Source organism: Silurus aristotelis, assembly GCF_946808225.1.
Source record: "Silurus aristotelis genome assembly, chromosome: 11".
In the NCBI taxonomy this organism is placed as follows: domain Eukaryota; kingdom Metazoa; phylum Chordata; class Actinopteri; order Siluriformes; family Siluridae; genus Silurus; species Silurus aristotelis.
Genome location: NC_139584.1, coordinates 13,708,441 through 13,780,529, shown reverse-complemented (window position 1 = coordinate 13,780,529; position 72,089 = coordinate 13,708,441). Strand labels below are relative to the sequence as shown.

The 72,089-nt window shown below is 37.9% G+C and overlaps 3 protein-coding genes across 6 annotated transcripts in view; 2 read left to right on the top strand and 1 right to left on the bottom strand.

Moving 5' to 3' along the window:
• Window positions 1-15,956: 15,956 nt before the first annotated feature.
• Window positions 15,957-41,124, bottom strand: LOC310732861 (uncharacterized protein). Of its 3 annotated transcripts, none has more exons than XM_083553556.1 (8): window positions 40,742-41,124; window positions 38,664-38,736; window positions 28,730-28,953; window positions 26,955-27,012; window positions 24,794-24,881; window positions 23,933-24,504; window positions 19,171-19,296; window positions 15,957-19,012 (listed from the first exon to the last, which is right to left on the bottom strand). In XM_083553556.1, exons 3-8 carry the CDS (start codon window positions 28,861-28,863, stop codon window positions 18,431-18,433), a joined length of 1,560 nt encoding a protein of 519 aa, XP_083409682.1. In that variant the 5' UTR covers window positions 28,864-28,953; window positions 38,664-38,736; window positions 40,742-41,124; the 3' UTR covers window positions 15,957-18,430. The 3 variants fall into 3 exon arrangements, with proteins under 3 accessions (XP_083409682.1, XP_083409683.1, XP_083409684.1); XM_083553557.1 differs by having other exon boundaries at window positions 24,848-24,881; XM_083553558.1 differs by lacking the exons at window positions 38,664-38,736; window positions 40,742-41,124 and adding an exon at window positions 30,138-30,357 and having other exon boundaries at window positions 24,848-24,881.
• An 8,404-nt stretch (window positions 41,125-49,528) lies between these two features.
• Window positions 49,529-63,338, top strand: ythdf1 (YTH N6-methyladenosine RNA binding protein F1). Of its 2 annotated transcripts, none has more exons than XM_083553760.1 (6): window positions 49,529-49,958; window positions 50,480-50,504; window positions 55,720-55,799; window positions 56,252-57,874; window positions 59,946-59,990; window positions 61,054-63,338. In XM_083553760.1, exons 1-6 carry the CDS (start codon window positions 49,932-49,934, stop codon window positions 61,117-61,119), a joined length of 1,866 nt encoding a protein of 621 aa, XP_083409886.1. In that variant the 5' UTR covers window positions 49,529-49,931; the 3' UTR covers window positions 61,120-63,338. The 2 variants fall into 2 exon arrangements, with proteins under 2 accessions (XP_083409886.1, XP_083409887.1); XM_083553761.1 differs by having other exon boundaries at window positions 60,166-63,338.
• Window positions 63,339-71,422: 8,084 nt separating this feature from the next.
• gid8a (GID complex subunit 8 homolog a) overlaps window positions 71,423-72,089 on the top strand; it is a 5,518-nt gene continuing 4,851 nt past the window's right edge. Inside the window, exons 1-2 of the mRNA XM_083553368.1 lie at window positions 71,423-71,515; window positions 72,072-72,089. The exon at window positions 72,072-72,089 is cut by the window's right edge and continues 136 nt beyond it. The gene's annotated coding sequence lies outside the window, so the exon portion shown is untranslated. The remainder of the gene's footprint in view (window positions 71,516-72,071) is intronic.

Sequence of the window (72,089 nt, the reverse complement as noted above, 5' to 3'; positions counted from 1 at the left end):
TGTTCAGGCTTTTTGTATATGAATTTGTATATGACATATGTGTAGCCTACATGTCTGATAGGCAGACTGTTACTTTTTGAACTGTGTCTCATGGTGTAGCCTACTGGAAGAATATAATAAGCCAAACTTTTTAAGCTTGACTCTTGGATAGTTTTCTTTCTGGCAATGAATAAATATCTGTGTGGGATTTGAAAGGTGGGTTACATCTCATTTGCACAAATACAGCCTAGGTCTATCATTGGTACCGCATGCATTCTACATTGGTTTCCCTGTTATAATAGACCTTGTTCTGCCCATTAGTAAGTGTTGGATATTCTAAAAAAGTAGATGAAAGAGCATCTGTGCATATGTTCACCAGGAGTGAGGAACACTGTGGTGTAGTGTCACATAATTATCTATGATGGAAGCAGTAGTTGGTGTAGTCTGCCATCTACTGACCTTTTTTCTGCAAGAAAATGAAAGTCAGGCAAGGAAAGTGCTAAGATACATTAAAGGAAAACCACATAGTGTTTTAGTAATATGTTGAGTCACCAAAGCAGCTTCAAGGTGTCTTGGCAATGATTCTACAAGTCTCTGGAAATGTGCCGGAGGGATTCTTCCAAAAGACTTTCCCCAGATGGTGTTTTAATTATGGTGGTGGAGAAAATCTCCCATAGGTGTTCATTTGGGTTGAGATCTGATGACTAGAAAGAACAATAACATATGGTTAACATCATTTTTATACTCATCAAACCATTCCATGATATGGCTATTGTCATTGTGGAAGAGACCACTCCCATCAGGATGTTACACTGATTTGCATTAATGATCCTTTTAAGGGTAAAAAGTGGAAAACCATTGAAAGAAATTCAGCGTTATATCTGTTTTTCAATTTTTTTTTTATTTCTCACCTATTTGGTATAAGAGTGCTGTAGCTTTTATGAAGAAAATGCAGTCAAGACTATAAATATTTGGAAATGTTTTCCAATGTATTGTCTTTGGAATTAAACTAAATAATGCATATAAGCTGATTTCCTGCTTTAAGTTGAGGGTATTTACATCCAGATCTGTAAAATTGTGTAGGATTTTTTTATCTTTTACCCATGTCTGGAACCTGTAGACTTGAGCAGACACTATTTTCTTCCCTGCTGATGCTCTGCCAAATATTTAATGCAGCTGTCTTCATTTCCTGCTTATACTTAAAATGTTTTGCTTTCAGAAAGTGGAATGCATGCTTAGTTAGACTCAGGTCAGGTGACTGATATGGCCATTGCAAAACAGTCTACTTCTTTAGCTAAAAAAAAAATTACATTTCAGGTATTTTCCAGGTCATTGTCCATCTGTACTGGTTGAATTAACACAACTTTATACATTGCAAAATTCAATCTGCAGTCACATCATCAATGAATACAAGGGAATCAGTTCCAAAAATCCTTAGCCCCCTGCACTCCCACTAGATTTATATATACAGTATATGCTTCAGATTGTGAGTAATTCCCTTCCTTTTTTAAATTCTTCCCAACATTCTAGTACAAGTTGATCTTTGTCTCACCTGTTGATAAGATTTTTCTCTAAAACTATTCAGGCTTTTTATTTTCAAGATTTTTACATCAGAAGTGTACCAACGTTATACATCTTGTGATAAACCGGATATATTTACTCTTATATCAAATAATTTGCCAGAGTGTTTTAAAAAATACTGAGGATTATTAGGGAGAATGAGAGCTGATATTTCTTAAGGAACAAAGCTTTCCTTTAACTGCTAAAAGGTCTTTTAAAACTGCTGAATTAATCATTTATCCAGACAAATTATGATCCCAGAGGTCTGGAGGTTCTGTAGGTTGTAAAGATTATAGGCAACCGATTGTATTCATACGATACATATTAAAAAGAAGTTCGTAACAAAGCATAGAAGGGAAACCCGTAGTAGCTAGAAGATGCCTATTAAAGAAAAGTGTTATGAAGCTTGCATATATCAAATTCTTTCAGCCCTCCCTTGGAGAACGATGTCATAAATGCAGCCACATTAATGAAGAACTTTGACATAAAAGAGAGGTATAAGAGACCAACATCAAGTGCATTTCCTCCACTTTCTCTAAGCTGCACTTAATTTTCTTCAGGTGCTGCATAGCATATCTGACAGCCAAGGAGTCGGGAAAGATTTTCTTGGTCTGGAAGATGGAGGGCAGAGGAGGTCAATGGAGGAAGAAAGCGGGAAAAAAAAATGAAAGGTTTTGGTGGTTAAATCAAGTGGTAGAAGATAGGGATGTCAGGATTCTGAAAGCTAGGAGAGCAGGAGAGATTGAGAAAATGGAATATAATGGTCAGTAGTTTATAGGCATGGTACAGAGAGCATAAGAGAATCGTGCTAAATGGTTATCTGAAAAATAAAAACAAGGTACCATTAATGTCTAGAGTTGAGGAAGGTCAGCTAAAGACAATGTCTATAATGTCTCCTGATTTGTGTGCTGAAGTACAGATGTGGAAGGTCATGTCAATAGCTAAAGATGAAGTAGGTTTTCTATGAAGTCTTCCAGAACGGATTGGTAATAGATAACATTAAGATTAATGGGAGAGGTAACAGTGACGCTTCATTCCTGAAATATTGGCCAGCTCATTGCACCACACCTGTCTGTTGAAAGTGATGAAAAGCAGACCAACTAACTAACTATCTGATGTGTATTAACTAATCACAATTTTTGTCATTCATGAGGCAGCTAATTAGCTAGTGTAGTAGTAAGGCACTACAAAAAAAAAAAAAAAAATTAGATAGTACAGTAAAGCTAGAACTATTCCTTTGAATAGATATACACAAAGAATAGGTCCATGATATATACAAGCAATGAATCATTATTTATATGATTAACCAACTCTTAATCTTTACTCTTTATTGGTGCACGTGCAAACGTTTCCTGAAGCCACTTTTGAGTAGATTAGCTCCACATTAGACTGGCAGATGTGCTGCAACATTTCTGATTAAAAAAGAAAGCACGGCGACTGATTTTGATCGCTCAGCATTCTGTAAAGACACATTCGGAAAACAGATTTCACTTCAGGAAAAGAAAGTAAGGGGGGGGGGGAATCACATTAGATGCAGAAACAGCGCCCTCTGTCGTGTCAAATATTTTTGGTAAATCCATTCAGTGGCGTTCTGATCTTTTATCACTTGATTCTTGTTTGTAGATTACAGTTTTATTTGTCACAGACATGTCACAAAAACCACGTCACAGGTTATGTGGTCCATATGTACAGGGGTGAGAGTGAATAATGTACAAAAGGCGCAGTAGGTAATAATATATGGGATGTATAAATAAGTGTGTATATATATATATATATATATATATATATATATATATATATATATATGCAGTATAACTGTGCAAAGAAATGGCATGGTATAGATATGTGCAAGTATGAATGTATGTATGATATAGTATACGCAAACACATTTGGGTGGAATATATAACCATAAACAGTACTGCAGTTATTGAAATGAAGTTTTTAATGGCTGTGCTGTGACCTGAAATGAAAACAAACAAACACATAAGATATTAAAATAATGAAATATCCTAGAGGATATACATACAATAACATAGAGTTTACAATACGATAAAATATAATTGCATTATAATAAAATAGAATTTACATTGAAAAAAAAATATATAGAATATACATATGTAGCAGCATGTTCATGCTTGGAAGGCAGAAAGAGCGTGACATATTAATTTACAGCTCTGTCAATACAATTAATAGTACTATAATTGACACTAAACCAAATCAATGTGAGTGCATTTACTCAAAGCTACAATTTTTTTATCTTTAGATGTTCACAACAAGAATAGCTGTAGGGTTCTGTAAAGCTTTTAGTAATGCTGCCACAGCTCCAGAGCTGTCAGTGTTACATTCCCTTGGGCCAAGGCTGAAGACCGCAACAGTATCATGGATTTATACGCCTCTCTTTTTATATAGCAAGCTATTTGGAGTGTTTTTCCTTTTAAAACAATACTTTGTATTTTCTCTCATATGATTTCTCTTTTTAATGATAACTTTTGTAGCTTCATTACAGGTACATTTTAATTTCTCCCACATTTTCTTTTCCATCTCTCTTTAAACACCCTTAAGGTGATACTGTTTATTTTGATCATTTGCCTTTCATTATACATTCAAATGTATTAAATATCTTTTTATGAAAATCAACCCTTTCTTTAAAACAAAGACAGTACATGAGAACGTGTAAAGCCATGCTAAAATTAAAGTAAACACTAAAATATATCATAATCACATAATTACAAATATCACACACAAAATAAATCATCTGGTTATTATCAGGTCTTAGAATTGGGTAAATACAACCTCGGATAAACAACAGTGTTCTGCATTGTTTAAAGATTTATAATCACACTCTTGATGTCACCCAAATGAGGATGGGTTCCCCTTTTGAGTCTGGTTCCTCTCAAGGTTTCTTCCTCATAACATCTAAAGGAGTTTTTCCTTGCCACAGTCGCCACGGCTGTTCATCAGAGATAAATACACATCGTTCACCTTCACTGTTCAATTCTGTAAAGCTGCTTTGAGACAATGTCTGTTGTGAAAAGCGCTATAGATATAAACTTGACTTGACTAACAGTGTGTCATTATACATTTTTACACAAATCAAGCCAAAATGGAGGAAGAATGTGTGCAATAACTTGAATAATCGTGTTCTGTATGACTTTATCAGTTTTTCATATCATTGTGCAGGAATTTTAGTTCACTCTTCTTTACAACGCTGCTTCAGGACATAGTTTATTGCTATTTGTTTATGCACTGCTCTCTTTAGGTCCTGCTACAACAGCATTTCAGTTTGGTTATGGTCTGGGGTTGAGGACTTTGACTGGGTCATTGCAACACTTTGATTATGTTCTTTTTCAGCCATTCTGTTGTTGATTTGTTGGTTTGCTTGAGGTCATTGTTTTGTTGCATGACCCAGTTTGGGCGAAGCTTTAGCTGTCTGACACATGGCCTCACATTTGACTCTAGAGTATTTTGGTATGCAGAGGTTGTGTTTGGTTTTCAAAACAAACTATACTTCTTCAGTCTTTTTTAAATTGTTCTTTAATAAACTTTCACATTTAACATGTTAACTGAAGCCTGTAAGAGCTGTCCACATCCACTACTGGGAAGAGGAGCCTGATACTACAATTGCTAGAATTGGCTTTTTTTTATTTTTATAATTAATCTACACTCAGTGTCCCATAACGACAAAGTGAAAACAGAATTCCAGAAAGTGTGTAAATTTTTTTAAAATAAAAAATTAAACCTCTCTCCTTGAACTGCCACCTTAACGTGGTGGAGGGGTTTGAGTACTCGAATGACCCTAGGAGCTATGTTGTCCGGGGCTATATGCCCCTGTTAGGGTCTCCCAAGGCAAACAGGTCCTGGGCGACGGGTCAGACTAAGAGCGGTTCAAAACCCCTTATGAGAGATACTACATCAGGGACCGTGACGTCGCCCGGTATGGCGCAGCCGGGGCCCCACCCTGGAGCCAGGCCCGGGGTTGGGGCTCGTATGCGAGCGCCTGGTGGCCGGGCCTTCCCCCACAGGGTCCGGCCGGGCTCAGCCCGAAGGAGCGACGTGGGGCCGCCTTCCAGTGGGCTCACCACCTGCAGGAGGGACCGTAAGGGGCCGGTGCTAAGAGGATCGGGCAGCAGTCGAAGGTGGAGGCCTCGACAACCCGATCCCTGGACACGGAAGCTAGCTCTAGGGACGTGGAATGTCACCTCGCTGGCGGGGAAGGAGCCTGAGATTGTGCGTGAGGTTGAGAGGTTCCGACTAGAGATAGTCGGGATCACCTCTACGCACGGCCTGGGCTCTGGAACCACACTCCTCGAGAGAGGATGGACTCTTTACAACTCTGGAGCTGCCCATGGTGAAAGGCGTCGGGCTGGTGTGGGTTTGCTTATAGCCCCCCAGCTCAGCCGCCATGTGTTGGAGTTTACCCCGGTGAACGAGAGGGTCGTTTCCCTGCGCCTACGGGTCGGGGATAGGTCTCTCACTGTCGTGTGTGCCTACGGGCCAAACGGCAGTATAGAGTACCCGGCCTTCTTGGGGTCTCTGGGAGGGGTGCTGGACAGTGCTCCGACTGGGGACTCCGTCGTTCTACTAGGAGACTTCAATGCACACGTGGGCAGCGACAGTGACACCTGGAGGGGCGTGATTGGGAGGAACGGCCCCCCTGATCTGAACCCGAGCGGTGTTCAGTTATTGGACTTCTGTGCTAGTTACAGTTTGTCCATAACGAACACCATGTTCAAGCATAAGGGTGTCCATCAGTACACGTGGCACCAGGACACCCTAGGCCGTAGGTCGATGATCGACTTTGTGGTCGTTTCATCTGACCTGCGGCCGTATGTCTTGGACACTCGGGTAAAGAGAGGGGCGGAGCTGTCAACTGATCACCACCTGGTGGTGAGTTGGATCCGATGGCGGGGGAGGAAGCTGGACAGACTCGGCAGACCCAAGCGTACTGTGAGGGTCTGCCGGGAACGTTTGGCCGAGCCTCCTGTCAGAGAGATCTTCAACTCCCACCTCCGGCGGAGCTTTGACCAGATCCCGAGGGAGGCCGGAGATATTGAGTCCGAGTGGACCATGTTCTCCACCTCCATTGTCGAAGCGGCCGCTCGGAGCTGTGGCAGTAAGGTCTCCGGTGCCTGTCGAGGCGGCAATCCCCGAACCCGGTGGTGGAAACCGGAAGTAAGGGATGCCGTCAAGCTGAAGAAGGAGTCCTACCTGGCCTGGTTGGCTTGTGGAACTCCTGAGGCAGCTGACCGGTACCGGCAGGCCAAGCGAACTGCAGCCCGGGTGGTTATCGAGGCAAAAACTCGGGCCTGGGAGGAGTTTGGTGAGGCCATGGAGAAGGACTATCGGCTGGCCTCAAAGAGATTCTGGCAAACCGTCCGGCGCCTCAGGAGGGGAAAGCAGTGCCCCACCAATGCTGTTTACAGTAGAGGTGGGGAGCTGTTGACCTCAACTGGGGATGTCGTTGGACGGTGGAAGGAATACTTCGAGGATCTCCTCAATCCCGCCGTCACGTCTTCCATTGAGGAAGCAGAGGCTGAGGGCTCAGAGGCGGACTCGTCCATCACCCAAGCTGAAGTCACCGAGGTAGTAAAGAAACTCCTCGGTGGCAGGGCACCGGGGGTGGATGAGATCCGCCCTGAGTACCTCAAGTCTCTGGATGTTGTGGGGCTGTCTTGGCTGACACGCCTCTGCAGCATCGCGTGGCGGTCGGGGACAGTGCCTCTGGAATGGCAGACCGGGGTGGTGGTCCCTCTTTTTAAGAAGGGGGACCGGAGGGTGTGTTCCAACTATAGGGGGATCACACTTCTCAGCCTACCTGGGAAAGTCTATGCCAGGGTACTGGAGAGGAGAATACGGCCGATAGTAGAACCTCGGATTCAGGAGGAACAATGTGGTTTTCGTCCAGGCCGTGGAACACTGGACCAGCTCTATACCCTCTACAGGGTGCTGGAGGGTTCATGGGAGTTTGCCCAACCAGTCCACATGTGCTTTGTGGATTTGGAAAAGGCATTCGACTGTGTCCCTCGCGGCGGCCTGTGGAGGGTGCTCCGGGAGTATGGGGTCGGGGGCCCTTTACTAAGGGCTGTCCGGTCCCTGTATGACCGAAGCAGGAGCTTGGTTCGCATTGCCGGCAGTAAGTCAGACTTGTTCCCGGTGCATGTTGGACTCCGGCAGGGCTGCCCTTTGTCACCGGTTCTGTTCATAATTTTTATGGACAGAATTTCTAGGCGCAGCCAGGGGTCGGAGGGTGTCCGGTTTGGTGACGACACAATTTCGTCTTTGCTCTTTGCAGATGATGTTGTCGTGTTGGCTTCATCAGACCAGGACCTTCAGCATGCACTGGGACGGTTTGCAGCCGAGTGTGAAGCGGCTGGGATGAGAATCAGCACCTCCAAATCCGAGGCCATGGTCCTCAGTCGGAAAAGGGTGGCTTGCCCACTTCAGGTTGGTGGGGAGTTCCTGCCGCAAGTGGAGGAGTTTAAGTATCTTGGGGTTTTGTTCACGAGTGAGGGAAGGGTGGAACGGGAGATTGACAGACAGATCGGTGCAGCTTCTGCAGTAATGCGGTCGATGTACCGGTCTGTCGTGGTGAAGAAGGAGCTGAGCCGCAAGGCGAAACTTTCGATTTACCGGTCAATCTACGTTCCTACTCTCACCTATGGTCATGAGCTCTGGGTCATGACCGAAAGGACAAGATCCCGGATACAGGCGGCCGAAATGTGCTTCCTCCGCAGGGTGGCTGGGCGATCCCTTAGAGATAGGGTGAGAAGCTTAGTCACTCGGGAGGAGCTCGAGTAGATCCGCTGCTCCTCCACATCGAGAGGGGTCAGCTGAGGTGGCTCGGGCATCTGTTCCGGATGCCTCCTGGACGCCTTCCTGGGAAGGTGTTCCGGGCGCGTCCCACTGGGAGGAGACCCCGGGGAAGACCTAGGACACGCTGGAGAGACTATGTCTCCCGGCTGGCCTGGGAACGCCTTGGTGTCCCCCCGGAAGAGCTGGAAGAAGTGTCTAGGGAGAGGGAAGTCTGGGCATCTTTGCTTAGACAGCTGCCCCCGCGACCCGGCATCGGATAAGCGGGAGAAGATGGATGGATGGATGGCATTTACTCACTACTTAGTTGAAGCACCTTTGGCACCAATTACAGCCTTGAGTCTTTTTAGACAACAAATTTGCACACCTGAATTGGGGATATTTTCCTTAATGGCAAATCCTCTCCAGATCATCCATTGGATTCTTATCACCTCTCGTATTAAGGCCTTTATCTCCCGATTGCTCAGTTTGGGTCAGTCCGGGTGACCAGTTCCTGACCAGTTCCTGACAGAGTCCTGATTATGCGATACTTCTTCCATTTAAAAATTATGTAAGCCATTGTGCTCTTGGAAATCTTCAGTGCAGCAGAAATTGTTGTTCTAGCCTTCCCCAGATCCTTGCAACAATCCTCTTTCTGAGCCATGCTATGAGACCTTATCTGGGGGAGTGTTTGCTTCTCCAAAAAATGTCCAATCAATATCATTTTCCACAGGTGGACTCCAAAAAAGGTTTAGAAACCTCTAAGCAATGATCAAGAGAATTGAGGTGCACATGAGCTGATTTTCAAGTGTTATTGCAGTGTTGTTGCACAGGGTATGAATTCATATGTACATCAGTTTATTATATATATATATATATATATATATATATATATATATATATATATATATATATATATATATATATATATAGGTACGCAGGTATGCGGTGATGAGAGGTGATAGAGTAAGTTTAATTATATTTGAGTTCTCATATGCTTCTTTGTAGTGTGATCCCTCCTGGTAAAATAAATATGATGGAAGATGATGGTTTTTTTTCTCGGATTTCACTCCGCTGATCACACTTCTTCCATCCTTTTTGTCTGTTGTCATGACTTAGTCTCCATGGAAACAGGGGTCTCCTGACTCCTTGGTTTGTGTTCTTTTAGTTCCGCCTGTTCCACACTTTGTTGCCTTGGTAACAGGATCTTTATATGCCAGTCATCCTCCATCTGGTTCATCAGTTAGGCCATGGACTATTACCGTCACATTCACGTGATCTGCAGCTATGATAGTTATCAGAATGTCGCTTTGACCGGAAATAATATTAACAAACAATAACAAACTAATGTAGTTCATTACTTTTTGGCAAATTGTTTTAAACAAATCAACTTACAAATAAAGCAGATTGTAATAATAGCTTCAAATTTATGTGTCTCCTAATTTCCAAGCTTGTGACTAGAATAACAATATTTACTATTAAACTACAACAAGCAATAGATAATTAATCTATCTGGTACTTCTGAAACAATGTAGCGACCATTCTATATATGTTACTTAGTCATGTGATTTCAGTGTCATGTGAAGTTCAACATCATATTACAACACTTAGTGCAACATGGAGTCATTCACACATTTAAATGTCTCTGATTTCAACACATGATCTGGCAAAGCTCCTCTTTAGATGAGTAGCAAAAGACAACCAAATGTTATACACTGAGTCACATTGGATTAATACACAAATTCAATTTAATGTAACCGTAATAAACATATCTAAAAATGTATGCTAATAATTTGGCACTTTGTAAATAGTTTGTGTACTTAAATTTAAGATCACATTTATTTTATATAGTATGGAGTTTAATCTAATTATTAAAATTATTTATAGATTTTTTTTTCAAAGATTTTGACCCACCCAACTTGGATTTCAAACTTGCTGAAACTAATGCTTTGGATTAGAAAATGAACTTTATATAGTGTGTTATAAATAAATAATAATGAAAAAAAAAACATTTGAAGTGGCAAATCGATTAAGCATCACACTATATATGTGTGTGTGTGTGTGTGTGTGTGTGTGTGTGTGTGTGTGTGTGTGTGTGTGTGTGTGTGTGTGTGTGTGTGTGAACCTGCTGATCCTGGAACCCTCTGATACTATGCTATACCATTATTGTGTTAAATTAGCTTTATGTATTTTACCACTAGATGGCGGTAGATACTGCATCTCTCTTTATTTATTCACGTTATTATGCAGTACATCATTGGCTCAGAAGCCTTGAAAAAAATAATCAAAAAAAACAATCAAATATGTGTATAATCTGTGCTGTTATAGAGAAATTATGAAAGAAACAGGGGCAAAAATAGGTTGCTGCTATTAACATTTAGCGGTACCTACTATAATGATGACATACAGACAATTTATATAATTGCAACTATTGTGCCACTCTCTTAAATTGATTGTATCTAATACGCCTTTCCTTTTTTTCTATCAGCATCGATTTTTCTTCATTCTCATCAATCCATAACAAATTCATTACAAATAAAAGGTTAAATGTGCCCAATTTGTGGGTGTTGTATACTGATTTCTGTTGTACAATCAGTTAAAAAACAAAAATGTTATTTGTAAATGAGTTTGTCTTTTTGATTCGCTCCAAATGTTGGGTGAGAAGATGTGGACAGCTGACCATCACATCCATATGTGTCTATTCAAAAACGATGGGCAATAACCCAGAGAAAGAAATCCTGTTCTCTAAAAAGGTGTTACACTTTACACTTTTGGATTTTTGTGGAAAGCCCACCCATATAAAGCTTTAAGCCATGTGGTCAGAATGTATTTTTAGTCTTTGAAAAATCCACAGAAAAAATCTCAGGATATCTATAAAATCCCAACTTTTTTTTTTGCATTCTACTAGTTGCTGTTATTAGCAAATTTAGCTGAATAACTTTCAAAGCTCACATAACAACAATATGTTCCTGCTATTTATAAAATCTTAAACCAAGAAATACTAGCATCATAAGCATCTATCCTGTTTTTTCCATATTCTAGAGACTTACCTCTAACTTCTCCAGTTCTCTCTGTCCACTAACATGCAGACTGGCTAGGTATTGCACACAGTGGGGTAATTCCCCTGCCTTGATTTGTGTTTTCCCAGAATTTTCACTGGACCTTGCACAATAAGTGGTTACTGAAAGTGAATGAACACATGAATGAATGAGAATTTTTACATTCGTACATAGAAAGTACATCAATAGTTAGAAGGAGCGATAACAGCAATAGGCAATATGTTATTCCACTTGTGGCAGTGATTTATCATATCAAATTTGTTTGCTGTGTCTATTTATATAATTGTAAATACTTACTTACTTTCAGCACACTGACCCGAGCAAATATTCTTTGTCATGTGCATGCTTGAAGAAATGTGTATGTATATATATATATATATATATATATATATATATATATATATATATATATATATATATATATATATATATATATATATATATATATATATACGGTATATACAGTGAGGAAAATAAGTATTTGAACGCCCTTCTATTTTGCAAGTTTTCCCACTTAGAAATCATGGAGGGGTCTGAAATTGTCATCGTAGGTGCATGTCCACTGTGAGAGACATAATCTAAAAAAAAAAAAATCCAGAAATCACAATGTATGATTTTTAAACTATTTATTTGTATGATACAGCTGCAAATAAGTATTTGAACACCTGTCTATCAGCTAGAATTCTGACCCTCAAAGACCTGTTAGTCTGCCTTTAAAATGTCCACCTCCACTACATTTATTATCCTAAATTAGATGCACCTGTTTGAGGTCGTTAGCTGAATAAAGACACCTGTCCACCCCATACAATCAGTAAGAATCCAACTACTAACATGGCCAAGACCAAAGAGCTGTCCAAAGACACTAGAGACAAAATTGTACACCTCCACAAGGCTGGAAAGGGCTACGGGGAAATTGCCAAGCAGCTTGGTGAAAAAAGGTCCACTGTTGGAGCAATCATTAGAAAATGGAAGAAGCTAAACATGACTGTAAATCTCCCTCGGACTGGGGCTCCATGCAAGATCTCACCTTTTGGGGTCTCAATGATCCTAAGGAAGGTGAGAAATCAGCCCAGAACTACATGGGAGGAGCTGGTCAATGACCTGAAAAGAGCTGGGATCACCATTTCCAAAGTTACTGTTGGTAATACACTAAGACGTCATGGTTTGAAATCATGCATGGCACATAAGGTTCCCCTGCTTAAACCAGCACATATCCAGGCACGTCTTAAGTTTGCCAATGACCATTTGGATGATCCAGAGGAGTCATGGGAGAAAGTCATGTGGTCAGATGAGACCAAAATAGAACTTTTGGGTCATAATTCCACTAAACGTGTTTGGAGGAAGAAGAATGATGAATACCATCCCAAGAACACCATCCCTACTGTGAAGCATGGGGGTGGTAGCATCATGCTTTGGGGGTGTTTTTCTGCACATGGGACAGGGCAACAGCACTGTATTAAGGAGAGGATGACCGGGGCCATGTATTGCGAGATTTTGGGGAACAACCTCCTTCCCTCAGTTAGAGCATTGAAGATGGGTCGAGGCTGGGTCTTCCAACATGACAATGACCCGAAGCACACAGCCAGGATAACCAAGGAGTGGCTCTGTAAGAAACATATCAAGGTTCTGGCGTGGCCTAGCCAGTCTCCAGACCTAAACCCAATAGAGAATCTTTGGAGGGAGCTCAAACTCCGTGTTTCTCAGCGACAGGCCAGAAACCTGACTGATCTAGAGAAGATCTGTGTGGAAGAGTGGGCCAAAATCCCTCCTGCAGTGTGTGCAAACCTGGTGAAAAACTACAGGAAATGTTTGACCTCTGTAATTGCAAACAAAGGCTACTGTACCAAATATTAACATTGACTTTCTCAGGTGTTCAAATACTTATTTGCAGCTGTATCATACAAATAAATAGTTAAAAAATCATACATTGTGATTTCTGGATTTCTTTTTTAGATTATGTCTCTCACAGTGGACATGCACCTACAATGACAATTTCAGGCCCCTCCATGATTTCTAAGTGGGAGAACTTGCAAAATAGCAGGGCGTTCAAATACTTATTTTCCTCACTGTATATATAAGGTTAAACATCTCAAAACAAATGGTGCTGTCATTACCAGTTCAATTTGTCAATGTGGCCTTGTAAAGGCTACAGAATTAAAGCTGTAGAGACACTGGTGCTGTAGACAGCCCTTCTGTAAGGTGGCAGTGTCATGATTCTGTGAGGCCTCTACAATCACAGCATTAATGTTTCAGGAGAACTGCCTGTGCCAGACTCGCACTCCGTCTACCCGATGTGCCTGGTGTGCATGACATCTGGGTTAAGAGAGGCACTCATGCATGTTGGATTCTCCCAGACAACAAACTGGTCTGAGACTGCAGCCTCAAGGTTAACCAGTTACCATGGTGACATTTCAGCCAATAAAAAATCAGTTTGTGGTTGCCATGTAGACTGCACATGTTTTAAGGATGACCTATTACATTTTTGTTTTTTCACATAGAGATGTATGACACACACACACACACACACACAAACATATTCCATTAAAAAAGTGTTAATACACACATACACATAACCGTTTATAGTCTGTATTAATTTAATAAATGGTTAATTAATGGTTGGTGATGTGAATAATTAAGCATTAATTTGGACTGTTCCACATGCAAACATATTTTTCAGCTTTAACATGGTATGGGAGGAAAAAATTCCAATCCCAGCATAAGGAACAGCTGTTGTCATGAGAACATATCAGAAATGAAAGGAGAAACATGACAGCTTCTCTGGTTTGACAGGAAACAATGATTGGTAATCAGATTATTCATTTACCCAAATGTATATAACAGACTGATTTTATAAAAAAAAAAATAATAATAAATAAATAAATAAATAAATAAATAAATAAATAAATAAATAATAATAATAATAATAATAATAATAATAATAATAATAATAATAATAATAATAATAATAATAATAATACTGAGAGTAACCAGCATCACGAAAGCTCACTTTTAATTTTCTCAAAGTAAAATCTGGAATGAGATACTACAATTTTATAGTTACTAATGTTGAAATTTAATAATGAGTTTTGACTTTCTTAGAGCCTTGTAGATGATTGACTGATTTCTGGTAATAGCAAACACTGACAAAATTGTGATTGTTGTTGTTTTTTTAACGTTGGATGGCAAAATAAAATGTCTATTTATGTCTACAATTTTCTGTTTCGATTGAGAAAAGATTATGTACAGGCCAACGTCCCAGCCAAAATACACCTACATTTCATTTTTCACAACTACATACATTTCATGCTACAAACAATTAGAGTAATTTCAGAGGTAATTTCAAAATAATTAGACATTGAGAGGGACGGTGCTGTGAGGATTGGGCAGCAGTCGAAAGCGGGGGCCTGCTTAGACTGCTGCCCCCGCGACCCGAATTACAGATAAGCAGGAGAAAATGAATGAATGAATGAATGAATAGACATAGAGATTTACTATATCAGAATTCCAGTACCATCTTGACTGTGTAAACAGTGTAAAAAGGGCTTACCTGTATTTAAGAGCTTACCTTTGGGGCAGTTTATTTTTCCTTTGATAATATTACACTTTCCAAGCAACCCTGGGAAATCCAGTGTGAGAAATCCAAGACCTTAGAAAAATATTTGTGGACCACCACAAGCAATTTGAAAACAAATGTACTGAGTATGTGTACAAACAATTGTATACGAATATGAAATCTTGGGACTTGAGACATATTCAGGTAATAGGCACAAATCAATTACTAGGGATGAAATAACTTTGAGCCCATAAGTACATCACCATGACCTGGAAGCCACTACTTTTGGACCAGAATATAAAAGTGTTCAGTTGATTGCTAGCCTTTGTGGAAGTATTCTCTGGTCAGATGAAACAAAATTGTGCCATAAATGGCCATAATGGTTGGTGCTATGTAAAGAGGAAAAAGGGTGAGAATTTTAATTCTAAAGAATATCATCCCAGTTGTAAAGCATGGAGTGGCAGCAACATGTTCTGTATTTTTTGTTAGTTTTTTTTTTTGATGGAAAATGTACTGGTGCAAGTCAGAAAATACATGGTATCATGAGGAAAGTATCTTAAATAATACTGAAGCAAAACCTCAATACATCAGCCATAATTTAAAAAATTGGTAGTCCAGCTGGACAATGATTGTAAGTTTACATCTAACACAAAAGGGTTTAAAGACAATATAGTAAAAGTATGTGGTGTCTTTCACAAAGTCAAAAAAAATGGCAAAAAAAGCAATTCAAATACATTACAACTCAATACTGTAAGTGCAAAAAAAACAAATTATAAAATAATTAAGAATAAATCATGTAAATTTGGTATTTTTTTAATACAATTATTTATATGGATTTTATATGAAAATTATTTCCTGACTATACACAGGAAATGATAACATAACTTGTGTGAAAAAATTAGTCTGTATGCCTTTAGTCTGTAGGTTTATGTAAACTATAATTTGCCATTAAAAGAAATTGTGGATTGACTGCAAAGCTTCTTACATTTTTCCAAAATACATTATGTAAATCAGAGTCAGGTTTTTAGGTGCTACTTTATTAGAAAAGTATAAACTTGTTGACATTTTTTTTTTTTTTTATGAAGTCATTTTGTTATAAAAACATTACAATCTTTTGCACATGAGTACTTACACGGCTGGAACACACACAACCCTGTTGTCTGATAAGCAAACACACAACATCAGCTGCCACACTAATACTCAATTGATCTTTGTAATACACATTATAGCTCAAAATGGCACGGGAAAAGAAATAATAATTAGAAAAAGAAAAAGAAAAACAAAGAAAAAAAATCCCACATCAAAACCCACAGAGATACTGCTGAGCAAAACTTTCACCAGAGAAAAATCATTCCAAACGAAAAGACGAAAAGAACCACATGTTCAAATACACCTAGGGCAACTTCACCTCAATCCTCCTGTTCTTTTCATTTCTTTGTAAAATATTTACAATGTTGCTCCAACATATATGACAGTGACTGTGTGCCAGACTCATAGACTACAGTCTTTCTCATGGGTTCAGGCCTCTTTTTTACACTAATATTAATTAATTAATTCTTTTTTTTATTTTCAACTCTTGAGGAACGTCACAGATTAGCTGTTTGCATTAACATAAAAACCACTGTAGCGCACTATACTCACACTGTTTACCATCATTTAATAGCATCAATAGAGTGTTTAATTACATTACTTCCAATTATTTATTATACAGCAGGTTAATGTGCTGTAGGACGGTTGGGTGAAATTCCACCAATAGCATATGTCCGCCTAAAAGGTGTTCAGTTGGAGAAATGGGAATTGTCTATGATATATTCACTATGACCAGTCACATTCTGCCTCCAGTTGTGTAATGTCAGACGTAGACAAAGTTCACCTTGAGTCGTCAGTCCTGAAGCAAAACATTGTGCTCTCTCTTAAGCAGAGGAAAAAGGCAATTAAAATAAATAGGCAACCGACAACAGCAAGAAATAAACCATTCTCAGACACCGGATAACTTTTTTTTCATCACCTTTTTTCATTTGTAGGGTTTTTTTTTAATACATGCATCTTTTTTTTCTCAGGCAAAGTGCATTAACAGTATTAACAACGCAAAACATTATTGTACTGTACTGTACGGCAGTGGTGACTTCATACACAGCCATTTAGGTGTTCATGATATGAGCTACAACCAAAAAAGAGAAAATAGTATGAAAAAAAAAACTTTCAAATAAAACATTCTGAAGGGCAAGTCTAATGCTTACAATGCTCTAAACTCCGTGTCACTTAGAGGAAAATAGTTCCATGTACAACTCATTTAATTGCCTTTAAATATTTTCCACTTTCCCTGAGCTTTTGTGAATTCTCGTTAGGATCTTTTTCTCTCTTTTTTAATTGCTACTATAATTTCCATCAAGTAATTCATTTAGCTCGCATTTTTCACATGGACTCTCAAAAAGGTGTCTATGATGTTCTTAAGTGCTGGAAGAAGAAATTTGCTATATATGATTCTGTGCTTTTGAATATGCAGACCAATATGCAGTTGTGAGATTCAGTAAAGGGGAACACTTTCTATATATCTATTTTTTATTTATTTCAGATAGAATTCCCTTAAAGAAATAGAGATTTTATCACTAGAAAAATAGTGCCACATATTTTTCCAAAGCTTGTGGACGTATTTATAAATAATTTAGATAAAGGCCTTTGTTCATTGTCATGCTAAAATTGCCAAAGTCTGACAATAGTGGCCTTAGCCAGACTTTCATTAATAGCTATATTTTGTTATTCGTTTGTCACTAAAATAAGAGGCTTTTTTTTCTCCCACTGCATAATTTTTCTCTGTCAATATACTCTAAAACATTGAGTATAAATACTCTGTGCCATTTTAGTATTCCTTCTGCTCAGTAAAATTGTGCTCATTTTATCCTCTCCTTTGGAATTAACATAAAAATTAACGAAAGAAACCCGCAATTCCGATGGAAACTTAGATGGAAAATAATGCACAAGTGAGTGTACTATCAAAAACAGGAATCTGAAGTATACCTTAAACAGGTGTCCCCTATGTGGTGATATGTTTGTGATTTGTGAATTCGGATGTTTGCTACTCTTGAAAGATATGTGATGAAGTAAGATAAGTTTTTTTCTAAGTTCTTTTCTTGGTGTTATCCCTCTTTCCCACCACACTTACAGATTTCAATCCATTGGCAATTAATGCTGATACACTATGCTATGTGGTATACTGTACCACATGAAGTGGTAGTGCAATGTGTGTTTACCAAACTGATGTATGATGCAATAGCATCCCCACTGAAAACTTTACCACGATATCATCGATAAGTCCCCTTTTCAGATTGCTTCTCTAAGGCAATGTGTGGGGCTACTTGGGAACCATAGGGCTGAAATGTAAACATGGTGTGTGAATGAGTGCAGGAAGAGTTGTTGCCATTTTAAGTGTCTCTTTCACACTCATTTGAAAGATGAGGGGTCTTTCCATTTGAGATTTAAGTCTGAGCCCTTACAGCCCAGTGACATACATTTCCATTCCATCATTAAAAGTGAAAATGGTGGTGGTACTTGATGTGGTCGAGCCCTGCTTCAGGTCAGGGATGCTCTCATACAGATTCTCGCCCGGCAACAAAAGTGCTTTGGCTGGCAGATGCTGCATCTTGGGCGTATGTTGGGGAGCAGGAGGTGGTGGAGGAGGCTGGTGCTGTGGCTGCTGTGGCTTTCTCTTCTTAGGCCGGAGGGTGGCACTGGCATTGGGTGGAGGCCTGTCTCGTTTCCATCCTCCTCCACTTCCTCCGCCACCTCCTCCTCCTCCACCACCACCAACCTCTGTAGCTTCAAAGGACATTTCGCTCTCCTCCACACCAATGGCTTCATAGCAGTGCTCATCCATTGAGCCAGGGGGCATCCTTGAACCCTTTGCCTCCTGTGGTGCCCATGTCTGTGGCTTCACCACCACGTTAAAACCACCATCACGTTCACCTCGGGCCAAGGTCCGATAGCCACCAATATCCCTAGGGCCTGTGGGTGAGCCTGGCATGCCTCTTTTCTTCTTGCTTGGTTTGCATACTTTAGAGTACATATCTGAAATCTGAAAAACAACGCAGTGGCTATAAGTCGCAAAATGGAAATATGTGTCTTTTGCTTTGTTACTACACCTCAGCCATTAAGCGAATTAAGTGAAAGCTTTGACACCATGAAAACCATTTTATAGTAAATAAGGGAATGAATCCAGAAACACTCACATACCCCAGCTGTCATGTTTTCTCCCATGTGAGGGCTCAGAGGGCCTATGTGCTTGGGTTGGAACATAATGTCATCATCTTCAGGAGGCTTCCATATGTACTCCTCTCCATTACCAATAAACACTGCTTCCTGATTAGACAATACAGAATGTGAGCTGTCTTATCAGTACAGACTGTCTTAGAATAAAGCTCTAGGCCTCTAGGTCTCTTGGCCATCACATGCCTATATTACAATACAATATACTCCCTATAGTACATAGGATTTATTTGCTACAAATAAAAACATTATTTAGTCAGGGGAAATAAAATGTTTTTCTAATATGTTTCTGAAATGCCATGAGCTGCACTGACTATCCTGTATTAAAGGTTTGCCAACCGATTATATTAGGAGACTCAGTTATTAGTCTTTTTAAATGGTAAAAATACATATTTATTGCTATTTTATTTTTAGCAGTTTGAAATGCTATGTTGAATAAACTGAAACAACTGAACACGTGTAAGTTACACAAGAGTATATATATTTTAACGCTGTAACTGAGTGTTTGTATGAAGTGAACAGGGAAGTCCAGCATAAAAAAATATATTACCTCATTTATTTTCACCATTACAGAGAAGGATTGTGGAAATTTAATAGAAAAAGTATTGTAATAATTTGTCGAAGATGCAAAGTAAAATCCTTTTTTAGGACCATGAAAAAATGGGAAGGATTTGAGTGTTTGACAAGGTGTGATGGCTGTACTACTGGGTCGGAGCATCTCCAGAACTGCAGCTCTTGTGAGCTGTTCCCGGCCTGCAGTGATCGGCATCTATCAAAAGTGGTTCGAAGAAGGAACAGTGGCAACGTTGCTCTGGATAAGGGTGTCTGCTAAATGCCGCAAATGTAAAAAAAAATAAAAAACAGTGGTGAACCGGCGACAAGGTCATGGGGGGTCCAAGGCTTATTGATACATGTGGGGAGCAAAGGCTGGCCTGTGTGGTCCAATCCAACAGACGAGTTACTGTAGCTGGGGCTGGGGACTGGTGGGTGTTATGGTTTGACTCTACTTATATTTACCTCATTTGGCAGACACCATTATCCAGAGCTATGGTGTTAAGAGGATTGCTCAGGTTCCAATCTCAGGATTTGAACTTATGACCTTCGGATCCAAAATCCAATGCCTTAAATTCTAAGGTAACCCACCCGTCCTAGATGAACTTATACTCACTGATTACCTTTACCCTTTGATGAAACATTTCTATCCTGATGGGTGTGGTTTCTTCCAGGATGACAATAAAACAAGGCTTCATCCGGTTCTGTTCATAATTTTTATGGACAGAATTTCTAGGCGCAGCCAGGGGCCGGAGGGTGTCCGGTTTGGTGACAACACGATTTTGTCTCTGCTCTTTGCAGATGATGTTGTCATGTTGGCTTCATCAGACCAGGACCTTCAGCACGCCCTGGGACAGTTTGCAGCCGAGTGTGAAGCGGCTCGGATGAGAATCAGCACCTCCAAATCCGAGGCCATGTTCCTCAGTCGGAAAAGGGTGGCTTGCCCACTTCAGGTTGGTGGAGAGTTCCTGCCGCAAGTGGAGGAGTTTAAGTTTAAGGGGTTTTGTTCACGAGTGAGGGAAGGGTGGAACGGGAGATTGACAGACAGCTCGGTGCAGCTTCTGCAGTAATGCGGTCGATGTACCGGTCTGTCGTGGTGAAGAAAGAGCTGAGCCGCAAGGCGAAACTCTCGATTTACCGGTCAATCTACGTTCCTACTCTCACCTATGGTCATGAGCTCTGGGTCATGACCGAAAGGACAAGATCCTGGATACAGGCGGCCGAAATGTGCTTTCTCCGCAGGGTGGCTGGGCGATCCCTTAGAGATAGGGTGAGAAGCTCGGTCACTCGGGAGGAGCTCGGAATAGAGCCGCTGCTCCTCCACATCGAGAGGGGTCAGCTGAGGTGGCTCGGGCATCTGTTCGGGATGCCTCCTGGACGCCTTCCTGGGAAGGTGTTCCGGGCGCGTCCCACTGGGAGGAGACCCCGGGGAAGACCTAGGACACGCTGGAGAGACTATGTCTCCCGGCTGGCCTGGGAACGCCTCGGTGTCCCCCCGGAAGAGCTGGAAGAAGTGTCTAGGTAGAGGGAAGTCTGGGCATCTCTGCTTAGACTGCTGCCCCCGCGACCCGGCCTCGGATAAGCGGGAGAAGATGGCATAGCATGGCATGGCATATATTATAGCCTTTATTGTAACCAATGCTCGACCCAGTTGATAAACTATAGAAGACTTTGGGCCAAAATGTACAATTCAAGAGACTTTTGAGAATTAGTATCAATGTTTACAGAGGCCTTTTTGGTTGCTTGTGAAGGCCCAATACTTTAATAAGGCACATGGGTTACCTTTTAACAAGCTCATTTACATATACATAATTAACGGTTTTAAAAAACTTGGATATTTTTTTATGTTTTACTACAGTTTAACACTATTAATGCTGCAAATCAAATAAAATTATCTTTAAAAAGCCTTTCATCAAAATCAGGTTAAAATAAACATAAAGATTAAAGATACATTCACATAGATGCTTTTAACATTATTAACATAAATACTGTATGTGGTGTGCTGCATGTGCCTAATTAAAGTGATTATTTAGTCTTCTCTCATTAGAGTAGCTTGATTGTTAAACATATTAAAGTCATTTTGTTGTCAACATTTCTCAATTCCCAGAGAAAGAGAGAGAGAGAGAGAGAGAGAGAGAGAGAGAGAGAGAGAGAGAGAGAGAGAGAGAGAGAGAGAGAGAGAGAGAGAGAGAGAGAGAGAGAGAGAGAGAGAGAGAGAGAGGGAATCGGAGAAGGAATTGGAAAGTGCAGCAATGCTATGCAATGATAATTAAATAATATAATTCAGGTGTTGTTTTTTTATATTAGAAATCAATTAGGATTTACAAAATGTTTGCTAAGGGATGGTAGGTCACCATATCAACAATCAGGAAAGAAGACACCTGTCAGAGTCACATCAGCAGTGTAAAAAAGCAAAGAATCATATACAAGCATTTGGCAAAAGCCACTGGCAAACAAAGCAGTGCCAAATTCTTCACTACTGAGCCTGTGTTTATATGGATCACAAAAAAACTGTCCCTAATTTTAAACTAATGTAATTATTGCCTAATATTTAGTGGTTTAATTTGCACTTTATTAAAGAAGATTAACCAGAATAATGATTACTGTCAAACTTTTCTCGAGTTTTAGTGAGCTAGTTTGAAACATGTCCTTCAATAGAGTGTTAAGGTCAGTAAATCCATCTGGCTTTCCCCCTGCTGATTGACTAGCTCATCTATAACCACTCAGTGGATCTAATGACATGAAGCTTAATGAGTTTTCCCAGCCTGGCAGTGGTGAGAGAACAATAGCCCATACTCTGCAGTTTTTCTCATATTCCCATGAGCGCAAAACAGAACAGTGAGTAGCGTAACATGCCAGTATAGTTTACATTTTGTTCTATTTATTTATAAAGTTCAATTTTATAATAATACTGCCTAGTAAAGAGTTCAGTGAAGTATTTTATTTGAAAATTTGATTATATGGCTATTAGGGCCATGTCAGAGAAGCAATGTAAAGGCTTTGAATGTGGAAGGTAAAAAAGCTGCAATGTGTAAGCTTTACATTTGAATATTTATGGCAAGATTACAGGCTTATGAGAAATTATATCTTGTATGAAATAGGGACTCGCTAGATTCTATGACCTGAATTTGAATGACTGGAATACGCATTGCATATGGGTTTCTGTGTATTGCGTCATCTGTATAGGGCTTGTGGGTATGCTTCAGCAGGAATGCCAAATGGGCTAGAACGAGTGTCACAAGTTCTCAAAGAAGTGTGTAATTAGCAGGGATGGAAAGCAACAACAGTAGATGTACTCTCGTTACAGTTCTTGAGTAGATGGATCAATGTAATAGTATCTTTTTAGTATAATTAAATAAGAGTGCTTTTACTTAGGTTTTTTGATAATAAAAATTTATTTTCAGTGGACTTTTTGAAATCACTATTGTTTCATCACAAAAATCATGCATTCTAATCCAAAAGAAGCAGTTAAAAATTGTCTGCCCATAATATATATGTTAACCCAATAATTTTGATCCAATCAGAGCAGAGCAGTTTCCTGCTGAAAGCCTACTTTTCAAATTCCAAATTTTTAGTTGGCAGCAGTGGTGACAGATAAGCATTTTTGTTTGTCCTTATCAGGCATCTTCAGATTTAAATGATTCAGAGGAAACAGTGAAATAAGGATCTGCAAATTATGTTAGTCAAACAGTAGAGATATTGACAAATAGACAAGCCATTAGCTAGATAAGTGAGCTAGACTACACAGATCTTTTGATATTTTACAGTATGAAAGATCTGTATTATACTGAAGATGTCACTTAGAAATTCTGTCCAAAGATTCTGTCTGCAGTCTAAAAGTAATGTGTAATGGTTGTTAAATAATGAGTTCGAACCATTTTTCCTAGATAACTCTAGATGCATCTTTAAACATGTATGAATTCACATGAGATAATTATCTAGCTAATGAACCTAGCAAACTACTGAAACCCAATCAGCATATGTTATGTAAGCTGCTAATGTTGCTCAAATGAACTGCTGTTTTATGCATACGCAAAAAGTAAAAAACTAATTAGTAATTTGACTATTACATTAGCTAGCTAATTTGTGCCAATCATTTATTATTAATGCAGAAATAATCATTTTGTTTAATACTTGCTTATCTCCCTTACAGTGAAGTTAATATTTCCCCACATACCTTTGGAAAGAAAGGAAGGTTGAAAGCCTCTACATTTTTCCGTGGCAACTTTTGACTGTGTGGGTGAGGTGGGGGCGGAGCTGGATGACTGGGTGGAGCATGCCGGATCTCTCCACTACTATGCCGCTGTGCCTGCCCAAGCCCCTCCTCCGTCTCAGTGCCATTATCTCTCTTCTGGGCTGCTTTGTCAACCTTGCGTACTTTTCTAATACATGCATATTCAGCTGTTTCTGGAGGCTGTGGTGGTGGGTTCATTACTTGAGGAAGGGTCTCCGGCTCAGGAATTCCGCCATCCAGGCTGTCTCCATCTGGATCAGGTGGGGCTGGTGTATTGGCAGGAACAGCCGGGGGAGCAGGAGTGTCCGTCTCTCCAGCTCGCCCCCTGAGTGCAGCTTCAGGACAGCGGGTAGGGGACGTGCGGCGACCCACCTCAGCATATGTATGCTCACTGTCCTCCCCTGAGGGCGCCTGGGACACCTGCCGGCCTTGTGACGTTCGCAGGTCTGAGTTGGAGCGACGGCTTGGCAGCAGAAGCAGGTCCATGCTGGCTGGACGGTTCTTCTTGGAAGATTCTGAAAATTAAACATACATTTTAGCTCCATGAGGTATGAAATATGAAGTATTTAGAAAAAAGGAACAGAACATTGTGGGCTAAACTGCAGAGGCAAAGGCGGCACAGACGGCGCCAACCCTCACAAAGTGAAAAAAACATCTATGGGTGGCTCTACTACAGAAGAACAGAAAATAGGAATTGTGTCCCCGAAATGAAACTTATACCATCCCGCATGCTCCGACTCTACATCCGAATTTGAGGCGGCCTCGGTAACGCTATCAAGCAGTGTGAGAAGCGAATGTACATACTTTTGCCATTGCAGTTGAGTCTGTTCATCTCATGGAGCTTGGTGTCTGACTTACTGATGGAGCGCAGCTTTGACTGCCGCAATATGTTCTAAAAAACATACAGAGACCATTATCACCACATAGCCTAATACGAGTTTAACAGGATATCCCAAAGGGCTCTCACTATATATAGAGGAAATTAACACTTTTTTTTGGCAGAATCTCTTCCAAAATCATACTTAGTTTATATTATATTTATATTTTGCCCAGATCGCTTTTAAGAGAACCTTTGATGGAAAATAACATTGAAATCATTCTCATGCTGGACTATGAAACATTCCAGGTTAGATGAACATGCAATTACATGCATAACACCAGAGACAGCTTTGTGTGTTTACAAAGAAAGGACAATCAGGTAAAGGATGTTTTGTAAGTACAGTTACATTTTGCTTTAATATTTTTGGGACACCATGTAGACCATAGTATAAGTTACAGTTCATTATTAAAGAAGTGTAAAGAAATATAAAAAATAGGTCAATAAAAGATTTCGATTACAGACCACAGTATCTTTGTATACATAATATATGTATAATATTTCTTATATGTAAGCTTTAAAGAAGCACTTGACAGGTTTTTTATCTAAATGGCAAATAAGTAATATGCTAAGTAATATACCTCAGAGTGCCAGACAGTTAGACCCACACATTAGAGATCATCCAAAACAGAGGCATGTCTTATGTTATATACGCCTGACGTTGAGAATAAGTCAAATGCTGTTATGTGCTATCCATAATCCACTAAAAACATTTACCATGTCATTGATGAATGTAAATTATATGTCAATGTCAATTTCAAATGTATATATATATATATATATATATATATATATATATATATTAGAGGTGTAACGGTACACGTAAAGTTTTCAGCACATGGCTTTCAGTTAATGCAATCCCTTTTATGTGCGGAACATAGTTCCCTTAGGAATGTTTTAAGTGGCGGACCGCAAGTTTGGGTAGTCTCTGCCTCGCTCTTTAAGCACATTTCTTCATTTTTATTATTAAATTTAGACTAAGCGCAATGTCACTGTGGCTACTCACTCTGTACCAGAAATACTTTTTGTTTTGGACATGCAAGAAAACACTAAAAATCCATAGCTCAATATGGATTATTTAGCTTTTTAGGTCCAGCTTCAAGAATTTCTCTTAAAACGAGAAAATCCTGACAATATCGAGGGAGTGAATGAACGAAGGATGAAAGGAATGGAGACATTTGTTAAAGTATGCTGAAATAAGTAGACCATATCTTTAGAAAATTTCATATGAAATACAACATACACACATACATACACCTCTTACATACACCACAAATGTAAACTATTTAATAAAATTTTTCCATTTATATAATTTAATTTTATCAGTTTAATTTGTGCCAATTTAATTGATTACTTAATTTAATCAATACAAAAAGTGTTAATTAATTTGTCCATCCTTTATGGTTGTTTTTAAATGGTCAAAACAGACTCCAGTGTATAGCAGGGCACCTCAAACCCAAATAGTCCCACACTCATTCTCACCCAGGGGCAATTTTAACATAGTCAGTCCAGGGATCAGCATGATTTGAGAGGTGGGAAATCTCTGGAGAGATAGACCATACAAAGCTCCACACAGAGAGTAAATTGAGCCAAGTATCAAACTGTGGGCCACTACCCATATGATTTGATTTATTACCATGAGTATGAATATATTTATAATATATTACAATACGATTAGACTTGATTTCATACTAAATTACATTTTATAAGCAAGAAATATAATATCAGCTTTATCATTCTTTATAAGACAAGAGCTTGCTTTTTACAGGAGTGCTCCAAATACAGTTTAGAAGCACCTTGTAATTTGACCGCACACTGGAAAATTCATTAACTGCATTTCAACTGCCCAAAAGGGTCACCCCAAAAATCATCAACCAACTAATTACTGAGAATATATATGAATGAGTTAGTAAGTAAATAAGCATATTTATATAGCTGGTTTGAATGCAGCCATCAGAATCTAGATTCCAACCTTCTCACCTGTCAATACAGTCTGAAGAAAGACATAACAAGGACATTTTCGTTGCAACTAAGAATACTAATTAATTATTATGCAACTCGGAGTTAAAAAAAAAAAGAAATGGTCACCATGTCCATGAGTCTGTGCTTTCTCTCTTCACCAGTACCATTGTGACTCTTCCCCTTCCTGTTAAACACACAATGAGCACAAACAGACTTATTATCTGTCAATCTTTATAAATAATGGCTGGTTGGATAATAATTAGGATGAGAACGCTTCAACTCCATTTACACCAAGACAATTCATGCATCCTGCATCTGCATTTTATAATATTATAAGATGGTTTAATGCAATTGTGTCATTTTCAGGTTTCATAGTACAAAAAGAAACAAGTTTAGCTTGGAGAGATGGATGCATTTTCTTTTGTAATATCTGGCTAAAAAACCTATAAAACCTAAGAAAACATATTTACAGTCTCTGACATAGCAAAACACATGAACAATTATATTTGCTTATTTGGTGGCACATTAAAAAAGCATTGATTTAGCTAAAGACTTGCTTGTGAAACATCATATTGAAATAATAAAAATGATGTACATTTGTTTAGTGCATCATTAGCAACCCTATTGCCAGTAAATTATAGTACAATTTACTATCCACTCTAAACTTAGCTACAGTAAAGTACTGTAATATTATAACTAGAATAGAATAGGACATAATCCAGTGCATTTGCTCATTTAGCTGATGGTTTTTAAAGAAGTTTATACAAGCGATGCTGGCTATAATTGCTCTGACAGTTCAGGGTCCAGCTCAGTGGCCCAAACATAGCAGTTGTGAACAACCACAATTAAAAGATTGCATTGAATTAATAAAAGCTATGGCTAATGTTTTAAACCTAATTCAGAATGCAGGATAATTTATGCTATCAATAAATCAAATCCTTAACCTTCAGATCAGTTGTAACCTACATAAATTGTATAACACTTTTAAAAAATGAAAGTCAAATGAGCAGTTTCATGTATTATGTGCTATTCTGTGTAAGATATTACAGTTCTTTACTGTAAATAAGTATTGGTTGACTATAGTAAATCTTACAGTAATTTTCTGACAGCAGGACTATATTATGTCATGTTTGTGGAGATAAATATTAAGCTTAATAGCATCATTTATAATTAACTTAAACAGTAAATGCAGTACACAGCATCAACGTTCTTGTTTTTTACAAATCAATTATTCCAGATTATCTTTGAGCAGACATATTTTTATTTTCCCTGAAAGAACAACTGTCTGACTTCCCTCTGAATTTCCCTTTACCATAAAACTCTGGAAAGCAAGGATAAAGCTCCAGATTCCAAAGACTAAACATGAAAAGAATCCATGTCAAGCAGGTAGGGAAACACATCTATAATTCATTTGATAGACTCAATCACACTCCCCTTAGATGTGCTATATCCAAATGGCCTCTGTTTACACATATCAAATGGACTGTGTTTCATATATAAAGTAGGTTCATAAAATGTTTTCGGAACAATTCTTTTATTTTATTGGATTGAAGTTATTGTATTTAACAATCTAACTAAGCTTGAAAGGATCTGTTTGGAAGAACAAAAGAAACTCCAAATCCAGGTATGCAGAGATTGCAGAGAGTTGCCCAAGATGATTTAAAGCTGTAATTACTTTTTCAATGTACTGAATAAAGGATCTGAATAATTATACAAATTTGGTTTTAGTTTTCGATTTACATTTGAATATTATGTTTAGATCGAAGGTCAAAAAGTCAATTGAATCAATAAAAACTTTTATCTGTAATACAAGAAAGTGTGCAGGACATAAAGGGGTCTGAATACTTTCCAAACCCACTGTAATAATAAACGCATGTGTGTTCATTGATACAGTCGCTGACCTGTGGCAGCCCACACACAGCACTACAATCAGGATGGTGACGACGAAGGCCGAGGCAGCTGCGATGGCCCCAAGCAGCAACACTTTGCCATAGGGGGGAGCAGTGAAGTTCAGCCCGTCCTGCATCGAGGCCATGTGAGAGTGCTCACGCACGCTCGCTTGTACACTCCCACTCTCTGCCACAGGCACGCACACAGGCAAAACTGGGTATACACTTCACGGGATCTAAAGAAACAAAGCAGAGTAAGGCAAGGCATTCTTTTGTGCACATTTGTTCCAAATAGATCAAACAGCAACAGCCATCGTAATCCTTGCATCCTCCTAACATGGACTTTGTGTAAGGGGAAAGGAATCTCCGTTTGTCTATCACATACTGTCATTTTCTCCCTACTGGCTGTCAGTCAGCCCCTGGCTGACACTATTATCTTCAGCTTCCTAATTTAGGGAGGTGATTTTGATCTTTTCATGCTGACAGATTCACAACCACCAGGCACCAAACCTGCCAATATGTATGACTGCTTCTCCTTTTTGGAAAAGGATGCTTGGCTATTTAAATGCAGACTCAGCACTTCTTGGGTAAGCTGGAGGAAAAATTAATTAACCTTTAATCTATTTTAGCTTTAATTCTATAAATAATGTGCAATACCATGCAGAGACTTGTACCATTCAAATGAGATGTTATTGCTAATATTGAAATCTGATTAAGTTTCACTGTCAAAGTATATTTTTATCTTGAGTTCTTTGCCAAAATACCATCCTATTCTTTCCATTAGAATGGTTTAGCCCCACACAATTTTCTCTATTGAGCAAATGTATTTGCATGACAGTTAACAATCACTGAATCTAAATTTGTCAAAAGAATCAGCAAGATCAGATGATTCATAGCTATAAACACAGAGCAAAAATAAAAAAAAACTCTTGAATACTCACTACAGGTTTAGAAGAGTAGGAATCGTGGGAGTCTAACTTTAGAAGCTGTCTAGTGGTTGTCTGTCAGCACAACTATTTTTTTTAACATCTAATAATTTTATAGATTTAATTTAGATTGTATTAAATATTGTACACATTGAGTTACAACTAAATACAATTATAGTACAAGACGTCTGCTTGCTGTTCTCATCATCTAAAAGTGTCTAAGTTTGACTCCTGTATATTTCATTCAAATTTAACTCCTGATAGTTATAATGATGATCGAAAAAAGAGGGACACATTAATGTCAAGTTGTTAACAAATGAAAAGAATTAATACTGAGTTACCAAACATTACAGTGAAATATATAATAAGTCACAATGAAATTTAAATGGCACTGAAACAATTAATTCAATGAAATGCATAACTCTATTTGTTTGATAAATTATGTTTCATAGCAGACTTCAACAGACAGGTCTCTTTTAGACCCTGCAACATACCTTGGCTGTTACTCATGCATCCATCGCTGTCTTCGCCAAACTTGTTCAAAATGCACACAGTAAATCCAATAATATACTATAATATATAATATAGTTCACACATTTTGTCCCCTTCTTCAACTTTTCCTATTCCACACACTACAATAGTTGGCTTCCATGACCAAGACATATAACCTTAACTCTCAGACTATGCCGTGTCTCATCAGTCCACCAACACTATGTACTCCTTTGCACTACCATCCCCTCCTAACACAAGAGCCAGTAGGAGATATCGCAGGGTGGTGAACTAGCTTTTCTTTCAGTACTCTTATATTTCTTGTAGCTTATATTGTGTCTCAGTGCCTTTACACACCAGCTGGAGATCTCAATGAATAGCCCTGAATCAGATTATATTTCTGAATGAGACATTTGGCTCAAAATTCCATGTACAGGCTTTTAATTCATGATTATGAGCCCTAACATTATCCAAGTACCAGTAATAGCAATATGAGTGCGAGAAAATATCACACGACAGCTCTTGACTGAAAATAACATGAAGCATGTGTGTAGGAGGGAGGGGAGGAAAGGGGGTGCCTGCTTTGTGTGTTTGTCTGCTTGTTTGTTTATTCATCACAGTTTAATTTGGCAGTGTGGAGATGCTGAAATCCAAATGAGCATGTTTTAATCGTCTGGCTCGTTTTCTGTAGTATCAAAGAGAGCCAGTGAGCCAAGGCAGGTCTTCTTGTTGTGAAGAGATGTCAAAAAATACGGCTTCGGAAAACATTTTTTTTTTTGTCTCCTTGCTCTCAGGAGGAACAAAACTCTTGTTAGCTTGATGAGTTTCACAGGCAAGTAAACACATGGGACATACTTTCTCAGATGATGCAGATGGCTTCTGCACCTATGCTGAACTCTAAGGCATGGCTACATAAGATTTACCTCTATGAGCTTCAAATCACATTGTTACCAAGTGATTCAGAGCAGATTTTTTGAATCTTCATGAAAATATTCTAAAACGAGTACACAACCAAAAGAGGAAACTAGATTCCCTCTAACAGCCACTAAAAGATCACTGGGGGATTTCAGGTTAGCATACTCTATTCTCTAAGCAGTCTTCTCAACACCCAATAGGCCTATTCAACATAGGTCGATGGCAGATGCAGCTTTGATTGTAAAACATTAATCTGGTTACAGTCTCATTTCTTCAACTAAATGGACAATATGAATGTGTATTTTAAAGAAGCCAGATAGCACTCCACAGGGCAATATCATCTCATTAAACCTCAGATTTACGATTGAACATCACCTTAAACATCACCCACATGTCTTAGCTCACAAATACAAAACTCTCTCTTTTACATTCTGTCAAAATGAAACACTTATGCTCCTCACTGGATCTTTCCTTTAATTTTCTTCTTATATTTGGATACCACGAGGAAAGCAGCTGTTCTGAACAGCAATCACAGTCTTTTACCACAGCTGCTTATCTCTCTTACTGACTCACCGGACTAGACAGGGTGAACACAGGCCTCCTACATTTAATTATGCAATTCCTGGGTAGGGGACAATTTTAGTTTCTCAGCATTTTTGCAATTTACTTCAATAAAAACTAAAACTGAGCTTCTCCTTATGGTACATATTAAAATGTAGTAATGACATTCATTATATCTCATTTTATATATATATATATATATATATATATATATATATATATATATATATATATATATATATATATATATATATATATATATATACACACAGTATATGCATATGTAAGTATAAAGTGTAATTATTGCTGGGGGGCTTATCATAGTTTATCATCAGCATTGTCATATACACTTCTGTGCATGTATCTGCCAAAGAGAACCACACTGTGGTATGAACACACCATTAGTTTGGCCAGATGGAGTGTCGAGTGCTTTTGTGATTTTATTTTGTTGCATATTTAGAATTTGGAATAAAAAAGGGAGGTCCAGCACTCACTAAATAATGCTAGTCTAATATTTGTATGTGATACTGTTAAACGGATAACCAGCATAGATGTATGGTGTAAGAATTGTAAAAGTATTAGTGGTAAGCAACATTATCACTGGAAATGATCAACTAAAATGTTACAATAACCTCAATCTCTCTAGTTCTTTGGCACTGGATTGTTGTCACCTGCTAGTCGTTAATTTATTAGAGTATCTACACCTACATTCCCTACATTCTTTGCTAAGTCTTGTTTGTGCTTTACTGAAAGCATTCCTAAGCCTTTGTTATTTTGTATCTGGTCTATTTTCATGTGTGGTTATCCTGCAATTGATTGCTGATTGGCTTCCTGTTTTGCCCATGTCTTCTTATGTGTTTGCTATTTTGCTCGTTTGCCACTTTGTCTGATGATTTTGGGGTGTTTGTTTATTGTTGTTTTTGCTCTTTCCAATCTTCACTAATACATGTAAAGCCTGACAATTGGCTGTGTTTTCTAGGATGCTATTATCTGTATGTCAGTACATTCTGAACAGATCCACTGCCTTAATAAATATACACTTGCTCAGAGAAAAATACTCAAAAATTTTGCAAGAGCCATTTTTTATCTATTGTTCCTGATCTAAATATGATGACAACCTACAAGGTTGTAACATACAGAAATATTATTTTCACATTTTCTTTAGGGAATTATACTAGGAGTGGTAACGGCACTGCTGTACACTCAAACATGCAAGACAGGAAGCAGTTGCCTTAAAAGCCCCTTAAACATATATGTCCTCTCAATGGTGACACTCAGCCAATTGGCATCTGCTCTACAGCCCTACTGATTCGTATAATTCCTCAGTCTAACACTTTTGCTCAAGCAGACAGAACTGCAAAACTCTACCTCTCATTCCCTTAACAAATTCTCTTTTTTCTATGCCTGCCTATTCCTTTGCCATCTGTACCTCCCCACCCTTCATCCCCTAAATTTTTCCCTACAAGTAATGGCACCTTGCCACTCCAGTGCAATATTTAGGGTAATCAATTTGTCTCTTAGGGCTTACCAATCTTCATAAACAATGCACAACGGAACACTGAAACACCTAACACAGATAAACAAACAGATCTGTGCCTCAGTTTACTCTCACAGCATTTAAATATGCCTTAAGACATCACACTTAACCAGAACTTAAACGGAACAATTTGCATAGCCTGTAAAAAAAGAATGGTATCTTAAGTAACAATATTATTTTCAGTTGGCATATGGAACTTTTTTGACCTCACAGCAGTACTGTATTTCTTGGTGGCCTAATTATACAGCAAATAGCCTATTTTACCTACAGCTTCATTTTACACAGTCAGGGATGATCTAGAATCATATGCCTGCTGTGTTGCCTCCACTTTTAGGTTTCATTTGCAGCACAGCAAAAAGAATAGTCTAAACCAGGGTTGTCCAATCTTTTCCAGAGAGGGCCAGTGTGGTTGCAGGTTTTCATTCCAACCAAGCAGGTCTACACCATATTCTACCTGTTCAAATCTAATGATCTTCATTTTCAATGACTATCAGGTGTGACCATTGGTTTGGTTGGAATGAAAACCTGTTCTCACACTGGCCCTTTGTGGAAAAGATTGGACACCCCTGGTCTAAACCAATAAAGTGAGATGGGCTTTAAAATATGAACGATTATTAAAACAAGATCTACCATTCTGCTCATCTTTAATTCATGTGATGACACAACAACAGACGATAATTCATCATTTGAAACCAGCTTATTCATATCCTGTAAGGGTGCTTGAGTGCCTTTTATGTAAAAGAATGTTCTGTGAATTAAAAATTCATATACCAATGGAAAAATACAGTATCTATCATATCACAGATTTACACATACATGCAATACTGAACTTATGACTACTTATGAAACAGTATGTTTTTATTTTTCACAATTAAATTTTTTCCATAAAGGAAAAGCAAGAAAGGACTCAGTGTTAAATATAAGTGAAGAATATAATCAGGTGTGTGGGGGAGTGATTATGGATATTGTTGCTGGGGGATGGTGGTATTATACAAAAATCTTCGAGGGTTGTTCCAATATTATGGTTTTACCATTCGTCACAGTGTAAGACAGGACAATTACCTAACCCTTGATAAAACAAAAATAATAATTCTACCGCATACTTTTATTTTACCTGACTGCAACTTCCACAAATTTAACAATTTCTCCTTCATACTACATAACCTTTAGGGTTTTTATTTGTAGGGGCCAGGCTAAGTTGAGCTGAGTTGGGCTGATAACTGAATACCATTTAAAATTAATAAACAAACAAATAAACTTAGCTATCTTAAAATTCCCCTAGCTATGCCCCTAACTTATTAATATTGATTAGCCCAATAGACTGCTGATTATTTAAAGACATAGGATGTTAAAATGTGAAAGTATAAAATGATTGTAACGCTTGGGAAATAGGGTGACTTGGCCAATTTCATTTTACATAAATATGTAACAGCCATAAATGTAAAAAGAAAAAAACAATTTAGGGGCCACTTCATGTGTCAAAAGTGCAGGCAAGTTTCAGCCAAACAGATTAAATTTTTATTATTGTTCATTTATTGTTAGCTCCTCTTTAGCTTGGCCTCAGTGAACAGTAATGACCTATTTTTCCTACTTGTTTTTCCAAATGTTTAACTTTTTTTAATTTTTTTATTATTAGCTAGCTAATGCTATCACAGGCTCAGAAAGAGGACTGGTTGAACTACCTAACAAGAATGTGAAAATAATTATGCCTATAATTCTTCTTGTTTCAAATCAGACTCAGGGGTTACATTATGATCCATTTAAACACAGATTTCACCTACTAGAAGAAAGAAGGAATATGACATTGAATTGTAAAATGTCATGTCAATGACTAAAATCAGAGTCTAACTCAACTCACATATCATAGCATGGAAACACCACAGACTCCTGTCATCTGATTACTCGTGTTCACATTCAAGACTACTTCTTCTTTCGGTTTCTCCCATTAGGGGTCACCACAGCAGATCATCTGTCTCCATACCCCCCTGTCCTCTACATCTGCCCTTTCCAACCCAACTACCTGCATGTCTTCCCTCGCCACATCCATAAACCTCCCCCGTGGTCTTCCGTTTTTCCTCCTTCCTGGTGGCTCCATCCTCAGCATTCTCCTAACAATATACCCAATGTCCCTCCTCTGAACATGTCCAAACCATCTCAATCTCGCCTCCCTCACCTTGTCTCCAAAACGTCCTACATGCGCTGTTCAAGACTACTGATTAACAGAAAAGAGTCTGACTTTGGAAACAACAGAAAAATGCAGTCAATTGACATAGTGAACTGTTTGCGTAATGTATTAAATTAGACATTCTTAACCCTAATTTTGTACTCTAATGCTTTACTTACATTTGACAGCATTACATTTTTACTGTAAATTTGCCTGTTTTCATTTTCTCAGTCATAGTGTGGCTTCTATAATAGTATGTTAGGTTTTTATCATAGTAGTAATTGTTTTTTTGAATTACTGAATAAGCCCATTTAGATTTTGTTTTGTTCAGTTATGATATGGAAGTCTACTGTAAAGTGTGAAGAGAATTACAGCAAATAGCTACGTTAAAATCATGTTTGCTGACATTAATAATTTGTGATATTTTGGTGAAAGAAACAAATTCTTACCACATTTATATGCACAAAATTAAAATTTATTTTTTTAAAAAAGGCCATTTTGCTTAAAATTCTGCATAATCAGATACAATGGCAAAAAGTGCTTTACTGTATTAACAGATTTTGGTAGTCAGAAAAACCACCTTAAAAATTCAGTAGAACCACTTAAGGTATGAGTGCACCTAGAAAAAAAAATAAACATTTCAAATATATACACCTAGAGTCAATCAACTCATTTCTAAGAGAAGCTTTGAAAGAATATTTGCCTACAATATTATGCTGTCATACTTGTCTATTGTCACACCATTAATCCACTCTCTAGATAGTCACCCAGAGAGATTAAAGCTTCCAAACAGAAATAATAAGGTCACCAGCACATGAATCAAGTTCTTTTATTGTTTATGTACCAAAACAGAAATCAGATCACGTAACAAAGGCAAACTTTCATTACAGAGTCTGATATAAGCTCCTATTTCTGATGCCAATTATGACCCAAGAGAGACAAAAAAGATAAAAGAAGTGGGAAAATGGCATGTTTTAATCACATGTTTAATTGTAAAGGACTAGATTTCAGGTAAAAAACTAACTGGAATTTCAGTTCCCCCAAGCCCATTGACAAGACCTGGGTGTTTTGCCCCACTATCCTCTTTTTTCGTTGTTTCTATATAGTTTCTTATATTATATATTATTTCTTGTGTAAAATAAACTTTCTAAATTACTTAAATGCAATAGTCATCAAATGAGACAGAAGTGACCCCTTTCCCCAATACATCTTTACCGTTACAATTGCCAAAGATACTCTGATTGAAAAGAGGTGATAAAACGATTACATTCTTTATTTGCCTCCTACTTTCCATGGGGCAATGGTTAAATTATAAATTGTAAAGTCTTTATATCGTTTCCAGTGTGCAACTTTTTGAGGAAGCCTGAAAGTCTAATATACTAATCTAACATGAAGTAGCAGAGTTCCTGTCCTTTGTCATTGTCAGCCATGTTCAATCTTGACATGCTTGTGCTTCCTTGGCTGCATACTGTTACTACTTGTTCCAATCTATGTATCAGACCATGGCAAATTGCAATCAGTGAACACTCATCATGCTGATTTGACAGAATGTTCAGCATGCTAGACTTGTTGCTGTCATCTCCAGCATACAGCTACCAGTACAGATTTAATATGCTCCGTTGTACAGACAAAGTGTTTCCCTGACTTACAGTCAACCTTAAAATAAAATGAGTGTGAGTCCTACCCACAATCTTACCCTTTGTCAATGTTGGTTCTCCAAGGCTCTCCACCCAACTTAATAATTACTGCTGAGTACATTTATTATGCATTTTTGACCTACCAAAAAATATATACGGAGCAGTGTCACACTCTAGATCAGAGGTCACCAACATGGTGCCCGCAAGGACCACATGAGTAGCCCGTGGGCCTTTTCTAAAAATAGCTGTTTCCTACTTTGTTAAATTATTGTTGATAATGATTATGAGAAATCATTAACATGATCAGTGTCTTCACATAGATGAATATCATTAATTATTAATAATAACATATAATAAAAGGTAAATTGAGCAAATTTGTTATTTCATTTCAAACTGAAAACTGTGTGTATCAAACTGGTAGCCCTTCACATTAATCAGTACCCAAGAAGTAGCCCTTAGTTTCAAAAAGGTTGGTGACCCCTGCTCTAGATAATGGTACGTCCTGGTTAACTAATTCTATTTTCACCTTACAGAGACTGAACAAGGTTTTCTGGCAAAAGTAATAAAAATGTAGTTTTCACATGACAACCAAATTTAGATTTTAAATATTTTCTCATATTTCACACATCTACACTTTCAAAAGTATAATTTTTCAGTCATTAATGCAGTGACTGTTCCTTTCTTTCTATTTCCCACAGAAGAAAAAGTGTTTTACATATCTTATCACTGATGCATGGTTCATACAATGATGTATGTATCCTTAGCAAAAACTATAAAATAATGCATTTAACTGCCACAGTTGTCACAGTTCATATTTAGCAGAAACATTATTAATATGATGTGAGTAGGATGTTATGATACGTGTGTCTCGTTTAAAAGAAGCCTATGTCACTGCTTAAAATAAACTATATGCGGTGGCAGACTGGTGAAAACCTGTCAGCTAACTTGTGGCAAACAGTGTGGAATGTGTATGAAGTTTTGGGGAAAAGTCAATGTGGAATTATTGTGGTTTATTTGCTTAATAAATTGTCTTTGCTATTTGCTATCATGTTGGATACAAAACAGGTTTTACAAGCACAATAGTAAAAACTGCCAAAAGATATCTAAACCCTTGATGTAAGGGTTTTTTATCAGTGTTTTAAACATCAGCCGATTCAATTTAGTTTCTCATCAGATGCCGCCTGTCAAATTGTCCGCAATGCACCTGCATCGTCCCACTGTAACCAAGAAAGCACTTACGCACTCTGTACAGAAGTCAGAGGACAAATGGCCTAATAAAAATACAGCCAACAGAATTAATTTTTAGTGCAGATAAAAGAGCAAATACAGGACAAAGTGAATTTTGCCTAACATGATAAAAAAAACCTGATGCTGACATATTTTAGTCCATGAAAGCCTATTTTTAGAACTTAAATAGATAATGTCGAAATTTGACCACTTGAATCGTTTTCCCAAGGCATTTATTGACTGTACAATGCACACTATGTCTGCTAAAGATGTGTTTAAGCAACACTGTTGTGTCTTTATTGAATGGACTACAAAATCAAAAGTGATTCCCCTTTTCTTGCCCCTTAACATTGATCCCAAAGGCTGTCTGAATGATGGAACATGTCGACATATACATTTATACAATAATGTCTACAAAAAAGTATTTCAAAATAAATTCTTCTATATATTCCATTAAAGTGCTCTTAAACCAGGATGAAAGAGTACTTACACAGAATGTCACATCAAACAGCCAAGCTGTCCAGAGCATGTAACCATGGCTGCAAAACCATCTTTAAAAATCCCTAGAAAGAAAGATGCAGGGCATCAAATTATTATTGTCTTTTTATACACAAACACATACAGTGGACCGTATACTGGGCACCACTTATCAGGCAGACACTATGTTTGCTTGTCTGCTCCATATTAAACAAAGGGAGGCCTTATTTAATGTTCCATCAGAACTAGTGGATTGAACACACTGCTTATCAACCACCTACAGCTAGTAAATAAGCTTATGTTTATGCAAACAGTAACAGTGCCAATGATATGTAGACTTTTTACGTAAACTGTGATGAAGGTGGAATACTTTCTACTATATTTTGCTTCCAGGGAAGTCTAGAGATTAAACACCTTTCCTCACGTCTGATGATTCTTCTGGATAGTCTCAGAATGTGTATCTGCATGGCTGCTTTTTTACATACAATCTAAATGTCAGTCAAAATAGCCAGCTGCATTGGTCACGTCTGTCAGGCTTAAGAGCTTCCTGACTGTAATTTTGGTGTTTCAGTAAATGCAAGGGCACAGTTCAGGAATCCATTTACAAATCTCTGTCTGTAGAATGTCAACCTATCCCCTAAATAAGCAGACAGAATAATGTGCTGATTTTCTCTGGGAGGCAGTAGAGCAAAGCAGGAGAATGATTAATCAGATCCCAGATCTGTTTTTCTCCTCTGGCCAGGTTGTACATTTGGCATGCAAAATGTTTGTCCTCATCTGGGCCGTGGACCAGGGCCTTAGACCCCTCAGGGATTTCATGCTAATATTTTATGGTTGTGAATGTGTGCACTTGTGTAATTGATAATTAACACATGTTCTGTGCTGGTGTAAATTCTTCTTTACATAAACAAACATGCCTGCTGACTGTTCCTTACTCTCACAGACAGAGATTTCTGTAACAATGTGAAACACCTCATGGTGGTGCTTTTAATAATAAAATAAATAGTATTTTAAATAACTTTAACAAACAGAGTGTTGTTTTTTTATGCATTTGACTACTGCACTTATACTCAAATGTGCAATATCAGACCCATATTATCACACTGATGTCTCTCATCAACAGGCTATTTCTGTTTTTACCTTCAGTACGAAATAGACAATTTCCTCCATTCCACACCAATAAATCCTACAACTGGCAGCTTATCTGATTGAGCAGTCTGCCCCCAGGGCTTTGTGGCTTCTTCAAAGCACCATGTCCTCTTCTCTCGGGCTTAAAATATGCTAAACGGCCTATGATTTGAGCACTTTAAAAACCCACATCCACATTTTACATCTGCTTGTCTCCATCCTTGGCCTTGCACATGACCCTTGCGTGTCTCGCGCATCGCCAGTCGCTCTGGATTGGACTGCGGCGCTTCACTCGCCTCCAAACAGGTTCGAGCTGAAACCCTGACCGCTCTATATGATCGGCACGAACATAAAGCATATGCATTAATCATTACTGCAGACACATTTTTTTTTCTTGTCTCCAAATATGTCGTGTCTCCCTCACGTTCGACAAATAAGCTCAAAGTCAAAATGTCCGCGCGGTACAAGACGCGTCGGCAGCTTTTCCCCCAGATAAAAAAAAACGTAAAGCGGCTTTCCCTTCGTTTTCCAGACTACAAAATACAGCATGTGAATGAACGGCGCATTTGCGTTGTCTAAAGCTGATCCAGAGCTGAGAGGTTTTCACAGAATCCTGAAGCGTCCCCGCCTCGTTTGCTTTCACATCAAAGGTCGCCTCGGTAAATAAAAAAAATAATAAAAAATCGGTTAATTGGTCGCAGCATCAAAAAGACCGCTGCAGATACACACGTGTGTGCGTTATCTTTCCGATCTGAACCCAGTGCAAGCCTTTTAATGCACCAACATTTATACAACATCTATTTATTATATTGCACATATACTGGATGAGTGATGTAAATGCAAATGCAAATGCACTCGACGTCTGACATGTGGAAGGTGGCAATGAGCCCCAGACGAAGGCATCATCCAAAACACAATCATATAGATTCATAAGGAGCGGCTTGGAAACCTGTGCATACTCACTCAGGTTATGGGTTCCGGGTTCCGAGGTCAGCGCTGTCCTCGTTTTCTCTTTCTTTCCGTCTTTGCTCTCAGTATGCGGCTGAACTGTTGGGACTCGCGGTCGCAGCCCCGTGCGCATAATCAGTGCCTCGCGCGCGTTCTTACTGAAAGCTCGCGCGCGCCGCGGCGACCGACAGTCGCATCATCACCGCCTTGTTTCTGCCCCGCCATTACTCTGGCGCCTGGCTTTGACTCCGCCGACAAGGGAAAAGCTTAGCAGTTCAGGCTTTTTCTCTTTTGCAGATGAATTAATAAAAAAATTCTAAAATCCTCCCCGTTCGTGCGTGTCTTGGCTGCGCGTGTGACAGCAGCACTTCTCTCGAACGCACCATTAAACGCGCCACCTAGTGGCACACAAAACGAAAAGCATGGATTATACGTACATGGACAGATGTGTAAAAAAATGAATCCGCTTACAGTATGGACTATTTTTTTCTGGGAACATACTGTACAAAGTTGTCCTCTTTGTAGTGATTAATATATTTAGATGATGCATCTAGATGAATTGCTTGTCAACACAGATTCAGACATTTTTTAATAGACAGGTTAAAGGCCAAAAGAACCACACCCATGTCTCATCCGGATCTTGGAAGGACACCATGGATGTTTTTGGACATTACCTGTTGTGCTGCAGCGCATGCTGTGTTTATGGCTCAACCACGAGCTTGCCAGTTTGCTGACTCACTGCTGCTCATTTGTGCTGGGTAACAGTGCCTTGTTGTTCGTCCTGTAGGGCATGTTATGGTGCACAGGGGGGCAGAGTAGTCTCTGTGAATATGATGGTGATTGTGCATCGTACCAGCAAGGTTAAGGACCTTAAGCTTGTGGGGGAAAAAGACTCAGCAAAAATCTGTGTGTGTGTGTGTGTGTGTGTGTGTGTGTGTGTGTGTGTGTGTGTGTGTGTGTGTGTGTGTGTGTTCCAAACCTATGAAAGAAACTGCACATATCTTCTCAATAACTGCTTTCCTATTACAAATACCTATTTCTTTATTCTTGAATCGCATTTAAATAAATAATGTACTGGCAACAGGTAACATGCAGTTAAATATACAAGCAGGACTGGGTTTTTCCTTTTTTTAACATTTCAAAATCACCAAAATCTAATTTTTTTTCTGATACATGGATTTCAATCAGTACCTCTGTACTTCTTTGTATTACTTGAAAATGTTTTCATTATTTTACCTTAAACCCACTGTTGCACTAAAAATCTTTTGGATTGTAGGTGTAATATCAGAACATGTTTTAATGTATTAAAAAGTATATATAAAATGGACCTAACATACACATCTATACATTAAGCACATTTCATAACATTAAGGCACATCCCACAGCCAGTGAGAGCTCCACCTGCTGGTTAGCTTTTCAATATAATGCACAGTATATCATATAGAATACAATTCTATTACAATAAATTCATTACAGTGAAAATGATTTTATTACTGCAGCTGCAAACATGGGCTAATGTTAGTCTAAGAGATGTCTAATGTTGATTATAAAACTGTAATACTAGTATAACACATGGACAGTAAAAATACACCCAAGAGAAGAAAGAAAAAGCCTCTTACTTTTCAACCACCAAAGTAGGCTTAAGTAGTTGTACTAGCCTTTTTTATTATCATTCCGACTATATACAGTACAGTACACATTGAAACAAAATAATGTTCCCCCAGGACCGAGGTGCTACATAAGACAACATAAATTAACAAATAACACAAAACCACAACTACACAAAATGAACTGTGGCAAAACATAAAATTCACCACTAGGGTCTGTGAAATTATACCCCTATTAACATGGGACTGAATGTTCATTGTTAAATAAGGTATAGCTCTAACATTTAGTATTAACATTATAGTTATATTAGTGGAAGAAAATTGTTAATCCTAGCCATTTTACACAAAAAAGTGTGGTTGTTGTGATTCTAGATCTAGATCATTCACTGTAATGGAACCTTGCTCAGAATTGGAGACTTGAAATGGTTTAAGTTCAAAATATATGCAAATATATTTTATTTTGCACATATACCCTGTATTCTGAAAATTGTTAGGTGAGTGCTTAACCCTATTTTATGAATGGCAGACTGAGATTATTAAAATTACCTAATTCAAATATGGTTGCCAGATTTGTCTTGAGTAAAGGTGTCTGATAATTAGATGAGGCCTGCCTCATTTCCTTACAGTTCCATGCCTAATTTCCTTAAAGTTAACTGCCATTTTCATCTCTGGTCTCAGCAGGGTCTGACTCGATTAACACTAGCTTTATAAGGTTCTAAACTAGGCACAACATCCAGTTCATAGCACACATTAAATTAATTGTTATATTTATATATATATATATATATATATATATATATATATATATATATATATATATATATATATATATCTATCTTATATATTAACTATATATATATATATATATATATATATATATATATATATATATATATATATATATATATATATATATATAATTAAAATTGTCTAAAAAATGCTTAAAATAGTCTAATAATTAAGTGTTATGGAGTGAAATAGTGTTATTTACTCATTTAAATCGAATTCATATAGTGTTCTTTGGGTTTTTACTGGGTTGGAAGGGGCGTATTAAAAGGTCGCGAAAATTCGGAACTCGCAACCGGTCTTGGTCCCTAACCCTCGCGAGCTCCGAGGTTCCACTGTATATATATATATATATATATATATATATATATATATATATATATATATATATATATATATATATATACATATATATATATATATATATATATATATATATATATATATATATATATATATATATATATATATATATATATATATATAACATGATATAATATGTGTATATATATATATATATATATATATATATATATATATATATATATATATATATATATATATATATATATATATATATACACATGTTATATCATGTTATAACATGTTATATACATATTATATCATGTTATAACAGGTGCCATGTATATATATATATATATATATATATATATATATATATATATATATATATATATATATATATATATATATATATATATATATATATACACATGGCACCTGTTATAACATGAGCTGCAGTGCCATAGTGTGAGAGGTTAATAGCTTTCAAGAGGATTCTAGCCCTATTTCTATGACACTGTTTCTGGTTAGTATGATAAATCACAAGCAGATTGTCCATATGCATGCTTTGGAAGCTTGTGATGCTCTGATGAAGCACTACACCTCCATAAGTAGAGGTGCAATAATGACCGCTGAAGATGTGGGCTAGGGTTCACTGATAGGCTTAGTCTTCAGAAATACTCTCCTACTAGTTGGGACTGGTCAGGTGATTGGAGCAAAGTCGACAGCTAAATGCCCTGCAGGTGTGCACTATATAGGGGTACCAGACCCCTTGTTACTTGGCTTTTATTTTGGTATTGCATTTGCGTTTATCTTGTGCTTGCTTTTTCCCCCTGCTATATCAGTTTCACACTTCCTGCTTAAGGCTCCAAGGTATATTCACTAGTTTTGCTATGCTCCAAGGGTTTTTTATGAAAGCAAGCCTCATTTCTCGCTTTATTTTAAAGTTTACTGGGTAAAAGCATCTGCTTTGCAGTCAGATGTATGTGAGGACTACCCCAATGCCTGTATTTAACAGTTTTTCCTTGATTTACTGTTAAAACATACTAGGTATTTACTGACTAGTAATTTACATAAATGTGCCATGATTCAGTTTATTCAATGCAATTATCCAAATATTGTAAACAACATTGTATGAAAATTGAGAACATTTCTGACTAAACAAACATTTATATTAAATTAATTGTGAAAATGTGATTTTTTTAAACTAAATACAATTTATAATATCTATAAACATCTAAATAATATTGTAAACAAAATGTACTACAGGTTTACTTTGTCCCCAAAATGTGATTGAATAAACAATCTTTGATCCAGGGAAAATAAATAATTCAAATATAATGAAATCTAGCAGTAGCAGTGACTGGGTAAAGTATTAGAGTTTCAAATTCAGCTAAAATACATGACGTCTGTGGCCAAATATTTACAGTGTAGATTGCCGTGGCACATGGCTGGTGTTTTTTAAAACTAATCTTTCTGTTTTCAATGTGGTTGTGTAACCGTGTATACGTGTAACCATTTGACATTTATTGTGATTCAGAGTAACCGTTCAAATCATGTGCAGATGAGTCCCAGATGAGTAATGTTGCAGGTTCTCCAGAATTGAATGATCTATTGTGATGTATCATCTCATTATGCATCATTTAACCCCCCTTTTTTACTGTTGGGTTAATTTTTATTTTTTGTGTTTGTTTGGTTTTATTTTTTGTTGTGTGCTTTACTGGACTTGTCTGTCATTGCGTGACCATGTAAGTATATGTCTGTTGGTTATCAATGTGACTCAGATTTTCAGTAGATTATTGTTTCTTTCTTGGATTTGTAAGGCATGTGTGCTGCCTTTTCCTTTAGTATGATGAACCCCAGTGCCTGTAATTAAATGGGGTATTTAATTTAATTAAGTATTTAATATTTCCTGAGTGAATCATAGGCTGGCGTAGTCAGCAGTACTCTTATTATATACTATTTCTAATTAACTACAATTGCAGTGCCCATTCTGCTACATTCTGCCAAAATTGGCAGTATCCTGGTATAGCTATATATCATTGTATAAATCAATAAAATAAAGCAGTTGTAGTGTCCCCATTCCTTCACTAGAGTGATATCTGCACTCAGATGTGGTGGCCCAATTCTGGAAGAGCTTTGGCAAGGTGCAGGGCCTCAACTCTTATTTTACAAAAATTCTTAGATACTTTTTTTGTCTTTTAACATTGTTTCTTCATATGCGCTTCAGGCTTCTTTAATGAGTAAAATTACTGTCCCAAATGAAATACCAGGTTTGGTATTCACAGCAAGGTATCTTTGGGTCTGACTCTTTGGGCTAGCTCAACAACTGAAATTATGATCTGGCAGATAGAAATCACTTTAAAAAGCTGGCAAGGCAAAGTCAGTACAGCGTTAAGACAAATATCTGAGAAGCAATGTAGCGAGGCAATACCCCTACACAAGTCTACAACTCATAGCATAAATGGTACATAAATGGTCATCATATGAGTTTTCATTTAACCACATTCCTGTTGTTGGAACTTTGCTGCAAACCCCCACATTTACTTTCGTGTCCACTCCTTCATGACATCAAAGTCTTCATCATCAAAATAACTTGGCAGGTACATCACATTCAGCCTGCTTAAACGCTATATAGTAAACCCTGTAGACCCCCTGCCAGTTATAAGATAGCCATGTCATGCATGTAAATTTGGAGTAAGATCTGTGAGACAATTCAGTTACTGTACCTGACCTCAAAATCCTATTAATATAAAATTGTCACTAGTTTCGTAAACAACTCACACAGTGTAAATACAAACAGCTAACTTTCCATCTGTGAGTAGTGCATTAGATTTCCATGCACCTGGTTCTTTGATCCTCAACTTCAGAGTCATGTTTCAACTCTAGCTCTGTCTGGTCCCACATTGATCTTAATCTCCACCAATAAAGGTGACACAAAGAACCATAATGTTTTCTCCACAATCTTTGGACAGGCTGATTCACTCACGCAATGGTATAGTTCCAATTAAATCTGTCTGCACAAAATCATTACTTTCCATGTGATCCCCAAAGAAGCAGACTCAACAATTTTGCTATATGTTCAGCAATCTCTGCTACAATTTTCAGTGAGATGGTGCTGACAAGTAGTTGACAAGTAAATAGGAAAGGCTTAGGCTTGCATGATGATAGCAATATCTAAGCTAACCAAATAACTGTTTAATCCCAAGTCTCTGGCATGGAAACACAAAGTTTAATATGCAGCGGTTAAGATTAAAAGTAATTTAAACACTGAGATTTTATACTTTTAATAAACATTAACTGTAATGTTGTTAAGAAAGGTAATAATCGTAACTATCAAAATATTGGATTTAGATGTTTGATTAAATATTGAGTCAAATATTAGGGAATTTACTTCAGACACGCACTTAACCTTTGGCTTAAGCCTTTTAAGAGCAGCAGGTTAAAATTCAGTAATTTCTATATTCATTATACATATGCAACCATCTAAGGACACAAACAAAGCTACTTCTTGTGTCAGGACCAACCAAAAATACAAATTATTGGAACATAGCACTGAAATTTCTCTACACAACCTCTTTAAAGTTGAAATATAAGTTTTGCAATCAATTGCTTGTTAGATACATCCTTTTGGCTACTTTAAATAATACTACACGTTATCTGAACAATTGCCAATCTTGATGTATGTCTGTCGTTCATCTTCATCCAATTATCCTAAAATTATATTCACTATGTTTGTAGTATATTATCTAAGTACCTATAGTATATAGTACCTATAGTACCTATACAATATTATTGTACTGGAGCCTATTCCAGTTCGAGTAGGCACAAAGTAGGAAAATTTTTCATTTATGAGGCACCGTGCGCATACTATGCATGGACTTAAGTAAATTTGAATACATTATTCAGACTAAACAGAAAATGTGTTCTCACAGGATGAAACACAAATATTGGGCAAAAGTCTTTTACTTTTATGTGGTGCTTGTAAGGTCAAAGGTTTTAGCCTTTGGATAACAGAAATAAATTTTTTTCTTCTTATGTACCAGCGCCATTTGGATTCCACTTTTTGTAGAGTTTGGACATTGGAACTCTTTGTGTGTTCAAAGGCTCTGGCATGGAGAAGCTGGTGTTGGATCTATGATGATCTCAAATGTTGAGATATTTGCTCGGTAGCTCCTGGATCCATAACATTAACTGACTGTAATAGACTGTAGAAAGGACATTACCCACAATCTTACATTCCAGTGCACATGGTGGTTCTCACTCTCCTGTGTTTTGTATTGTTTTAAGATTTATAATCACACTCTTGATATCACCCGAATGAGGATGGGTTCCCTTTTGAGTCTGGTTCCTCTCAAGGGTTCTTCCTCCTCATAACATTTAAGGGAGTTTTCCTTGCCACAGTCACCCCAGGCTTCATCATTAGGGATAAAAACACCTAATTCACTTTAATTCTTAAATTCTCAAATAAAGCTGATTTGAGACAATGTCCATTGTGAAAAGCGATATAGAAATAAACTTGACTTGACTCGATTCTTCTTTCTGTGTTTGTGTTGAAAAGTCGTGCACATATTTCTGATGTGTTTAGCATAGCCCTTCTAAAACATTCACTGTGCAGAGATCTTTTCTGATCTTTCAAGAACCTAAAATAAAATAAATACAATTTTGTTTTTTTTATCATGATCAGACCTCCCCTGGTCTTTTTCACTGTATTTGTAGATACTTATAATCATTGATTGATTCATGTTGTTTTCTTTTGTTTCTTCTTCTTATTGCATTCTATTTAAAAAAAAAAAAACCTCTTTCCTTTGTTATTTTAAAGTGCTCTAGTGTTGATGATGTGATGGAGCAGGTATTTGATCACAAACAATCAGTCAGTATGCCCCAAATTAATTAACTTTTTTGCTACAGCATGCGTCTATCCAAAAATGTATTATACGGTAGAAAACAGCACTCTGAACTACGAAGCTTTTAGATATTTCTAGGCATACTGACTGATTTCACCACAGTGTTTATAAAACTGACTCCTTACCCCAAGTGATATTTGCAGGTAGACAGCAAGCAAAACTTGGAATGTGTCTTATTCCTATGTGTCCTACAGAAACAGCTGGAAAGCATTGTTTGAAGTATAGTTAGCTTGCTTAAAAAGTCACATTAGACAGAAGATAAAAAGCATGCAGGTCCTTAGGGTCTCTATCATATGCTCTTCAATTTGCTACTTGCTGTTACAATTTGTGGATGAAATAATGATTTTATTTCTCTGTGTTTCTCAGCGCTTCAGATATGAATATTTCAGATAAAAATATTTTATATATGAATATTTCAGAAATAAATATGTAAACCTAACTGGAAGTGTGCCCATGGCTGTATTAGAATTTAGTACGGTTTTACTCTTACAAAAACGATAAGAAACATACAAACAACTTAACCCAGAGCTCTGGGGACAAAAATTATGGATCTCCACAAGTCTGGTTTCTTTTCAGGGTCCATTTATAAACAATTAATAATACCACCAGCATCTGTACAAACTACTGCAAGCAAACATGAAAAACTTGTGAACGCTTAGACATTGCATCATTACGGAAGGATCGTACACATTTTGGCCGTAAATGTTTCTCTTACTCATACTATGTGGGTGTCTATATGATCAACATAATCCTCACAGTTAAAACCAAACACAACAAACACTTCTTTTATGTGTACAATATTTTCCGGCTGTGCCCATATGAACAATTTTTGACCTTGGGGACTGTTTCTCTTTGTTAATACAAGTCCTTATCCTATGTATATCCAAATATGCTGAGTTTGCTGCCCGTCATCTAGGACTACATGTGAAACTATCATTTTCTCTGAATGAATGAGAGATATCATCAACCTCCTGGAAGCTGTGTCACTTCCTAGTGTTATAGCAAACAGAGCTCCGGTTTATTTCAGGAAGCAAATTAATCATCACATCTTATTTGTGTTTAATTACATGATTGATATAAATGCCTACATTTATCGATTGTGTGTTTTTTAAATTCCAGAAACATTTGTATTATTTATTTAAAAAAATGTTTTAAAGAAGTGAAGCTCCCTGTGTGTGTGTGTGTGTGTGTGTGTGTGTGTGTTACGTCATTCCGCTTCGAGCAGGTCCCGGATGGAGCTGGGGGAAGTGAACAGGACTGCACAATAACTCAAGGCTGGAAAGTGTAGGGGGGAAAAAAACACTTAAAAGAACACGCTGTGATACGGAATTGGACTAAAATTGAAAAGGTGGACTTTAGATGAACCTCGGACACCACCCGGATCTGAAAATCGTACATTCAGGTGTTTGTGTTCGGTAGATTGTGGCGGTGGAAGTTGATGAGGATTTGTGCGGTGAAAAAATAACGTTACAGCAGCTAACAGCGGCGGCGGCAGTAGCAGCAGCAGCCGGAGAAAGAAACACTGAGTCGGAATAACGCCGGAAAAAAAAACCCAGTAGTTTGTAAGACTCGTGGTGATTATAGAGGCTCGGTTGATGAATTATGTCTACCACCAGTATTGATCCTCAGGTAGGCCTCACTATTCGATACGTTTGCTGAAGGAATATCTGCTTGTGTCCACAGTTGCTAGCTGTGAGCGCAGGTAACGCTAAGGCCTTGGTTTGGACCATGGAGCAGAAAACCGGGAATGTGCTTCTTTCCAGTCTTAGCCTTAGCTAATGGCTATTGCGGATATGCAGCTCGCTTGCTTCTTGGGCTTTTGAACCAGGCTCTGGGAAATACCAAGTTTGCTGCAACGTTGCATCGTGTTCACTAATTTTCCAAGAAGCTGTCAGTCAACGGCTCATAACTGAGACTCGTAGAATAGAAGTTAATTTACTGTAAGCTAGCAAAGCGAGCTAATCCGTGCAGCTCGTACATTAGTGTTGTAGATCAATTGAAATGGTTTAGCAGCACGGCATTAGCGATTAACAAGTTAGCTAGCTGCATGGTTCTGCGTTTTGTTCCTTTGATTTAACTCCATGTCTGTTTGTTTCCCTCCCCCTCGCCCCCCCTCGCATCTCTTCCATGCCCCCAAACGGAACCTCAAGACATCGAAAGGACAAGATGCTAAAGGTAAGGAAACGCGGCCCAGCGGTCATATTAGTTGTCATACAGTGAGTGATCGGTGTAGCGAAGGTACACGAATCTAGCTGTGGGTACGAGGCCGAGCACTATTGTCGCCGTTAGGTCTGTTTGTGAAATAAGATGCTTTATTTTTTTCCCCTGGCCTAGCGGGGAATTCCTTATATTTCCTTCATGAAATCTAATCATGTGGCGAAAGCGAGTCTTCTTCCACAAGTAAATGTGGCTGGACATCATTGCTGCTTATACAGTAATCAGTCTCTCACCTCCTGTGTCCTGCAACTACAAATAGTCGAGGTGGATATTAGCTTCAATATGAATGTCTCGAGTGTAATTCACATCCCTTATAGACCATGACAGAATAATTAAAGCTTGCACAAATCCACGTCGACACCTTATTACTATTTTCGTATTTTGGCCAGTTTGTCAGGTAAAAGTGCAACTACATGGTTTAGGTGATGTGGGTATGCATATGCAGCTCGCCTGTTAGATGCAATTAGTAGGAACACAGACATGGTAGAGGCATGCAAGCATGGATTAAAGTAATAGAGCTCGGGTTCAATTGGTAAAGTGGTTTTTAAACCAAACACTCACTTTGTAGTGTTGGGGGAAAAAAAATCAGAATCGCAGAAACGTCACAGCCTTCCAGTGATAAGGCTAGATAATGATTTAATCCAGACTATGTTTCTAAATGTACACCAATGTGGAGTAACTAACAGATAAAATGGCCTGCACCTGAGTCAGTAGACACTTTTCGCTGAAGTGCATGACGGGATGTTTCACTCTCCGTATTGGAGGTGTTTGCAAATCTACTTTGACACCTTATTTCTATTTACGCTAAATGTAAAGTTTGTCTAGTATAAGGTTTTAGCTATATGGTTACTGGTTATGACATTGTGTTGGGGGAACTATAAAGATGTGCCACTCAAACTTCACCGCCATCCTGTGATAATAATTATTTAATCTAGATTCTATTTCTATATGTACACCTACAGTGTGTACTAACTTGGAATTATTAGATTAAATGGCTGGTACCTGTAGTCAGTGGACACTTTCCATTGAAGAGGATGTTTCACTCTTCATATTAGAGGTGCTGCAGATTAAAAATGGTTATGCACTTGCAGCTTCTTTGTTAGATGCAAATAGTAGGAGCTCAGACATGGCAGACATTGTGGTGTAACACGCCCCCCCAAACAAATCTAATGATGTCACTCAATCCTTCACAGCTATTCTGCGATAAAGGGTTAAATAAGGATTGAATCTAGATAATATTAGAGAACTGTCTAAAACCTCTAGTCAGTGGACACTTTGCATTGAAGTGCATGACGGAGGATGTTTCACTCGTCATAATGGAGGTGTTGCAAATCTGCTTTGACACTTTATTGCTATTTACACTGATGAGACATTTTGGCAGGTGAAAGTATATTTATTTTATATTTATTTAGTAGGAACTCAGACATGGTAGAAGCGTACAAGCAATATTTTTTTGAACCATTTTTTTATTGTTGGATTAAAAAAAACCCCAAACAAATCTAATGATGTCACTCAAAACCTTCACAGCTATTCTATGATAAAGGGTTAGATGATAATCCAGATTATATTTGTAAATGTACACTCGTGTACACCTACAGTGTGTACTAGCTTAGAATTATCAGATAAATGGCGAGTACCTATAGTCAGTCGTGGCCTTCTGGTGAACATTAAAGTGCATGATGGAGTGTTTCTCAAATTGTGCATACTAATAGATGAACTCCAGTCACTCAGAATAAACCTATAAAAAGTCTATCCAGTATATCAGACACTCTGGGTAGATATTTTCAGTAGGACACTCACTGTCACTATCCATATTGCGAGTTTTGTGATTTGAATTAGTTAAGTTGCATATGCGTGTTATTTTTATGCTGGAGCTCATGTTTAGTGCGTGTTAGTCATCCTTATTCACCAGCTGGATGTTCAATCACCGATTCATCAAGTCGGAGTCACTGAGATGAACTGTGACTTACGTTTATTGTCTCAGATGAATCATATCCAGCTAAATAGTTATCAAGTTTTTGAATGAATCTGCTTTGTTCAAAGGCGTGGAGGTTTTAAATAGGGTGTAGGTGAGGGCTTTAAAGAGCAGAGATGGATACCACATGTTAAGAAAACAAAGGTGCCTTTGTCTCATTCCTTAAGTGATGGACCATCAGCTAATTTACATGGTCTTGTGGTTTAGTTAAGTCTTCTGAACTGTCATTTTGGACCTCTGTGTGATCGATTTCCAAAGTGGGAAAAACTACAGGCGTCGCTATGTTTGTTTCTGATTGGCAGCAAGCTAGCCAGATAACTATCATAAGTAAGGGTAAATTACCTCATCAGAACAGTGGACTGTAGAGTCAGTATTATAGATTTAATAAGCAAATGTATAGTTTAAGCTTCAATGGAGCATGGTGGAAGTTTTGCAGACTTTTTTTCTGTTTTTTGCTGATGTACATCTACTAGATTGCTGGGGGGGGTCATGCTATAATATATTATTTAAGAGAAGATGTTTTCCACCGTTTGTCACTGTTAGAATCTGAGCGTGATTGTTCCTGGGGGTTTCAGACTCACTTGATTCTATCGAACCCTTGTGCGTTTGTGTTTATCTAACTTGATCACAAACACGCATGGAGAATACACCATAATATTATTTCTCACTGTTATGCATAGCACTTTTGTGTCTATTTGTATCACATGGTGTAATTCATTGCACCCAATGTTTTTTGAGTACAATGAAATTATGGTACACATGTTGTGGAAACATGAAGTCACTGGATAAAACACACAAACAGGTTACTTTGCGTCCTGAAATGCACACCTGAGTACGACTTGTGTTCTCATTCACATGAACTGCAACACAGTTCCAGTGCAATCAAACCAATCCTATGTCCTACATGTAGCCTTGGGTTTGACATCCCAGTGTGCTTCATGATCAACATGAGATCCTTCACATTTACAATTTTCCTGCAAACTGAACTGCAATGTTTTGTTGCCCTGTTTGGACTGGATTAGTGCACGGGGAGGCTTTAGCGCATTTAATTACCGTATTACATCAAAATGCGAATACAAATATAGAAATAAAGATTTGAAAATGAATTTCTAATTACTTTAAAAACCGCACTGTTCGGTGTTTTCTTTGTTTTAGTATGAAATTATTCAAAACTTGAAAAAACTTTCATTCGTTTTCTTTGGCCTGAGTCTTCTCCTTGCCCCTCACTGTTTTCTCCCCGTTCCTCCATTTTTCATTCTGCAGCACCTTCTGTGTTTACCTGTCCAGAGCACTCCAGAGTTTAGCAGTGCGTCAGTAATAATGGTCCGTGGGGAAACATGGTGCTCTGTGTGTAGTAATTTGGAACATAAATAAAGGAACATGTTCTAAAAGCACATAGTTTTTACAGTACTGCTGCATTCGAAATATTTGTTAATACAAGATTTACTACTAAAACATGGATAAATAAATGGATAAAATGGCTAAAATAACTGTGAACTAGGATTATTATTAATTATATAGGCTTACTTTTATTAATAAATCATCAATTATCAGCAAAAGTATTAAGAGTGATGTACACGAAATTGCACATCAATGCTGGGGGGTGGGGTGGGGTGGGGGGGTGGGAAGGTATGCCAGTTTCTGTGCTGTAGCAATGACGTGTTAAACATATGAACGAGCTGTTTATTTTTATTTCACAGCATTTTGCTTTTATTGTGATTGTCATGAATTAATGCAAATTATTTTATAAAAAGATTTTTGAAAGTCAACCACTGATTGTAGTTGAAAATAAAAGTTATCCTCATAATTGCCTACAGTGGCACATAAAATGGGATGTAGTTTTATTTACTTTAATCTGTTGCAAATATTTTTTATATATGCTTTAATGCACCTATTATTCACTTTGTGCGTTTTTGGGTGCACACGTATCTATCCGGCACAAAAACACGCAGGATAGGCGAGGCATCTATCTTACTTGTACATGTTTAAACCTACAATCCGAGCAAGTGTAATTACTACGGCTGTCAAAATTAATTTTAACGGCACTAATTTTTATTAGCGCTTGATTAATGCAGTACTCATTTCTGTTGGACCATTTTTATTACAAATATGAATAAATATAAAAGAAGCGAAATTAAAACCAACACAACACACATTTATTCACAATGTCCTTTCTTTACTCATATATCATATACATCCTCTTCGTTCGGCATTCTTCCATTAGGGGTCGCTACAGCAGATCATCCGTCTCCAGACCCCCCTGTCCTGTACATCTGCTTCTTTCAACCCAACTGCATGTCTTCCCGCACCACATCCATAAACCTCCTCCTTGGCCTTCCTCTTTTCCTCCTTCCTGGTGGTTCCATCCTCAGCATTCTCTTACCGATATACCCCATGTCCATCCTCTGCACATGTCCAAACTATCTCAATCTCGCCTCCCTCACCTTGTCTTCAAAACGTCCTACATGCGCTGTCCCTCTAATAAACTCATTTCTAAATTTATATATCATATACATAATGTATATACACATACATACACACACAAAATCCACCATGATGGAACATAGTAAAGGTTTGTTTGGTGTCCTGATGATCTACGTAATTTAAAAAACCATTTACAAGAATATTTTGTCTTCATGCTTTATGTTGCATTTGGTTTCAATAATAATAAACATAAATTTGCATAAAGCATCCATATTTGTACATGCTCATGTTGATTAAAATATAAAAAATGTAAAGTATTAATTTTTAGGTACATTTTGAACAGATAAAAATGTGCAATTAATCAGCCCTAATAATTAACGGCTTAATTATTACCACGTGTTTACAGTTAAGATGAAAGTTTGTTGGCTTATTTGCTGCAAACTAGCTAGCAATCAGACCACCATTTATAGAAACTGGTAGTATTTTTGACCTGTTTTTTCATCTAAATCTTCTTACTCTCATAATGGTGCAGTCATTTTTTGTGAGCATAGCAATAGTGGCAAACTCTAAAGTCTTGCCCACCCCAACTCTGCACACTGCCCATGGTAATGACAATTTGAGAAATGCATTTTATTTATGATCCTTTGGGTTCACAAATATACTTATATACCATAGTATAAGCTAAATTTGGAAACCATTGTAATCTTTAATTAAGGTATGTTATTAACTAATTTTTTTGCCTGTCTGTGTTTTTGGTTGGATTTTTTTTTTTAGTGCAAAATGGCTCACTCCACCAAAAGGAAACTGTCCACGACAATGACTTTGAACCGTACCTCACTGGCCAGTCTAATCCGGTGAGAAAAATTGTGTGGGTGTATGTTTTCTGTGTGTACTAATAAAGGTCTAAAAGAGAGGAAAATTATTTTATAAATTGCACATATACCCAGTGATTTTGATAAAAAAAAATTATAATTTGAAAGCTTGCCCTAGGTCAAAATCTTCTTTTAGCTTCAGCATATGTGTGAGGTGTACTAGTCATTCAATATACACTTTCATTATGAAATTCTCTTTCTTGAATATTTATTAACTTTTTTCTTTAGATATATGATAACCATAGACATTTGTCTTAAAGATACATTGATTATTGATGATTTTATTATTTTTTTTACCAAAGACCGTTTCAATTTGATAGCCGATCTAATATCCTAGATTTAATTTGTCATCAGTACTTTTTTTGTGGGTGTTGCAGTGATTAATTATGATAATTTTGTATTACAAAGTTCAAACAGTCCTTTCTGCATTCCAGAACAACAGCTACCAATCCATGACTGACCCCTATTTATCAAGCTACTATGCGCCATCTATTGGGTTCCCCTACCCTCTAAGTGAGGCTCCCTGGTCAACCGGTGGTGACCCTCCAATCCCTTATCTTGCCCCCTATGCCCCGCTCAGCAATGGAGATCATCATTTCATGCATGACACTGTGTTTGGACAGCCAGGGGGATTGGGTAGCAGCATCTACCCTCACCGTTTTAACTTTTTCCCAGAAAATCCTGCCTTCTCTGCCTGGGGCACCAGTGGTTCTCAGGGCCAGCAGACTCAAAGCTCAGCCTATGGGGGCAGCTACAGCTACCCGCCCAGCTCTCTGGGTGGCACACTTGTGCCTGACGGGCAGACAGGCTTCCACAGTGACACCTTGAGCAAGGCACCAGGTATGAACAGTCTGGAGCAGGGCATGCTCGGGCTGAAGATCGGAGGTGATGTTGTCACCGGTACTGGCTCGGCTGTCAAGACTGTGGGTTCGGTTATTAGTGCTAGTGGTGCAGTAGCAACTGGTAATGGTGGAACCCCAGTAGGCATGCCAGCCCCTAAACCCACCTCATGGGCTGCCATTGCAAGTAAGCCAGCCAAAGCGCAGCAGTTAAAGGTCAAAAGCAAAGCTGGGATGCCTGTGGCTGGAGGTGCGCCCCCACCACCACCCATCAAACACAACATGGACATTGGCACCTGGGACAACAAGGGGACCAAAGTGGCATCACCTTTGCCTCCCCAGCAGCAACAGCAGCCACCTTCTCTTTCACATGGTCACTTGCCCCCTCACCCTCAACCGCCCATGCCCTCGGCCCAGTCACTGGCACAGCATATGGCTCTGCAGGCTCCACCTCCTCCTGCTCCTCCTCAGCCCTACCAGAATCATTCACCGGCTCCACCTCCTCAGACACGGTGGATAGCGCCACGAAACCGGAACCCAGGTTATGGTGGAGGTGGCAGCATGGATAGCACTTGCCCTACCAGTGGTGGTGGATTGGGCAACGGTGGAGGAGGAGGGGTCATGGGCTCTACTTCCAGCATGGGCTCTGGAGACCCACACCCATTGCTGGAGAAGTTGCGTGCATCGCATAGCTACAACCCGAAGGACTTTGACTGGAACCTCAAGCATGGTCGTGTTTTCATCATCAAGAGCTACTCAGAAGATGACATTCACCGTTCAATCAAGTACTCCATCTGGTGCAGCACAGAGCACGGCAATAAGAGGCTGGACGCAGCATTCCGCGCCCTCAATGGTCGGGGCCCTGTCTATCTGCTGTTCAGTGTAAATGGCAGTGGGCACTTCTGTGGCGTGGCCGAGATGCGCTCACCAGTAGACTACGGCACTAGTGCCGGTGTCTGGGCACAGGACAAGTGGAAGGGTAAATTTGATGTGGACTGGCTTTTTGTCAAGGATGTGCCCAACAGCCAGCTGCGCCATATCCGCCTGGAGAACAATGACAACAAACCTGTGACTAACTCACGTGACACGCAGGAGGTACCACTGGAGAAGGCCAAGCAGGTGCTGAAGATCATCGCCACCTACAAGCACACCACATCTATCTTTGATGATTTCTCACACTATGAGAAACGGCAGGAGGAGGAGGAGGTGGTGAGAAAGGTAATCATTTTTTGTTGTTGTTTGTGTTCTTATATGTGTCATGCATTATGGTGCACATGTCAGATTTTCTTGAAGGAAAATTTTATAAAAAATAAACAAAAAAAACCTGTTTACATTATGCATGATGTACATTATTTATTGGAAAATGTTACAGGCACATAATGTTTTTATTCTTAAGTGGGCAGTCATAAATAAGTAAACATATCACATAAAACAAGATCATTTTGATAACATTGGTTGTTTTTTGCAAACCTGCCAGCCTTTAAGTGGTTTGTGTAGGAACTCTGCATTTTAATAGGCATCTTTCCCCTAATCTCAAATTTAATAATGTTATCTTCAGTTTCCTGTGTAATGAAATCTCTTATCTTTCAATGTAAAATCAAATGTGGAATGTATGCTCGGCTTGGCTAACATTAGCTCAACTATGCTGAATTTTTTTATAGGATGCTACCAAAACACAGTAAACAGTCAAAATATAGCTTTCGTGTCGGAAAGAAAAATATGTATATAAAACCTTAGGATAAAAAAAAATAAAGTAATAAAAAAAATAATTGTACCAATTATTTTACTTTAGTAATGGTACTTGTTAGTGATGATTAAAAAGTGATTTAAAACCAATTGCTCTCATGCAGTACAGCCATGTACAAACAGCATGGTCAAGCTTGTAGAAAGTGTGTGTTTACGTGGTTTTACAGTTGTCACCCTAATGGTTACCATAATCCCACCTACACCTGCACTCAGAATGGTGTGAGAAACAAAAATATGAATTGAGTGACAGTTCTCTGGGTGGAAGCATCTTGTTGATAAGAGGTCAGAGAATAATGGTCAGATTGCCTCAAGCTGCCTTGGATGTACTGTACATACAACCATAATGAGCAGAAAAGCATCTTGGCCCGCACAAAACAGCAAACCTAAGGTGGATGGTCTACAACAGTAAAACACCACATCAGGTTCCAATCCTGGCAGCCACGTACCAGAATATGAAACTATCATGGACATAGACGTACCCAAATTGGACAAACAAAAACCACCTGATCTTTTTTCAGTCTGCATCTGTCCAGGTAGGGTCCAGCATTAGTGCATCTAGAAACCTTAATGATTCTTTCAGTAAAAATCACTTGGCATCAGATGGGGCAGATGCAGCAAGGCAGAAGTTTCAAAGGTGGCATCCTATGACATCCTATAATTTAAAATTGGAGTGCTTCAGTATTTGTACTACATTGTGCATTTATACTACATTGTACTGGCAGTGTTTGTCTTTGAAGTTTGCATGGTTTCAAACCACAACTACACATTGTTGTTCTACAGCGTTGACAGGTCTGTTTTTGTTATTTGCAGGATATATGACACATGGTCCCCACCATGAAATTATACATCATGTTTTTTTTTTTTGTTTTTTTTTTAAGTGCCATTAGAAGAATTGGACCAAAAGAATGTATTAAAATAATGCAAACTACAGGATTCTATATTAAGTTATGTAACAACAAAAGCACGTCATTCCCCCATGAGTGCTTGAATTGAACAAACCTCTCATGTAAGAACCTTCCTTAAAATACATTACACCAGGCAATCGTTTGAATCTTCAGAATATATTCAGTAAATATTGAGCATATGTTATGAGAATAACAATAATGTGAGAAAACAATAATGTGCACCACAAAATAGCTGGTGTGAAACTTCTAGCAGTTAGAGATTTGTGGATCCTACATGTCGTGTTGTGGCACTGACCTGCCACCATTTTATCTTCCAGATGCACACGTTGTATGCTGATGTGTATGTGAACAATGCTTGCTCACTTCGCATTCAAGTACACGTGTATAAAGTGAAAGATTAAGAGCGAACTCTATGCAGCTCTCTGGTTTTAAGCTTAAATTGTTGAACATTTTATTGCTTCAGTTTGTATAATAATAATACAATAATTAGTAAATAATAATGAAATTATTACATTTATTGTGAGAAATTATAATAATTGACGTTAGTAGTTGCTTACAGTTTAAATGCATTTTTCTAATCTTTTGCAACACATTGTGCCAGTAAATTTATTCACACTTTTTCATTTTTTCGTTAACAGAACTATGAACCCACTTCATCCCAGAATCGATCACGTCTGGATCAGGTAAACAGTTTAAATTGGGGTTTGTAGCGGGAGTGTGGACCTTCCTTGGTGGAATACGGATATCTTGTATTGGTCATGCAGTGCAAGGCCCATGATCTAATGATCATCTTCACCTTTGAACACCTTCATGGTTTTTTTTTTTTTTTTTCCTCCTCCTCCTCCCCCCTTCTTCCAGGATCGCCAAAATCGAAGTAAACAATAGAAGACTGCACCTCAACCCAATAGCTTGATCATCTGTTTTAGGACTGGCCATTTGAAAATGAAATTTAAAAACAGGACACAAGAAGAAATTTTAAAAAAGAAAAATAAACAGTTGTCTATTTAATTCTGGGGACTTGGGCCAGCATCAAACTCAAGGCTTTGCCCTACGGGTTATGGTTCCAGCTCCGTTGGAGATGAAATCAATTAGCGTCTATCAAATAATGGCACCGTGATCATCTTTTGTCTCTCTTTTGTCATTTGGTTTGGTTTCTACACACCTTGCTCCTTCCTTACATAACCAACTTTGGCCAACATTTATCTGCACTTTTTTTTTTTTTTTCTTTTTTTTTTTTGTAAACTGTACCTGCCACTGGCTGTGAGAGTCAAAATGAGTCAGTGCTGTTAAAAGTCTATGATGCGAGTTTGTAAGTATTTGTTGACCTGTTGGTTGGTAAGGTAAGGAAAAGACTAATCTGGAAGCACCGTAGACTCCTCCCCAGCATCAGTCACTGTATTTGGCCAGTTACATTTTGTACAATCAAGATGTACATCTGTGTTGATGGTTGTATGGATGTGAAAGGGGTTGACCGAGGAGCACATGTGCCACTGCATAAAAGGGACAAAGAAATGTGTCTTGAAACATGATGATGTTGCTGTAAAAGAAAACTATATTTTTTTGAATTATGTAACACTCAGCTTATAACTTTTTTGTTTTAGTTTTTTTTTTTTTTTTTTTTTTGTGGTAAGTCATATTGGTCACAAGACTCTGCTTATCATTTACTTTTCATGCTCGGAGCCTTAACATTTTTAAGCGATTTTGTCATCAAAACCGTTAAATAATTGCTGTACTATACCTCAACAGCATAATCAGGGAAAAGACGTCCCGTGCACCCTCAACCCAAGGGAAGTCAACATCATCACTGGCTGAAGTGAAGAGGAAAAATATTGTCTGAATATGGTTCTGAGCCAAGTGCTATGATTTGTTTTACTCTGCTAATGGTTTGAAAGCAGCATTCTAACTGTACTGTTCCACTGATGTCCAGCAATGGCTGTTATTTCTTTGCTCAAACCAATTTAAAAGAAATGTAGCATTCACTGCTTACTGAAATCAGTTTAGGTGCATCACTTAAAATATGTTTGTTTCTCATCCTTTCTTAGCAGTTTCAGTTAATTGATCTTTTCTTTCCCTCATCCTGAGTATAATGCTAAGCTTTAATGTAGGAGCATATAATAACTGAGAACGCCTCAAATGTGTAACCTGAAAAATTAATGTTACTGATTTACTGTTAAAAGTAGAAAAAAAAAGACGAAACAAAAGAGTATACGGTTTCTGTGCGTGATTTTTTTAGGACCTGCTTGCTGTTGTGTGTGTGTGTTTGTGTGTGAAAGAGGGAGTCTATCATGTGAGGAATTGAGATTTATATAATCATATAACAAAATGATTTATGAGAATATATGAAATACTAAAAAAAAAAAAAATAATTACAAGGCAAACATTTTAGTCACCCCTGAAATGAATATGCATTGTATGGAAGGTCACTATCTATCACGTTCTTAGATTTGATCATGGTCATTATTAAAATAATACTATATGTTGTAACTGGTGTTTGAAGGTCTTGTTTTTACTGGTTTGTCATTTGTAGGAGTTCCATTAACTCTTTTCACTTTTTCTCAACTTTCAGAGTTTTCAGAAATATCTAAAGCAGTCAGCATCTCTAAAAATGCTATGTAATAAGCCTTTTCCCCAAAACAGCATTAAACTCATTAATTGAAATGTAAAGGTAACTTTAATGCAGTTTCTGTTAGACCAGGAGACCAGTAACCAAGCCTGTAAAGAAATATATTTCATTAGCCTTTAAGAAATAATACAGTATTTATGTACATCATTAGTCCATTAATAGTCAGTTGAGCCTTAAGATTGATGAAACACAAAGTGTGATTTGGGTGGAAAAGGTCAGTCAATGTTGTGCAAGTAAGTTTGTTAGCAGGGCTGCATTCATTTCCTTTCACTTTTAGGTACATTTTGGCCTTTGTATGTACAGTCAGCTCCAGAATTAATAGCGAACAATGTATAAAATAACGTTATTCAAACGGTTTGTTATATTAACCTTGTTTTATTTAAAAAAAATTATAAGTGTTCCAATTATTGGCACCCCTGCATTCTGTACAACCTCTTTGTACGATACAGAGAGAATATCTACGATCAACAGGATTGTGTTCTGCTTTTCCCCACTTGTTTTCAGTCATGTTTTCAGTACTAATTGCAATGTCAAAGATTGATTCTGTGTTTGTTTATCTGTTTTGTTTTGTTTTCTGTGTATATTCTGTCCCTTTTTTTTTTTTTTTCTCTCGTCCTGCTGTAGGATTACAACCTAGTTGTAGCTATATGGAAGAGGCAGCATATTTTCATTTAAAACATATGAGTCCATGATGGATAAGTTTAACTCACAGGTTTCTAAGTGTCTCTTGACGAAATCCATTCTTTCTGCAGATTATCCACTGTATATAACATTTATTAAACAATTAGGTCTTTTTTGTATAACCAATTATTCTTTGTTTTCCAATTACCAAGATTACCTGGACTGTTTGTTGCCATAATCCTTTGTCTCCTTTGACCTAAAAATCCACCTTTGGTCAAGGTTTATATCCACACTCCAGTTGTGTCAAATTTTAAATTGCTGACTTTTTATTTTTATTTTGTAGAAAATCTCCAACCTTATTCTAAGAGTGCTTTTTCCTCAACATCCTTCTCATTACTTGTAGTATATAATAAACTTGCATAATTTGCATCAAGATAGATGAATGATCAGGCATTTGGTAGCTTTATTTTGAAGTTTATCACCATTTATTTTTTTATTATATTTGCATATTCTCTAATCTTGCTCATGCTTCTCATGATAATATGATTATGGGACTGTGGCTTCTGCATATCTATGCACCACTTAAACAGGAAGTCATGGATAATTTAAGGGTTCCTAAACTTTCAAACCTTAATAAAAATATAAATGGTACGAGTATGAGTTGACTTTGTTCATAACGTATGTATATGGGTGCCAGTAATTGTGAAAATTGTTTGTTAAATTAAAGATTAAATCCTCCTATATTTCAGGCTGCGATTATGCTAATTAAACAAAATCATTTGTAACATTTTGGGGCTCTATCTTTTTTCCACGGGTGCTAATAGTTCTGGAGCAGGCTGTAGGTCAGATTCGTTCAAAAACAAGATTGTTGTATTTGAGAAATTGAACAAAATCTAATAAAACAAAAACCGTGTTTTTACCTTCACAGCATTGTCATGCAATTAGCTTGAGGAATTAGCATCTTTCACTTTCAAGCCTATCTGAGCATGTTTCCTAGAAATGATCGAATTCATCTTTCTAATTAAATGTACTATATTTCTGTTTAATTTCAAAGACAATGTCGAGTCTATAAGGTGTTAAACCCATATAAACCAGAGCGCTGATGGGGCGATCTTATAGCCTACTAAGCTAATACTGCGGAGCTGCCATCATCAAAACACTGACCTTGTACGTTATTCTGTTAACAGACATCAATCCCAGTCATTATAAATTGCTTTATACAACAACAAAAAAACGTGTTGTAAAAAAAAAAAAAAAATTTGCACATATTTTTGAGGTCTTTCGTTTATTTCACATTCCCTGTGCGACCTCTGTATCATGTTCCGACTAACAAGAAGGTCACAAGCTTTCCAATGAGACCAGTGCATCCATTAGACAAAGGAAAGCAAACGGGAATTAGAGAGGGCCACAGTCATTTAGGATAATATATGTTTTATTTTAAATAAACATAGAAATGACAATGACATAATGTGACATTGGTGTGCTGCAAAGAAATGTAATTAAATCATTTATTTCCACGATAAACAAGAGCGCTGTGGTATTATATAGTCTTTTACATTTCTAGAAGCAATGTATTGAAACAAAATAAAGGCCAAAGAAAGCAGAATATTTGGTAATTGGACAAACTGCGTTTATTATTAATAAATGTATTGCAGTCACAATGCATATTCAGGATCTCTCTTTTTATTTATATATATATATATATATATATATATATATATATATATATATATATATATATATATATATATATATATATAAAATAAATATATAGCCGGTTTACTGCATACGGTGACAAAATCAGACCAAACACCCCAAGTCTTTTTAGTGGTCCTTCTAATGGATGGTCGAGTCATTATCCAGCCATTTACTGTAAACCTAATCTCAGACCATTTAACTCCGAGCTATAGGCTACAGCTCACCCGTCTGATGTTCATTAGCCATCTGATGCTCTTATAACACGTTTACTGTAATGTGAGCGGACTTTAAAGAGCAAGGAGGAGGGGCTCTAGCTATCAAAGTTGCTTCTTCTATAGTACATCAATTTGCCTCACACGCTTTTGGGTAAGCAACCAAAAAATAATAATAATGAAGGAATAAAAAAGCCCTGTGCTGCCATGAACGTGTAGAGGCTGAGCGCTTCTAAATTCATCTCACTGCTTTGGCTCATTCGCATCCAGCAGATGAATCCCGCAGTTTTCGAGGAGCCTCTCTTGGCATTCACCGCGTGCCTTAATTGTATCGGATATTAAATCAAGGTCCGCCGTGAACACGCAGAGCTGGAGCCCGGGCTCGACAGAAGCTGCAATCTGCCGCATTCAGTCAGTGACGATTAAAAAGCTCCTCTCCGTGTCCCTGCTCGTTCATATCCAGCGCAGAGCGCAGCTTTAACGCGTCGATTGCAGGCGCAGTAAAAGCAGGCCGTCGGCCTTTTTCTCACTGCACTGAAACACGGACTTGTGCAGCTCGCATCCAAGCTGCCACCGCTATTGTCCCTCAGGCAACCAGACTTTTTTTTTTTTCCTTTATTTCTTTTTTTTCTCTCTCTTTTTTGAAGACACCTCTGATGATCTTTAAAGCAAAACCTAAAATTTCTCACATATACCAATTTAATCGATATTGTTCTACAGGCATGGGAATCATATAAAAATGATATACAAGTAACACTGCTAAGACATCTGCATCCTAATCACAGATCACATAATCCCTATATAAAATCTCGGTCCCCTTGGTGTCTGTAGATTGCACCTTTCTGCTTATTAGGGTGGTAAACAAAACGTACCATTAGCACGTACATGAACATCCTCCTATTCCTCAAATATGAAAAATAGAAATAAACCTTTCACAGCCCCTCCCCAAAATTTTCCCAGCAAAAAAAAATCATAAAAAAAGAGCTTTCGAGTTCGGTCCCCAAGCATCTCCGTAAACAAAGGTTCCTTCGCCAAGGATTTTTTTTTCACTCAACCTGACCGATCTCTCTGCATCCTGCTGGATACGCGCCCTGCAACTGAAGCGAACAGGCACGAAAATTGAGCTTTATTCCCGTTCGTGATCAGATCAGCCTCTGCCGCAATGTTCAGCTCTGCCGTCGTGTGCTCAGCTCCAGGCTTGCGGAGATCAACGCTTCCTTGTGCGCTCTCGCCCCGTTCTGCTGATGATAAGACTCGGCGCAAAGAGGATTACATTGGGACAAGGTGACGTCATGACATGGACCGCGAGTCCCTCCCCCCTCCTTCTAACCCGTTATAACCAAATCCCCATCAGGAGAATATGCCCTTGAAAATCAGCGACACTGACATTCACGGAGAATCACTTGATTAAAAGAAAGGAAATAAATGAAATAATAAATAAAAACAGGAAGATTAGGTTACAAAGTGTCTACATCCACAACGCCACATTGTCTTTACTGTCCCTGAGCACAGGTTACATACAAATAAATCTTCAAAACCACCTACTACATTAAGATACCACCAAATAGATTCGTGAAATAATGTTTTTACTCTGAAATCGAATTAAAAAATTGCTTAAGCATGTGGCAAAAGTTTACTGAGCTGGTAAACATATAGGCTTGGGTTCTGCAGCACTGATTAAACGACGCAGAGCCCAAAACCAGAAGCAAAATGGCGCAGGCACCTGCTCATTCCTCATACTGCGACCTGATCTCATCTTTTTCCTTACACCATCCCTGAAATGGACTGCGCCGGATATCTATAGCACTGTATTCACGTGTCCGCCGCTCAGTGCTGCAGGATCTTCTGGTTTGTATTCTAGGCACTTTTACTCCGTGTCCTCATCATGGCCTTCTCCCGGTCCGTTATTTAGGTGCCGCTCGTTATAGTGTCCGGAAATTTGCTTTAAAAAAAAAAAAAAAAAACGTGGTGCGGTTTTCTTGGTGTTTTAGGGGGGGACTGTCCTTTTACGGGTGGTGAAGGGAGGAGCCCCCCACTTCCGTCTCTCCCTCTGCATTACAATACGACCGCAGCTCATTGATTTCCATTGATTTGGCCTGTGTGCTGTGTAAGGCTCTTTGAGTGGACAGTCCGAGCAGGGGCCTCTCCATTTACACAGAGCCGTGACCACAACACAGTGCTCAGGGAACATGCAAGAGCTTTAGTCATGCAGAGAGATATGACTGCGAGCTATTGTTATTTACGAGAATTGAAAACGAAACCCGTTAACGAGACATTGAAAGAGAAAAGAGAGTTCAGCTGCAGTAACAAACCGCTTACTGACCTCTTTCTGGTGGGCCCAGGTGTTCGAACCAGGTGTTTTTTCTACACTTTTATAGTTAGATACAAAAAAACACCCCCAAAAAAAACAATTCTATAACATTTCATTTCATGTCATTTCTTTTTATTTGAATGATTTTCCACGTTTCTTCCAAAACTGTACAAAATAATATGCACAAAAATATATATTAATGAGAGAATCTAAGTCCCTTTAATATTATTCCAGTTATTAGCTTCTAAATTTAAACTGGGTCAAACTATTGACCCAATTAGACAAGATGACAATCCCCAGAAGTGGACATTAAATCCAACCTGGTGTCCCAATCCTACACCCTGTCCCTTACCACATCTCTCTTCTGTCTCTTCTTGACACACACACACACACACACACACACACACACACACACACACACACACACACACACACACACACACACACATGCCTTCCACCCTCTATATCCTCTGTTCTTCAATCTTCCTCCCACGTGTGCATCTTTGAGTAGCACGAGACCCACTCTGGCCCACATGGTCTCGGATGATTGGCTCAGCTGCTTGATTCAAGTTTACTATGGCAACCATGATTCAGTCGCCCGGCAACGGCTTTTCTTTTACCCCACTAACTAGTCGAAGTCCCCCCCCCCGCCTTCCCATCACCAACAGTCCACGGTGCAGCGGGTGGTATAAGGCGTAAGGATGAGTGGGCCGGTCTGATCTATACTCCAGTATTGATTGTCTGGACGGTGACATAAGAAGGCCAGTAGCAGAAATTGTGGCCTCTAAATTACATGACCTATCTAGTAGACCAGACCCTGTATAAAAAAAAAATGTGTTCCCTTTGGTTTTATTAGATTTATTCTAACGTAATTAGTGTTGTTGTGACAATCGTTTATTGTGGGCTTGTTTAACTGATCATAAACACACCTGTCATAACAATTTTTACATTTGTTAGTACATTCATTGCTCTGAAAATATGTTATGTTTCCACTTTGGATTTGGACGAGTACAGATTGCAATAATGACATCATATGTCCAAATTATTCTTTTTGTTCTCTGTTTCTTGGTAATGTAGATTGACATGCGTGCCTCTGATCTGCTACAGATTTTTACATGACTCATTACTTTTCTGAACAGCTGAGGCATATTCCAAAAATACTGTAGATTTTTTACAGGACTGATTTTAAGCATTATCTGTGCTTCAAGACTCAAGAGTTTTTGTATTATTTACCATAATCATTTTTGCCTTATTTGAACAGATTACCTGAACCTTGCTTTTTCAAGACACAAATTAGGCCAGACACCCCCTCAGGGTGAAAGGTCATATGCAAATTTTGCTCTGAGGGTGTGTCAGCATCTGTGTGCATGTGTGCAGATGGGTGTGCCTGCCACGCTTATTCATGCTTTAATTTCCATATATTAATATATTAGTTACCCTCCAACCCCATGTCCTTACCCACCATCTATTTCTCTTATGCTTTGTTCTCAGACCCCATCCCCCTGTACAGCACTCCTGATATGAGCTCTTAATTGTGATCTGTGTGGGGGGTTGTAGTTTCTTATAGTTTTTTGTCATTTTTTTTTTATTAATAGTATTGTTGTATTGAAAAGTTTTGATTTTGTTACCTTCTCATTTCTTTGTAACCTTCAAATGGTGATGGATAGATAAAAATTCACTAATCACGTGTCTAAGAAATGAGCAATGTTTAGAAACATTGTTAGTAGAAACAAATTGAAGCTCCTATCCACCATTAAGCAGATGGGTTTCTACCGAATGCTTGATTGCATTCCATCAACCCCCTTCTTATGAAGAGACTGTGAGGGTCTAATTTCTAATCACAGACATTTGCATTTGAAAATGATGACTAATTAATCTCGCTCATTTAGGGTATTTCACACAAGTGGGAAGAATATAGTCATTTATTATACTGTCTATTCAACAGAAATCAAATCAGCCCCCAAAAAAAGACAATCAGCCTCCTGTTTCCCTTTTAGGTAATTAATAAAAAAAATAAAAAAAATAAACAATAGTATGATATGAAGTGGACACCAAGGAAAGCCTAAAAATTGTTTTTTAACATAACCAAAATATTCATATAAAACCAATATAAAATGTAATGTGAATATAAAGAAAAGCTTTGAAACTAGTTTTCTTAATAATGCCATAAACAGTGCATTATTATAGCATGTGTTTGTGGTTTAACTAAAATGTAAAAAAAATAAATATTTGTAAATATACAACATCTTTCTGGCAGCTAAATTAATGTAATTTATGTATGTACTTTTTTTTTTTTTTTTTTGTAATAGCAATTTAGCATTTTTATATATAATACATTTTATTTGTATCGAATTACATGCAAAGAGTATTAGTTTAAAATACCAAATTTATACTGTTGAGTAAACAACAATATGTAATAAATACACTTTAAGCACCTTTATTACAAATATAAAAGCTGTGCCTGTTAGACTTTCCATTATGGTTGACAATTCTTCTGGCTTAAGACACATAGTCTCCCACAGAACGTCTGTCAAATCTCACATTCAACTTCTCAAAACACAAAGTGCAGTTTTTCCCTCAGTGCTCTCACTGTGAAACTCACGAGCCCAGTCTCCTATAGCTAAAAGATGACTAAGGGAAGGGAATTTGATCACAAAGACTGCAGGAGGCCCAGACACTTTTGAATCACCTCTTGGATATCACACTCTTATGAGTGAGCCTGGTCTTCTTAACACTGTATAATACATTGCATTGTATATACTATCTTTCTCTGTTATATAAACCCATCGCACCTCACTGCTTGTACGGTTCTTTTACCAGTGTGATGTATTGTGTTGGATTTTTTTGTGCTGCTGGATTTCAAATATCTATAAGGGGTTATATAAAGAAAATAGCTTTTGTGATGATGATAATGATGATTTCCGGTTTAAGTTCACCTTTTGCACAAGCCCTCACTAATTTGTTCAAACACCTCATACACCGTAAATTATACATATAAAACAATGTCTCGAAAGAGGACTCATAAAACATGGTCTACAAACCTCAGTTGTTTTGATGGGTTGTGTTGTTTTATAACTACTAAAATCATCATTATTGTTTATAATAAAAACATTAAAAAAAAATAACAAATAAAAGGTCATCTAATCTATTACCCCAAAAACATGTGACATGCTCTGTGTAAAAACAGACTGTTTGTGCACACACCCTGATGTTATTGGGCAGGCCACTAATCCCTGGGTAGATGTTATATAGACAAGCACAGTGACACTTATAACGTGCTCAGGTGGAGGTGATTGTTTTCTTTTCTTTAAACAATGAACGCAGATGGAAACACTTTGCCCGGTTTTGGCCACAGGTCATCCTACCGTGTGTTTCGTCAGTGTCGACGCAGAAAAGAGAGATACGCCCTGACAAACAAGAACCAACGATGCTCTCAGTCTGCTGGCGAATCTAACAAACGGATTCAGCATCCTCTTGTAGCCTCCAGTATCCTCCACAGTCAATCCCGAAGCCTCGCGCTTCATCATTATCGCGCGATGGCGCATGCGCGCCGCTCTGAACGCTCTGCGGGCCGTGATATCCTTACCGGTAAATAATAATAATAGTAATAATATTAAGGATAATAATAAAATATTAAAATAAAAGAGCGAGAAATTGTCATAGTTCGCCACTCTCATGCAGGCTTACACCTTGTTAAAGATGTGCAAGTTATGTATTTTCTGTACATTTAATCAGCTTTTATATATACATGTTATGGAGTATAGCATGATATTATTTGTATCATTTAATACCTTTAACATGTGACACCTTTTAACCCCCCCCAAAAAAAATGTTTAAAACATTCGTATAAAAATTGTCTTTTTTTTCCTGTGTGTGAATTATTTACCTTCACTAATGCTGATAAAGACAGTGTTAAATTACAAATGGCCTATAAAACAAACTGCACACAAATACAAAAAAAAAACCGTTATTTATTTGTATTATTATTTTGCTTAAAAATGTTAATACACAAGTACCAAAAATCAAAGCATGATAATGTTTATATTTTAGTGTGTCCACGGAAAATTCTGACCCAAGATTATTATTGTCGATTTGGAGATGCATTTTTTAAAAATGTTTATAAATACTAAGAGCCGAATTTAAAATCTTACCCGGGTCACGTGGTACTCAAACCCGCATGTCCGCTCTCTTCTCTAGTCTATATTCATGTCATTTATAGCACTGCGTCTGAGTCGATCAAACGTTTCATTGTTATATGTTTATAAATGTGCCTATATATATATATATATATATATATATATATATATATATATATATATATATATATATATATAAATATATAAATCAGATTTCGTATGAAACAAAAGGAAATAAATTCAAAAATGGTCTCAGCGCCGAATTTAATACATACAAATAATTGTTTTTGGTAATTTTAATAATACTATGAAGGAATATAATATTAAAATAATTTAATTATGATTATTTGAGATCGACACCCCTCCCAAAATAAACAAACAACACAAAAAGATGTATATGTCTATATATCATGTATAATTCAGACCCATTATTCAACGCAATTAAAATTGAGAAAGAATTATTTGGCAACATGAACAGCTCTGCCACAGCAACTGTGACGTCATAGCGCTGGCCAGTCGCATAGATCCTCGGAAATCTCGTTCACAGCGCATAATTCTATCGCGTGATTTCAGAACCAGGCCCAGCTCCATCGTCAACACTTATTTTGTAAGTATTTGGTTATAAATGTCAGTGCGTTACATGTTTTAATGCAACAGAAACGGGATGATATTCGGATTATGAATCTATGCGCGTCATTTGGCCTCCAGATACCTGCGGTTTTCTGTGTCGTTTCAGTGACAGTCGTTTTGAGTTCCAGGCTCGATTGTTTTGCTTCCTCTTGACGCCGCCATTATTTTGTCCCCCACCGAGAATAAGATCAAATTGACCGCTTTGTTACGAATTAAGTTTTAGGTCGTTTTTAACACTTCTAGTCGGTGCCATGTTTGCATTTCCAAAATCGCATGTCCTGAAGTGAAGTGTACTTCACCCGGGTTCAAGTGAACGACGAGACAAGGCTGAAAACACCGCGAAAATACGAACCCGCCGCATCACGCTGCTGCTCCTTCATTCGTTCATCCACCGCTGACCAACTGTTGCATGCACATGACAAGAACATCCCAAATGCTCCAGATCTTTAACAGAGACTGTCCCATAGTCTAAAGCGTATCTTTGTCATGATGGCTGATTATTTTGTTGCATTCTCTCTCGACTTTAATTGCAGTTTTATTAGAGAAACGTC

Excerpts from the sequence above, each read along its gene's own strand:
- ythdf1 (XM_083553760.1), top strand. The coding sequence starts at position 49,932 with ATGTCTACCACCAGTATTGATCCTCAG. Across the intron at positions 57,875-59,945 it reads AGGAGGAGGTGGTGAGAAAG|AACTATGAACCCACTTCATC; the intron begins GTAATCATTTTT and ends TTTCGTTAACAG. Across the intron at positions 59,991-61,053 it reads ATCGATCACGTCTGGATCAG|CATAATCAGGGAAAAGACGT; the intron begins GTAAACAGTTTA and ends ATACCTCAACAG.
- LOC310732861 (XM_083553556.1), bottom strand. The coding sequence starts at position 28,863 with ATGGCCTCGATGCAGGACGGGCTGAACTTCACTGCTCCCCCCTATGGC. Across the intron at positions 24,882-26,954 it reads AGCACAGACTCATGGACATG|AACATATTGCGGCAGTCAAA; the intron begins GTGACCATTTCT and ends TATGTTTTTTAG. Across the intron at positions 19,013-19,170 it reads GAGAAAACATGACAGCTGGG|ATTTCAGATATGTACTCTAA; the intron begins GTATGTGAGTGT and ends GTTGTTTTTCAG.